The following is a 72,089-nucleotide window of genomic DNA, read 5'->3' as shown; positions in this document are numbered from 1 at the left end:
TGCCTTTTTCCACTCAATCAATTATCTCAAAGTTCTAATTAAAACACCCATAAAATAGCAATTAGATCACTAGTATGTTTTAATTAAACTTATCAACAAAACAGTAAGCAAAAATAAACAAATACCGAACGGAATGAAAATACCTATTTTTGGTTTTTTTCTAGACAAAATAAAGCAAATTAATGAGAAAACTTTGGAATTTTGAAGAACTGGACCAGATGGTAATATATTATGAGTTCAAGAATAAAATTCTAGAAAAAGAAATTCAAATACGAACAAGAATCAAATTGAACAAAAATATAGAATAGTTCTTGGTTGTTGTTCTTTGTAATTCAAGTTTTGTATCAAATCCTTTAATTAATTTTAGTCCAAATAATTTAGCACTCAAACTCAAAAATCCAGCAGCAAAACCAACTCTCCAGAAACTCCAAATATGGAATAAATAATCAACACAACAGCAGTTACAAGAAATTTCCAGCAACAAACTTCAACACCAATTTTCAACAAACCGATATATATATATATTTTTATAATATTTGGCTTTCTTCTTTTTTTTTTTTTCACTCACTGAATATAAACAACTGCAGTAGCAAGAATAATTACCAAAATTGCAATTCCAACTCCAAAACAAACACCAAACCCGTGACCTCCCAATAAACACAAATGTGCAGTTTTTTTTTTTTTTTTAAATGCTGCCGCAAACTCTTTTTTTTTTTTTTTTTTTTGAATAGATGAATTCAAATATTTAAGACAAACAGAAAAGAAAAATCAACAAAAACCAAAATTAACAAGAACAATGATGAAAAACAACCAACAAGCTAGGAAACAAAAATACGATAAAACTAGGAAATCCTAATTCAACTAGGAATGAATTTTTTTTTTTTTTTAAAAGATGCAGAACGTGTATGGGATGGATGCAATCTTAACATAATGCTAAAATTGTAGAATAACATTAAAAACAAATAAATCAAATAAAGATAGATCAAACCTGAACAAAACTTAGCTCTGATACCAAATGATACGAACCTAGGACGACCTGCTCCTAAACCCGTATTATATTAGCCCGGATCTTAATTAAGTTCAAGTTCTAATGGAATGAACCTCAACTCCTAACCAACCTGTGGTTAGAAACCTTGGTATAATGTAGACGCCACAATAGGGGATGGAAAACCTATTGATAAGTCAAGCTAAAACAACCAATTCTCTAATGGTGTTTTAGGTGTTCTCAAAGAATAAAGAGATAATTAATCTCACAAGTATTTTTTTAATCAAAATCAAAGTTGTATTCTTATTGAAAAATAAGCTTTTAAATAGGCTTTGAAAGAAACAAAATAAACCCTAAAAACCCTAGGTAAAACCGGCCACACACATAAGGAAACCTAGTTGGCCGAGCTAACTAATGTCTGTCCGAGCTAAGTTACATCCGATGTCTGAAGTCCGAGATCAGATGTCCGAGGCAAGGGTGTCCGATATAAAATGTTCGATATATGAGTATCCGATGTATCAGCCTCCACCACTTGGATACTTAAAACAGATCTTTTATCTTCAGGTGTGGACAAGCCCTTTTGAGAATGAATTACTCTCTGGATAAAGGCAGCAAGGTTGCCCTTAAACCTCTTACCTTGAGCCCTAGTGATCGGTCCAGTCTTCATCTGTATCGGATCAGTACCCCAGTGAGTTGTCGGTGGTGCGAGCTCGAGCGGGGCTTGCATCAAATCCTCTCCAATTTCTCTTATTGAGTCACCTCCTCTTATAATCCTTGCATCTATCATGTTAGTGAGATAATACAAGAAAACCTCACCAAATTCACTACCACATGTGTATCAATCTAACAAGGACTCGTCCACTCGTGTTTACATACTAGCTTCAGCTTTTGACTCTCTTTTAAGCTCACACTCTCTTGTCTTTTTTCCACTCAAAAGAATATCTTAAAATTCTTTAAAAAAACTACATAAAATAGCTGCTAGATCATAAGTATGTCCTAATTAAACTTATCAATAAAAGAGAAACCAAAACAAGCAAACACCGAGTGAATTTTGGATGCCTAATTCTCGGCTATTCTAACCAAAAAGAAGGAAAAATTAGCAAGCTATTTTTGGGTTCAATAAAGCAATAGACCAGAATAGTATAAGACCACAAATTCAAGGATAAAATTTGGAAAAAGGATTCAATCAATTAACAAGAACAAAATTCAAACAAAATATGAGATAGTCGTTGGTTGTAGTTCTAGTAATTTTAGTCGATGTCTCAAGTCCTTAAACCAATTTTAATCCAATCAATTAACACCAATATTCAAATATCCAGCAACCAATATTAAATAAATTAAATAGCAACTCCAACAATTCTCAATTTAAATTCCACACCAAACAAACTTAAATTTTCAACTCACTCAAACGCGGCTTTTGCGCAATTTTTTTTTTTTAAACTTCAGCCTTTTTTTTTTAATCACAAACAGAATAATATCAACTCAATATCTAGTAGTACAATCACCACAAAATCACAACTTTAATGCCAATAAATTGTCTAACCTGATTGCACCTTCCAAACAAACAAATTTCAAAATTTTTGCTTTATGCAATAAATTCAGCTTCTCTCTTTTTTCTTTTTTTTCTGAATATATGAATGCAACTAATTAAAATTAAACAGCAAGGAAAAATCAATAATAAACCAAATTCTTAAGACCTAACATGTAAAACCAACCAACAAACTAGAAACACAAAATTCGACTGACACAAAAACAAAAACCTAATTTGGCTATGAATGATTTTTTTTTTTTTAAATATACAGAACATGTATGCGTCCGAAAAAACCTTAACCTAATGTTAAAATTGAAAAATAACATAAAAAAAAATTAATCAAAATAAGATTGATCAAACTTGAACAAAATTCGGCTTTAATACTAAATGATACGAACTTAGGTCGACTTGCTCTTAAACCCGTATTATACTAGCTCATATCGAAATTAAGTTTAGATTATAATGGTCATCTTAACCTCTAATGAACTTGTGATTAGAAAGCTTGGTATATGATGAAGACACCACAATAGGTTAGGGATGTCCTATCGATAAGTCAAACGAAAACACTCGATCTTTATTTGGTGTTTTAGGTGTTCATAGAGAATAAAGAAAATTGTTCTCACAAATAAATTTTTTGAATAATAATGTAGTGTGTGTGTTTCATTGAAAAATAAACCTTTAAATAGGATTGAGTTACAAAACAAAAACCCTAAATCAACTAGATCAAAACTGGCCAATGATGTTGAAATAATGGTGTGGCCGAATTTGACTTTAACTTTCCTAATCTAATTTGTATTAATTAATTCCTTAATTTTGAAAAAGGAATTAATTAATTTACAATCAAATGTTAGAATATAAACTTTCCAAAATAAAGTTTTCCAAAAAATAAAAGACTATTTCCTAAAACAAAAGTCAAATTTCAGTTTTTGAAAGTAGTTGACTATTTTTCCAAATAAGTTATCTTTGTCCAATCACCAGCCAATTTAAGCTCCAAATCAATCCAATATGCCTTGTATGATTCCTAGTAGGATTATAACTGGTGCCCACATGTTGCCATTGATTGGAATGATCAAAGTTTGCTTGGATTGCAAGAAACCACCTTTCCAACACCAAAACAAGCCAAATCGGCCATTATTGAAGTGTATGCACAAATGATGTGTTTGGTCAGCCTTGATTCTACCTTAGCATGATTTAATGCCTCTCGGTATGCTCAATAACATTCATAGGCCAACAATTCCATCATTTACTACCCGAAATCCACAAATATACTAAAACAGCTTTCCGGGTCCATTTTTACCTTTACAACTTGGATGCTTAGCACAAGCTTAGAATCTTCGGATATAATCATGCCTTCTTGAGACTTAATCACACCTTGTATGAAGCTAACTAGATTTTTTTTAAAACCTCTTAGTTTGTGGCCTAGTAATTGGCCCCGTCTACAATTGAACAGGATCAGCAACCCAGCGGGTTGTAGGTTGTGCGGGTATAGGCAGGTTCTCATCAAAAGTCTTCATAAGTGAAAGGAGAATTTATCAATTTTTCACAAAAATGAGTTTGAACCTTCACATAAAATTTAGGAAGAATCAAGAATTTGTTGAGAAGGTGTCCACAATATGGTTATTATGAATGAATTTTAGTAGATATCTTCTATAATGGACTTAATGGCTACACTAACTTTTTTGGTGGATAGTTCAACTGGCAAATCTTTCTTGAAGAAATTGGTTGAAAAAGCTTTTGAGATCTTGGATTCGTTGTCTTATAATTTCCATAATTGGCCTACCAAAAAGCGAAGAGATTTGAAGTCGGTCAATGTTATGTGTTATCTAATGAAGTGGTTTATTTTTAGTTTCCAAATCTCTATTTCTTCTAAGCTAAAGGAAAACAATAGTCGATTGGAGGATTTGATTTCTTCTTTTGTTAGTGAGACAAGGAAGAGATTTAATCAAGACGAAGCAAGATTATAGGCTTTTGAAAGACATTGCAATAATTTGGGTGAGTCTATAAAAGCTATTGAGAAGCAATTAATGCAAATGATTGAAGAAGTTAAATATTGTTCAAAGAATTGTAATGCCATTACTTTGAGAAGTGGAAAGCATTATGATGAGTCATCAATTCCAAGTAAAGGTATAGTACTGTAAAAAAGAATGATGTTAATGAGCATATTGATATTGATAAAGAAGAGCTTGTTGATGAGAATACTCATATTGAGAAGCCTACTATGTGTGATAAGTCTAATGGTAAATGGCATTCCAAAGTTGTAACACAACTTAACCATGCCCCTCAAGTTAAGTATAATTGAAGTAGCTACCATTTACTTACTTCAAAAAATGCGTTATTTTAGAACTTTTCATAAATAAATTAAAAATGCCATTAAAGTCCTCTACTTTGAAAGCAAAACAATATTTTCAAAATCAAATTTAAATTAAACTAGTAAGTGACTTAAACAATTTAAAGCATACATAATCAAATATTTAACCAAACTATAAATTTTACACAATTAAATAAGATTTCAAATCAAAGCAATTTTATTTCTTAATGTAATGTTTTTAAGTAGTTCTTAAGTGTTGCCAAGATGCTCTTCATGATCCACCAGGACAAACAAATAAGGCTTACTTGTTGTCATTATTTAAAAAAAAATGCAACAATTGAAAGAGTGATTTTACAAGTAAACTCAATAATTTTTCGAGTGCTATAAATAATAAATATGCATATGTCTATCATGCAAACATATATAAAGCAAATAAAATAATTCTTATCCTATAATGTATATGATATATTGATAACATGAAATAGCCATAGTAAGTTCATAATTTGTTGTATAACATATATTCAATAATGTATGAATGAATCATATCAAAACATGTAAATCATAATGTATATAATACATATTTTTGAACATGTACATCAACAATCATATATATTAACATAAAACTTATCAAATAATTCATAACATATTTAATCTTATTTGGTGTCATATTATAAAGCATAGGGAACTTAAAATTGGATTTCCTATAAAGTGTAAAAGTATTCACTTACCATATCTCATAAGGCGTAAGACACCCACTTATTATACAATATCATATCCATATCATAGTACGCATGACTTTTCATACTTAGGTGCAAAGCTGATGAGAATCCACTCGAATCCGCACAACCAATAACCCACTAAGGTGTTGATCCATTACGAATGAAGACTAGGCTAATCACTAGGACTCAAGCTAAGAGATTTAAGGACAGCCTGACTATTCTTATACAAGGAGTTATCAATTCACAAAAGGACTTATCCATACCGAAAGATACAAAGCCTGTTTTAAGCATCCAAGTGGTGGAGGCTGATACGGATCCGGGTAGCTATTTTCATGCAAATATGAACTATGAGCAGCACGAAATGGATCCAACACTTCATGCATTCATTGAATATCATTAAGAGGTCATGGAATCAAGCCAAGTAAAATTCAAAAGTAACTACAATGGGCATTTGCACGTAGAGGGATTAGTTGGCCGGTTTTGCTGTATTTTATTGATTTGACATTTTCTCTTTGTTCCAAGCAAGGGCAACATGTGAGATCCATAAATAAAAATATTTGACATCCTAAATGGTATTTGGGAGCTGATTAGGAGCCTTAATAAGCTGAAATTTGGTCAAAGTTAGATTAGTGATCAAACTAGTCAATTAGTTTCCTAATTTGATTTTAACTTTTTGTTTTAGGAAATTAATCTTTTATTTGGTTTCTCTTTATTTATTTGCTGGAAAAATCAACTTAGCAAAGTTATTATTTTATTATTTTCATTGTAAATTAATTAATTCCTAATTCAAAATAAAATAATTAATTAATCAAAATTAGAATTAGGAAAGGAATAGAATTTCATCCACAGTAGGAAATTGACATTGTATGGCCAGTTTTCTCTTAGTTTTTTAGGGTTTGTTGCTTTGTAACTCTAACCTATTTAAGGGTTATTTTTTCAATGAGAATGCACCTTCAATAATATTCAAAAAAACTAATTGTGAGATAGAATTCTCTTTATTCTCTTTGAATACCTAAAACACCATTGAGAGTGAGTGTTTTAGTTTTGACTTATCAATAGGACATCCATCACCTATTGTGGCATCTTCATTATACCAAGATTTCTAATCACATATTGGTTAGGGGTTAAGATTTTCCCATAAGAGCTTGAACTTAATTGAGATCGAGGCTAATATAATACAGTTTTAGGCGTGAGTCGACCTAGGTTTGTATCATTTGATATCAGAGCCAAGATCTCGTTCAGGTTTGATCTACCTTATTTGTTTTCTTTTTCTTTTTTTGTGCTAATATGAAATTTTTACATTAGGTTAAGGTTGTATCCATCCCAAACATGTTCTACATTTTAAAAAAAATAAAAATTATCATTCCTAGTCAAATTAGGTTTTCCTTGTTTTACCGTATTTTTGCTTCTTAGATTGTTGGTTGTCATTCATTATCGTTCTTGGTAATTTAGTTTATTGTGATTTTTATTTACTCTTTTCGATCTTAATTATTTCCATTCATATATATAAAGAAAAACAAAAAGAGAGAGAGGAGGGTCTGCGGCAACAAACAAAAATAATTACAAAATTTGCAAGTTGAATTTTAAAGGTCACGGGTTTGTTGAAATTTTGGTATTGGAATTTCAATTTTGTTGTTTATTTTTGCTATTGGGGTTGTGTTTTAGGTTCTGTGGGTGGAAAAAAAAAGGTAAAGCTGAAAAAAAAAAACAGTTTGTTGAAATTTTGAGTTCGAAATTTGTTTGCTGGAAATTTGTTAAAACTGCTGAGTTGTTGCTTATTTATTCAATATTTAGAGTTGCTGGAAGTTTAATTTTGCTACTAGATATTTGAATTTTGGGTGCTAAAACTATTGGATTAAAATTAGTTAAAGGATTTGATACAAAAACTTGAATTACAGATAACAACAACCAACAACTCTCCTATATTTTTGTTCAATTTGATTCTTGTTCGTGTTTGAATTTCTTTTTCTATGTGTTATCCTTAAATTATTGGTTTATTAATATTCTGGACAGCTTTTATTCATTCCAAAAATTTGCTTGTTGATCTACCTTGTTTTTCGCTTAGAAAAACCGAGAACTAGATTTTATTAATTCACTCGGTATTGCTTGCTTTTTGCTATTGTTTTGTTGATAAGTTTAATTAAAATATACTTGTAATCTAATTGCTATTTTGTGGGTGTTTTAATTAGAACTTGGAGATAATTCTTTGAGTGGAAAAAGGCAAGAGAGTATGAGCTTAAAAGAGGGTAAAAACCAAAACTGGTGTGCAAACACGAGTGTTGAGACCTTGTTTGAGTGAAGCAAGTGATGGAGTGAATTAGGTGAGGATTTATTTTATTTTTTATATATATTTACTAACATGGCAGATTCAAGGATGAGAAAAGGAGCAGGAGATATCTCATTAAGAATTAATGAAGAGGAGTTTGTAGGTTTCAAAGGTGATTCCCAAGCTACGGGGATTGGAGATGAGCACACAAACATGATGGCAGTCTTAAAGCAATTACAGTGGATGAATGCTTGATTTGATCATATAGATCAAAGGATGGACAGGTTAGAGACTTCACAAGGTGGGCTGAATCTTAGGCAAGAGTTTCATGGTAACCAAGGTCGAGGTCGAGGAGGCCGTAATCGACCTAGAGAGGAATTCGGAGAAGATAACTTTGGAGATGATTTTGAAGAGGAAGTTGATGATATTTTTGCACTCCAAGGAAGGCCTATCTGTGGGAGACAAGCAAGGAATGAGAATGATGATCTTGGAAATATTAAGGTCAACATACCACCTTTCATGGGAAAAAGTGATTCGGAGGAGGGTTCTAACCGTGTACAAAGATGAGGACCAAATTCAAAGAGAGAACATCTTCCACACTCGATGTGATATTCAAGGCAACATTTGTAGTATGATAGTTGATGGTGAGAGTTATGTGATACGAACCTGGGACGACCTGCTCCTAAACCCGTATTATATTAGCCCGGATCTTTAATTAAGTTCAAGTTCTAATGGAATGAACCTCAACCCCTAACCAACCTGTGGTTAGAAACCTTGATATAATGTAGACGCCATAATAGGGGATGGAAAACCTATTGATAAGTCAAGCTAAAACAACCAATTCTCTAATGGTGTTTTAGGTGTTCTCAATGAACAAAGAGATAATTAATCTCACAAGTATTTTCTCAATCAAATCAAAGTTGTATTATTATTGAAAAATAAGCCTTTAAATAGGCTTGAAAGAAATAAAACAAACCCTAAAAAATTAATTCAAAACCGGACTCCTATAGGAATTAGGAAACTTGACCGAATTCTAATATGTCCTAAACTAAGTTTCCTAAACTAAAATTGATTAATTAATTCCTTTATTTTGAATTAGGAATTAATTAATTTACAATGAAAATAATAAAATAATAAATTTTCTAAACTTATTTATCCAGAAAATAAATAAATAAAAACTAAAAAGTAATGGTAGTTTCCTAAAACAAAAAGTAGAATAAAATTAGGAAACTATAATACTAGCTTTTTGACTAATTTGACTTTGACCAATCTTTGACCTCTTTGAGCTTCAAATCAGCTTCTAGATGCTTTTTAGGATGCAAAATAAGCTGAATATGAAGTCCCACACGTTTCCCATGCTTGGAAAAATAAGAAAAGGCTAATACAGTAAAATACAGTAAAGCCAGCAAGCAATACAGCAAATTGGGCCAAATTCTTGATGCTGTCTGTACAAGCCCTTTTTGATTGCATTTGAGGCTGCTTTAACTTGATTCCATGACCTCTTAGGCATATGTATTGAACCCATAAAGCATTGGAACCATTTCATACTTCCCGGACTCCAAAAATGTACCAAAACTGTCACCCGGGTTCGTATCAGCTTCCACCACTTGGATGCTTCAAATAGGCTTTGTATCTTCAAGTATGGACAAGCTCTGTTGAGATTGATTACCCTCTGTATAAATACTCCCAGGTTGCCCTTAAATCTCTTAATTTGAGCTCTTGTGATTGGTCTAGTCTTCATCCATGTCGAGTCAGCACCCCAGCGGGTTATCGGTGGAGTGGGCTCGGGCGGAATCACATCATTATGTCAATGTAATTAGTAATTTGGTAGTTGATAAATTAGGGTTAGCAACCATTAAACATCCAGAATCTTATAGATTACAATGGCTTAATGATAGTGGTGAGATGAAAGTAAGTACACAAGCCAAAGTAAAATTCAGCATTGATAAATATGTAGATGTTGTTTTGTATGATGTTATTCCTATGCATGCAAGTCATATTTTATTGGATAGGCCATGGTAATTTGATAAAGATACTATACCTTATGGTCGAGAGAATGCTATTATTTTTAGATTTAAAGGTAAAGAGGTCAAGCTGGAACCATTGACTCCCAAGGTATTTAGAGATCAACTTCAAATAAAACAAAGAGGGAGGCCGAAAAGCTCAAAGAAAGAACTAGTGTGGTACCCACGACTTTAACACCTATCCAAAGGGGCAAACCTGAGAGGGAGAGAAACAGAGAGCAAAACTCGAGAGTGAGAGTGGAAAAGGTGAACCTGTGAATGGGAAAGAAAAAGAAAGAAAAGAAAAGAAAAATAAAAAATTTTATCTTAGATTTGGTAATGTTAGTAAAGCAATTTCAAATAAGAAACCATTGCTGGTTATGATTTATAAAGATGCTTATTTAAAGATGTTTTTGTTGTATAGAACTTTATCTGCATTGTTAAGAGCTTTACTTAGTGGAAATTTGAAAAATTGGGAGAGATTATTTGCTAACTTTAAAAAGTGTGATTTTTGTAAAGATAAATTGGTATTTCTAGGATTTGTTATGATAATGTGTGACCCAGGAGATTGTATTTGGTTGCACTTAAGAAAGAAGAGGTTTCCCAAGCAAAGAAAGACCAAGCTTATGCCGCGTGGAGATGGACCTTTTCAAGTTTTGGAGCGGATTAATGAGAATGCTTACAAACTTGATTTACCGGATTAGTATAATGTTAGTGCTACATTTAATATTGCTGACTCTCTCCTTTTGCTGTACGTGATTATTTAGATTTGAGGGCAAATCCTTTTCAAAAGGAGGGGAATGATGAGAATCTACGCAAACCCGCACAATCGACAACCCGCAAGGGTGCTAATCCATTATGGATGAAGACCAGTCCAATTACTAGGGCTCAAGCTAAGAGATTTAAGAACAAACTGGCTATTCTTATACAAGGAGTTATCAATTCACAAAAGGACTTGTCCATACCCAAGGATACAAAGCCTATTTTAAGCATCCAAGTGGTGGAGGCCGACATGGATCCGAGTAGCTGTTTTCGTGCAAATATGGACTACGGGCAGCATGGAATGGATCTAACACTGAATGAATTCAGTGAATATCATTAAGAGGTCATGGAATCAACCCAAGATAGATTCAAAAGCAACCACAATGGGCATTTGCACATAGAGGGATTAGTTGGCCAGTTTTGTCGTATTTGTTGATTTGACATTTTCTCTTTGCTCTAAGCAAGGGCAACGTGTGGGGTCCATAAATAAACCTATTTGGCATCCTACATGGAATTTGGGAGCTGATTTGTAGCCTTTACAAGCTGGAATTTGGTCAAAGTTAGCTTAGTGGTCAAACTAGTCAATTAGTTTCCTAATTTGGTTTTGACTTTTATTTTGTTTCTATTTATTTATTTTCTAGACAAATCAACTTAGGAAAATTATTATTTTATTATTTTCATTGTAAATTAATTAATTCCTAATTAAAAATAAATGAATTAATTAATCAAAATTAGAATTAGGAAAGGAATGGAATTTCGACCACATTAAGAAATTGACATTGTATGGCCGGTTTTCTCTTAGTTGTTTAAGGTTTGTTGCTTTGTGACTCTAACCTATTTAAGGGTTATTTTTTCAATGAGAATGCACCTTCAATAGCATTCAAAAAAATTAATTGTGAGATAGAGTTCTCTTTGTTCTCTTTGAACACCTAAAACACCATTAGAGAGTGAGTGTTTTAGTTTTGACTTATCAATAGGACATCCATCACCTGTTGTGGCATCTTTATTATACCAAGGTTTCTAATCATAGGTTGGTTAGGATTAAGGTTTTCTCGTAAAAACTTGAACTTAATTGAGATCGGGACTAATATAATACGGATTTAGGCATGAGTCGAACTAAGTTTGTTTCAAAAGCACCATATCCTTTTATAGAAAACTCAGATAATGATACTGAAAATTTGTATTTTGTGCTTGGTTCATTTTAACTTATTAACAAATCATAATATAATATTATACACTTATAAATGATAACAATAGATAATATAATCAATCATATATATTTCTTACCATTGTAATATTGTATTTCATACATATTCATGTAAACTCTCATATAATCTTGGTTTATAATTAAACAAAATCAAAACAAACTAATAGACATATAAAGGAAGCAACGTGCAATATTTCAAAAATTTTGAAGTTAACTTGACATATTAATCAATATTAACAAAATCAGATTACTGATCTTGTTGTAAATTTTTAACAGACAAACTCAAACTTGTAAATTTCATTTTGGAATGGAAATTAGTCCAAATAATGTGAAATAAAATTCTAATTTTTTCTTAGGATATATATTTTAGTATATTTTATGCAGTAAAAATATTAGAACAAAAAGAGAAGTATAAATATGTCAAGGAAATCATTCAAAACAAGTTACTGAAGTAAAAACAACATCTTTTAGATTATTCAACAATTCAATCAAGTTCCAAAAATTATAAATAAACGTACAAAATTCAAAATTAATGAATCATAACTTAAAAATATATATATAAGAGTCTACTTTTAAAAAATAATATTCCCAAAGGCCAGAAATCAAGTTAATAAAACCGAAATCTCAAGTCTTTATATCTAGTTTTAATTCCCAAATAGTGCAAAAGGGTCTGATTTGAAAAATCATAACTATATCTAGAAAAAAATATTTGAAGGTGATTCAAGTGATTCAAGTTAGAAAATATTCATTGATGAGCCTAGTTTCTAGGCTAAATCTAGTTTTGAGAAATAATTTTATCAAAAGGACGAAATAGGTTTTGTTCGGATGAGACCAAAAGTTATTTTTCATTTAGAATATTAATTTTCATTTAGAATATTAAAATCGTATTTCAAATAGAATCATAGCATATGAATGTCTTATACATTAAAAAGAGACCTTATTTTAATGTATACATGATCATTTGCTTCACATAAAAGCATAAGTAAACACAATCTAAACAATACAAAACAATTAAATTAAAATAATACACGAAAATTAGAACAAATACATATAGAACACATCCTATCCATCCTCCATAACAAGGAACTACATTAATCTCATTCAATACCAATCAGGTTATCAAATATTCTTCCATTCAAGTACATGCTTACTTGGTAATAAACATGCAATGCTTTTCGAAGGTATGAAAACATAATGGCATTTTCCATACTTGGAGGCTAGATCTTATTAGTGCCATCCATTTAGTAGTTGAATGGTACATATGACATTGGTGTTCTTACAACAACTAAATACTCATTGAAGCGGGTGGAAGCAAACTCACACAAACAACATAAAGGATACCATATCAAAAATCATACACAAATGAATATTGATAAAAGATATGGAATTTGTTACAAAATAGTAAAAAATGAAATTCTTTTCTTTAACAAGCTAAAATTACCATGCTTGATACCTATGAGAGTAAGCATATATGTTCTACATCATGCTATTTTTGAAAGAAATGAATACACTGATGCTACAAGGAAAACCATGATCAAAATGCTTAGTAAGATGGTGTTTTGATGCACTGAGAGTTAAAGTCTTCAACCACTAGTTGCCTTATGGGCATACGAGACTTCAACCCGAATAATTGCTGATTTCCTATCATACACATTAGTTTATATGATTTTGGAGCAATTTCTCTTTTGGAGACCATGGCACTTTCTATCTTGACATTGTTGACGGATTAAGTTAAGAACATGAAACTCATCATAATCTAAGACAAGTGTCTTATGCCTTACTTCCTCTTAATTAAACTTGGACAATGGTTGCCTTTTGAATTGATGTTTATGCTAAAATTATGTGGATCTTAGCACTATTCTCTGTAGCATTCTATAATTTGGATACCTTATTCATTATATGTCTTCAAATTTTATCAAACGAAAAAAAGAAATTGTTTTGAAAGCATTTTTAGACTATGTATGTCCAGAATGCTATTTCCTTTCCTTTTTAAATACACACACTCACACACATATATCACTTTGATTTCAGCTTGCTTTATATATGTATTATTAAAGTTCCTTTTATATAGTGAAAACTCATATGTTACCTATATTATACATTATTTTACTTTAAGAACTTCTTTTTAGTTATCCATTAATAGAATTTTAACACATATAGAACACATATAGAATAAAGATAAAATGCTTTTGAATTAATTGCATTTATCTTTCCAAAATACATGAGTTTATGCAAAGTTTTATAAACATTTCTAAAATTATATGCAAACTATTCAACAAAAAGCAATGCAAAAGAAACAAAGGTTCACTTAAAAAGCTTGATATCAAGCAAAAACAATGAATGTCAACAAGCTTATGCCTCTGAGCCAACAAACTTATGTTGAGGTTGTAGTATATGCTTGTCAAGAGGTCCCATAGTTGGACGATTATTCTGGAAAATGACAGCAAAAGACAATAATCCAGCCATAAGTTAATTTTAAATCATGCAAGTGAAGCCTCCTTGTAAACATTTCTTTAAGCAAACAAAATCGGGTTGTCACTTCCTTCATCATTCTCATGTTCAAATATGATAACACCAATCCAATCATGCAGAGAAAGATAGTTTACCATCAAGATATGTTGGCAAGAGACAAAAAAATCATTAAACTTTTCTATAGCACCATCTTACATATGTTAATACACTATTTCATATAGCTTGAAACTTTTCATCACCAACACCATGCAATTTTCTACAAATAAGGTTATGAGATACTATGTTCATGCATACATATATAGAAGAAAAAGAAGCTTGATTGAAGATTATGAAATTCATCCACCTAAGCAATTGATGTCACTTAAAAAGATGCATTGCTTTATACAAACATATACAAATAATGGTGTTGCTCTATATGAATTTATATAGAATTATATTCAAATTATATATATATATATATATACAAATTGCTAAACACAAGCATATGTGGTTTCTAATGCTAAATATAGAAGGCTGGATACATAAATTTATAAAGTTTACAAATACTAGATACATATACAGGATACACGATACATATGAAATTTATGAATGTATATATATAATTTGCGAATACTGGATGCGAATACAGGATTCTAGATTCAAATACAGGATACATAATTCTATATGGATTGAAATGGATATTATATATAAATTTCTCTTAATATATATGCAAAGAAAAATATGAAGCATCACAAATCTTTTATATCAACCTTAAAATCTAGATCCTTGATATGATATGGCAAATATTCAAATGAAATGTTATATCAAAAGCATAATGAATTCATGGATATTATGTAGCTAAAATGCATACAAGCAACTAATTATAAAGATACACATGCCATGCATGGATACAAGTTATAAACATGAGATAAGATGTTAACAGGGCAGTATACCAGCTCTAAAAACTTTCTTTGATCTTTTCTTTGGATTAATTAGTCATAATAGTCAAACTAAGAATTTTGAAAGTAATAAAATTATAAGCCAAAAATTTGCGATCATCATATTCAATATTTATTACAGAAGGCAATAAGGATCTTGCTTAGAGGAGGGACCATTGGACTTAGCAAGAGATAGTCGGCCCTGTGTAGATTGGAGGTGTTTTACTTCATATGCTTTGAAGAATTAAAAAAGTGTTGGATGGTCTTCCCTATCAATTCTAAACTTTGATATCTATTAAAAAGGCAAAATGATTCTCGATAGATGCATCTAAACCAATTTCTACGGAAATGCATGTACTAAGTAGGGAGTAAATTCTAATTACAATTACAAAAGCTACTACAAGCATACATCAGATGTCAAATATGGCCAAAAAGGTTCATCAAATTATATGAGGTGCAATATTCCTAAACTTAACACTTATCCTTTTAAATTTGCATGCTTAGATAATCTATGCATATGGAGATAAATTGCAAATATGCATATGTTTTCTTATCAAAACTTGGTCATAGAAGTATAAGTTGTTTTTCAAGCTTTGACTTATATAGCGACATATCAATATATATAGATGAATTAATGCTTGGTTTATTATAATTATAAAGATGCACAAGCCTATAAGTATATATTATACATCTTGTTAGAAATGACATTATTTTGTCTCCATGCCTACTATTTTTTGTACAGCATGTTGAAGTGTGGCAATTTTGCCACTTGATGGTGCATGTCACCGGTTAGCATGCACACCTTGGTATCAAATCCTTTCCTTTTATGAGTTTATATTTTTTGTATGTTTTTAATTGATTCAAGGTATATTTTGATAATGTTTTGTGCCTAAGTTATGTATGCAAAATTATAGGCAAAATTATGCACAAAAGAGTAGGAATGTTATGCTTGAAGTGCCTATGGTGCTGGATTCATAATTTCCAGCAACATAGTTCCCCTATTTATCTTATATCTCAGGTTGCAAATGGATTTTTGGGCTGAAATTTTGAGGGATGTCTACAGACATATATAGAAGATTAGGGTTTAAATTTCAGGTCAAAATGACATAGGAAAGTCCATTTTCTATTCCAAACAGATTGCTGTATCTGATGAGCCCAGTATGCAGAGTATGGGCCAGTTTTGGAGCTGTTTGGCCCATGATCCGGTTCCAGAACTTTCCTAGCTCTTGGAACAATATTTTTTGATGACCAAGGATGCTTCAAACCAAGTTTCATAAGCCGATACAAAGGGGAACTAAGTAGGTGAAGCTAGTTTGGTTGTTTACCCAAACTAGTTAAACAATAGGAACTTAGTTCAAACCATGTGCCACTTTTTACCATATTTGGAATAGACATGTTGCAGCTGGTTTTTGACTTTTTTGTGTATGAAAAGTTAGGTGTTGACCATTTTACTTTTTAAATTTCAAATACTTTACTCATTTTGTAAGCTCACATGCTTGGCATGTGTGAACTAGTTGTAATTTCAAGCTTATATTGTAAAATGAATGAAATGGCTACACATCTAAGCCTCATTTTCAAAACCCAACGTGGTCCCCTTCTTCTTATCTCTTCTTCAACACCTTAGAATACTCTAGGAACCCTAAAAACCAGAAAACACCATAACCAAAACCTAAAAACACAACTCACACACAACCATTCCCAAGAGCATCACCAAAAGCTTGCTTGTTGCTAACACTTCAAGCTAGCTTGCTCTTGGTTATAACCTTCTCACCCCAACACAGCAATGGATATATCTGTGCATGTTGTTGCATGTGTATGCATCTATATATATACTTGCGAAATACATTTCAATCAAGAAGATTTTGCTCATAAAGGGTGTTTAAGTTTATGGTTGGTTTAACAAATATGCTTTTTTTAAAAAAATAGTTTTTTTATTTTCTTCTCTATCTACTAAATTTAATGTCTTTGACATGTTTAAATTATATGTATGATACATATTTATGCATTCACATACATTACCAACAACAACCATTTTATTTAAAAAAAAAAAAATCAAAAGACGAAAGTTTTCTTTAAGAGTGCAAATTTTGAGCATTCATTAATTACAAATGAGTATTCACAATGAAGTAGAATTATACATCCAAGAAAGAATACAAGCATGAAAAAATATAAAACATCTTTAGCAAACAAATCAATCTATGAGCAATATGTACATAGCATGCTTCAAAGAAGAATGGGAATAATGATCCAAAATTGGGCTAAATAGTTTTATTTATTTTTTATACATTTTGATTGTCTTAAACCCAAAACAATAAAGGGGGCTAAATATAATACCCAATTTTATGATGGCAAGCCCAATAAACCCATTTATTTAATTGTGTTTCTTATAGTTTCACATAGTAAAGGGTAGACACAAGCTACATTATTGGGGCTTATAAATGGGAATCGATTGGTTGGCACAAAAATCATGACAAGGATCTAGCCCATTTATTCTGCATTTAGCAAGCCCACTTAGGGGTGTTTCTAAATCATAATGTAGAATAAATGGGTAATAGGTCTTGAATAGTATTAAGATAACCTCCACTTTCTAAGAAAAGGCCCATATTGTATAAAACACATATCTTGCAGGCCAAATATATTTTATTAAATGATTTTAAACCTTGTTAAGCCCGAATCAAAGTTATAAACACCTTATCGTCTAAATTTTAAACCAATTTCAAAATATCTTTAGGTGCTGAAGCAGCTTCCTACACTTGATCTCTTATCTAATTTCATTTACACATTAAGTATAGAGGCTAGGTTCTCTATCCAAGGAGGGTTTACTTTTCTCTAGGAATGACATTTTCTTCCCCGTATAAGCTCTCTCAGCTATAGGATAGTAAAATGGACCCTCTTTTCTTTCTGAAAATGGAAGAGAAGAGTTTTTTTCCAGCAACTAGTAGCTTCTTCTAGGATTTGATGTTGTGCACATTCCTTTGGATAATCCAACAACTTCACATTTTTTTTAGTATAAGGAGGAAGGTAATCTATTTTGTATACAAGTAAATTGTTGAGTTTCTAAAAGGAAAGTCATGTTTAAAGGTAGGAAAATGTTCTAATGCATAATTCCCAAAATGTAAAATGGTTGAGAAAAGCCCATTGGAAAGCTTCATGCTTGCTGGATTAAATAAGAGAAGAGTTAGACAACTAAGCCAGAGGCTCTATCTATTTAAACTGGACCTATTCTCATCCAAGGAGGGAAGAAAAATCTCATTCATGCCTTGATATCTTCTTCTTCATTCCTTCCAATTTATTAGCTATATTCATCATTTTCTTCAAGCAAAACAACCAAATATTCCATATTTGCTTTCTTTATCCAAACACCAAAACTGTAACCACTATAAATAGTGTTTCTTTTATGATCTAGATGTTATCCAAAACTTACCATATTTTTGCTACCATTTTCCTTTCCTTATTTATAGGCTTTGATATACTTGTTGTTGAAATTATATATTTTTGGTTGTTAGTGTTGCTAGATTGTTGTGCTGGCTTTGGTTTGTTGTATTTATGACCAAGCACAATATGAAGAGGCTTTATACGATCGTCAGGTGTCTTAATTCAGCTTCCACTCTAAAAAAACCAAAGGGATAAATTAGGCTAAAGAATAATTGTATCTAAAACTTTGGGCTTGCTAGATTAGCAAACCCAACCTTTTCTCAAAAATCTTCCCCTAACAACGGTTATAGGAGATTCAACAGTGTGTGGATTGTTATGACCAAGAATCAAATCATGCTCCATTAACTTTATTGTGAAGTTCATTAAAGGAAATCGTGGTATCATGAGTGCAAAAAAATGTCGAAATGTATTTAATGATTGGAGTATAGCCCTTTGATGATATAGATGATCAAGTTTTCTTCATCAATAAGATTGTGAATGACTGTGAGTTTGTCATCAACACTCTTAACATCCTAAAGATATTTAGATATGGACCTGTTGCTTTAAGGTTTAATTAGTCATTCACAAAGTAGTAAAAGTTAAGATCGTGAAGGATTCACAAATAATGTGAGGAACATTTGTTAGGTAGTCTGTGATAAGGAGGCCAAGTTTGCCATGTGAATGGCATCTTTAAAAATTGATGTAATCAGGAGACTAAGGAGGAGTTTGTATTGTCAAATCCAAAAGACATAAGCAGGATAAGATGGTAATTTGGGTGGACAAAGATGAGAGCCATCAACATATCCAGGAAGGTCATAGCCAATTAAGAAAGCATCCCATTGAGCCTTCCATGATAGATAATTGAATTTAATAAGACATAAAGGGGCTTATGTGACTACATTAATGATGATGAGATTTGATGGATGATAAGGATCTGTATCAGTAAAGGTGGAAAAGTTGGTCGCGAAAATTGCAAAGGATAAATCTTTGTTTGTCATGATTAATCAAGAATAGATAGGAGGGACAAAGGATGAAAAAAAAAATTGTTAGAACAATGGCTCTAATACCTATTAGGACATTTAATATTGGAGAAATCTTGATTTTGTATATATTTATGATAACTATTTATACAAATAGTATATACGCTTTAAGTGTGTAAAAGACAAGAATAATTATAGTGAATATATAAATATATATTACAACACCAAATATAACCCTAAATCAATGGTTGACCATCTATGATCATGCTTCATCCTTAGAAATCTAAATAAGGTTTTGTGCCACTTAAGCCGCTTTATGGTATCAAAACAATACCCACAACAATTATCAATAAATATTTTTGCATGAAAACAGTTAAATTAATAATGATCAATTAATAGTTAATAGTTAATAATAATTTTCAATTAAATGGATCATGGGGAATAAGTGCAAAAAAACCCTTAAAAATAATCAATCATATCTCTTAATTTTTGCAATCAATGTCTTCAATAAATACCATTTTTTTTTTAAAATAATTTCTAAATAATAGTAGAAATTATAGAAACTAAATTAATTTTATTTAAAACCATTTTTATATAAAACAAAAAATATTTTTATATAAGAAAACAATTAAGTTAATAATAGTCATTGATTTTTAAAATAATTAAATTGACAATTATTTTTAATTATTAATAACTATTGATTATCAACTAATAACAAAAATTCTAGTAAAAACGAAAAATATATTTTTAATTATTAATCAATATTAAATTAGTTGTTTTTTTCAAGTAAAAACACTTAATGTAATCATAACATCTTTATTTTTGAATGATGTAATTTTTTCACAAATATATAGGTTGTATCAAGTAATAAAGTGATGAGAGAGTATCATTCTTAGAAAGATTAGTTTAATGTTTAACTAATCACTAAAATTTTGATTAATTGTTTTTATACAAGCATACAATTGAAATGAGGCAATTGAAAATAAAAACAAGACAAGAAATTAAACAATGAAATTGTAAACTAAACCAAAGTAAATAACAAGATAAAAGAAATTCAAGTCACAAACATACTATTTAAAATGAAATGACAATGAACTTAAAAACTTAGGATTTTGATTTAGCCTCTACCCTTCCTATATTTGATTAATTAAGATGATAAAAGACCAAATTTTATTCAATTTTTAGCCTAGACAATTTCCAATTAATCTAATCTCTTTTTCCAAAGTGAAATTATAATCTATGAATATTTAATGAAGATTAGAAATTCCTTCCTAAAATTCATAAATCCTTATGCCTTAAATCCTCTTTTTTATGGCTACCCAATTCCTAATTAAAATTTCCAAGATCAATAACCTAGGTTATGTAAATGTAGTGATCAATTTACCAAATTAAACTTTTTGAAATGTAAAATAGTAAATCTATCCAACACCCAAGTAAATTTCCAAATGCAAGAGTATATTAAACAATAAATACAAGATTCAAACAAGAAAATTGAATAAAACCAAACTAAAAATCATCTCATTAATCAACTATCATCAAAGTAAAGGTTCCATCAAAATCTTATAAATTTAACTGCACATGTTCATAATAATATCTATAACAAAAGTCAAAGAAAAAATCCATAAAGAAAAACATAATCTTCAATAGATAATTCAATAAACCCCATAAAACTTAATGAAGGAAAGATGGTAGATAAAAAACTAATTAGGTGAAAGACCCTAATGCTTCAATTTCTTGAAAGGCTTCAATCTCCTTCAATCCTAGCTTTCTTTATCTAGTTCTTCTTCTTTTCTCCCTAAAATCTTCCTCAATATTTGTGCCTCCTCTTCTTTCCTCCCCTAAAAAATTAGCCCTTTCTTTTCTTAAACCCTACTAAAATGGAAGTCAAACCTTCATTTCAATCAAAAACACTCTCAATTTGACACCTCATCATCATTCTTTTTTATGCTAATGTGAGTGATAGAAAAAACAATGAAGAGTGAAAAAAAGAGATCTACATGGTGTGGAACTTAAGAAAGAACACGTTATTTTGGCATAGAGTAACGCTACTGCTGCTACTTGAATTGAAGCTCCTTAGCATGGAACAGCGTGGTTATGCCAATATGGCATGGAGAGACACCACCTTCTCTATGAGCTAAAGCTGAACAATTATGGGGCATGGTGTGAACCTTCAGTGTGGAGGGCATGTATAAGCCACTTTTGGCATGAAGCATATGTGAGGGTACACCATCTTGACTACATAGAAACTTCTTGGCATGAAAGGCTAGAGGATGGCATGAAGCATAGCGTGGACCTTATGTTTACTCCATTTTAGTGTGGAATATGGTGTGGACCTTGGGTGGAGCTACTATGTTGGCGGAGACCTTGGTTTTGTGCTCTTTAAGTTAGCGTAAAGCATTCATATGCTTGCCATAATTCCTCAAAACTTGGTTGTTTCCTCAATAATATACAATCAACTCTAATCTCAAGCTCACCTAAAAAATTTCAATAAAAACATTAAACATAAATTTCAATTATTAAGGGTCAAATAAGTGAATAAAAATTTTACTTATCAGTTTCCTCCAAACTGATGAATTGCTTGTCCTCAAGCAAAAACAACACACTTATTCACATAAAAAGGCACTCCCAAAACTATATATATAAAATCTAAAACTAAAGATTAATTTCTAAATATAAAATCCAAGTTAAGGTAGATATATAAGTTGATGGCCTCAGGAATAATTAAATGCAACCCTATATGAGAACTTCAAAGTAAAATGTCATCCTGTTACTTTATTTTTCACTATATATCATTGTTCTCAAAAGGGGTGTGTGTGTGTGTGTGTGTATGTGTGTACTTCTGAATAGATTTAGGCATATCATTGAATTAATTTACACAATTAGGGCCTTAAAAATTTAGCTTAGCTTCATATGCAAAAAACCATCTCAAACTCTTCACTAATATAGAATTATTGTCATGCTTAAGATCAAAAGGATTTTAAAAGCTTGTAATGAAAAGGCTAGCTGGTGGTTTATAGAATGAAAAAGGTAAGGATAAATATATTCAAGAAGGATTCTTAGTACAAGAATCATGAATTCAAGCTTTGCCCTCTTTTTAACCTTAATTTTCCATTTTCTTACTTCAACTCTCATTCACATACTCTCCATTAATCATGATCAACTTACACTCACTTATTAAAGAACAAAACCTATATTTTTCACTAATAAATCTTTCTCTAAGTATTTGAGTTTAGTTTCACAAGTGGATTGAAATTACATAACTTACAACTTAAGGAAGCTACTTCTAAAAACTAAAAGAAAGCTAATCCCTCATTTTCATTGCTTTTTTTTTTTTAATCTTTTTTTTCTTTTTATTTTATTTTATAATTTTCTTTTTAACCTTCTTCTTTTAATTTTTTTAAATAAAGGGAAATAGCTATATTACAATTTCATTGCTTTCTGTGAGTTTTCAAACTTTAAATCCTTTACCAAAAATTAGGACTTTACTCTTTTTTTCTTTTTTTTCTTTTTTCAAATTTAGAATTCAAATATACTCTCCCTATCATCACTTGGCACTTTATTCCTCTAAATTGAACTCTTACTTCTTTAGCTACACTCAAGGTCCTCATAGAGAATGCACTAAAGTCCAATTCTCCATTTCTCCTCCCCCAAACTTTGATTACTCACTCACCTCACCTAAACCATGCTTAAGCTAAAATTCATCTTATTTCAATACCAAGATTTCTTTGGAATGGAAAATGTTGGACAAAGAATATTAATTAGGTTCATAAGGGTAGGTAAATGAGGTTTATCAATGAAAGGGCTCTACGTGCATCTCTATATGCATCGTAAAGGGTTAAAAAGTGTACTAGGAATATAAAATGATAGGGCTAGCTTCAAAAAGGCTCAAACTTAATAAGGAAGACCTAAATCATTTTCTAAGCTCAACATAAAACTAGGCTTTCACCTAAAGTCGAAATTGTGTAAGTTCTAAAGCTAACCAAATAATGACCCTAATTATGCAAATTTTCATGAAAATACAAGCTATATCATGCCAATAATCATTAAGTGCTCAAATTTCTCAAGAAGAACAATATTCAAGTGTATCTTCCAATAATCAAACAAATCACAAATCCATTATCACAAAAATATGCATCCAATCATTAATTTATTCATCATTGGCCAATTACTTTATACACCAAAATGAAAACTACTAAAAACTAAAATATATATATATTTGGATTTTTTCAAAAATAAAAATCAAATATAAAAGAAAGTACAATATTTTTTGAATTTTTCAAAAATTTTCTAATTTTTGTGAATTTTTCAAAATTTTTCTAAATATATATATATATATTGAAAACCTTTTAAAATTCTAACAAGATGATTGAAAAATTCAAATTTCAACAATTAAGCACAAAAATTTTGTAAATTTCAACCAAATTTTCAAAAAGGCTTAAACATTTGAATTCCCCCCCCCCCCCCCCCCAAAACCCAAACTTAAAACAAACATTGTCTCCAATGTTTAAACTAAATAGAAGGGTTAGAGAAAGCATACGTAGGGTGTGAGTAAAATTCACCCCCAAACTTTATTCTTTTGGCCTTTTGATTGACAAGGTTTCTTGGTGGAGTTAGTATTACTAAAGTTTTTTTCCCCATTTGAATCGCTGATGAAACTTTGGTCTTAAATTAAAGAATTATCCACTTGTAAGAAGAACCATATGAATTTTTTTTCTCACCCTTAACATGAAAATGTTACTCTTTCCTCATCACTAAGTTTGATGAAAATTTGGTGAGAATTCATGATGTATTTGGTGGAGAGAGATGGAAATTATGGAGGTGGTGTTCTTGAGTAGGAGGAAGATGAAGAAAAAGAAAGAAATGAAAAATTAAAAATTGAATGGTTGAGTGTAAGAATCGATGAAGAGGAAGAGGAAATGAATTTTTAGTTTTTGGTAAGGGCATGTGAGTTGCACATGTCAATTTAATGGCAAACTTGAAATTTTTTAGATAATCTTAAAAATCACATGAGAAGCACATGACCAAATTAAGAGGAATTGATGTGGGAAACTGGCCAAGTAAAGCTTAGCATGGAGTGAACTTCAAATATACCAAACTGGCATAGTGCAACACCAATGTTGCTGTGAAATTAGCTCTTTCTTGCATGAGAATGTGTGGCAATGGCGTGAAGCTTCAATGGGTACCTACCAACTTGATGTAACTTGACTCCATCCTAACTGTGAAGATGCTTTTTCTTTTTGGGCAAAGCTTCATCTGCAACATGGAATGATGCGTAAAGAGGCTTGAACATGCCCATGTGGAACTCGGTTGAATATGTCAGCTTGGTGTGAATTAAAGCTGCTGCATAATTGTTGGCTTGAACACACCAACCTTGGCATGTTAACATGCCAAGCTCCCTGTTTTTGGGCTTGAAAGTCTTCCTTTGCATGTTGGCCGAGCGTGCCCATGCTAGGAATGTGTGAAATTGTTGCCATTGAAAATAAAATGGCATGGCTAAGGCGTGGACCTAAGACATAGCACAATGGATTTTTACTGCACTAAACATCAGTTACTTAAATGGCAATATCTTTCTCTACAGACCTCCAAATGATGTTCCATAAAATTCTACAGAAACTAGAAATCCATAGATTCCCATCCATATATTTCACACTTCCTAATTCATTTTCTACGATTGTTGACAATTTTTCAAATTTGACCTGTCTATACAGTTCTTTTTCAGCATTTCACTCAATACTTCAACTTGAACTCCAATGCTTTAAACTATCTAAAATATGAAAACACATTAAAAACTTGGAATTTGAACCTCCAATAATCAATAATCCTAACAAAATGAAAAAGGATCATTAAAATATCACTAAATATCAAAACAAGCATATTAAATCTAATTATGACTTAATAAAATTTAGGCAAAAAAATTTAAAAGAAAGAGTGAAGGTTTAGAAGAAACTCGGGTTGCCTCCTGATAAGCACTTGGTTTAATGTCTCTAGCTAGATGTTGCCAAGTGTTGATTAGGTTGGGTCTTCAAGTTCCTCTTCTCTAATAAAGTGCTTGACAAAATCACTATTCGTACTTTCCATTTCCTCATGCTTGGATAACTCTTGCTTAAATGTTCTTGAACTCTTGATTGAGCATTTTTCTTTGATTTTTTTCTTCTTCCTCTTCTTGGAACTTTTTTTTTTAAGTTAAATCCTTTAAAAATGATTCTTCATTCACATGTGAAAAGTCCCTTGAAGGCTTCAAATTCTTCTCATAAGATACATCAAGATTAAGGACAAGCTTCTTCACTTCTCGAATTTGTCTATCCTCATTTCTTCCAAAATAATGCTTGACCCATTGACCATTAACTCGAAGTAGTCTTCAATCTTCAATCATTTCCTCGAAGCTCAATCACCATATGCCATGTAGGATGCCACATAGGATTAATATTGATTCCTATATGTTGCCCTTGACCGGAATAAGTCAAACTTGCATGATCAACAAAAGTAGTCAAAGCCAAAGCCAAATTGGAAATTTTCAGCCAACATGAAGCTTCATGCGCAAGTGTGCTATTTGAATGTTTTTGCTTCTATCTTGGCATAATTTCATGGTCCTTTAGAGTGCTCAATCATGTTCATAAGTCAACAAATTCATTCCTTATTGCCCGGAGTCCATAGAAGCACCAAAACAACTTGTTGGGTCCATTTTCGCCTTCATAACTTGGATGCATAAAATGAGCTTTGGATCTTCAGGTATTGTCATGCCCTTTTGAGATTGAATCACTCCTTGGATAAAAATAACTAGGTTTTCCTTAAATCTCTTAGTTTGTGCCCTCATGATTGGTCTCGTCTTCATTTGTACAGGATTAGCACCCCAATGGGTAGTCTACTGTATGGGTACTAGCGGATTCTCATTACAAATGGTCCAAAAGAGGCTTCAACTCTGGCTCCTTTGGAACCGGATCCTCCTCCTTCACTTTTAAAAAAATATCTATAGAAGCAATATTCTTATGAGATGCATCAACCATATATGAGATATTAATCAATCATCTACTTCACTATCAAATGAATCCATTGCATCAATAGATTCATCATGCTCTAAAGGTTTTTCAATATGCACATCCTCAAACCAAGCCTCAATATGATCAATTTCACTATCAACAAGACAAATACTCTATCACTAGAATGCACCAATATATTCTCAAAAGGTTCAACTAGATAATGCTCATGGAAAAATAACTCAACACAAGCATCAACAACATCAACTCAATTATAACTCTCTATATAATCCTTAAATTTCATAGTGGAAAAGATGTTGAAACTTACCTCTTCACCATTCACTTTCAAATTGAGGTTCCTATTAGAAACATCTATCAATGCATTTTTCATAACAATGAAAGGGTGGCCAAGAATAGTATGAATATCATGATATTCTTCCATATCCAAAATTACAAAGAGATGGGAAATATAAACTTGCAACCTTAACAAGTACATCTTCAATGATCCTATAAGGATGGGTAAGCAATCTATCCACCATTTGAAGTGTAATTTTCATATGCTTAACCTTTCAAGACCAATACTTTGAAAACAAACAAAGACATAAGATTGATGCTAGCTTCCAGATCACATAATACCTCATCAAAAGTGATGCTACCAATATTATAAGGAATTATGAAAGAGCCAGGATCCTTTAGCTATTGTGAAACTTTCCATTGAGTGATAGCACTACATACTTCAGTTAGCTTAATGGTCTCATTATCCTCCCACTCCCTTTTCTTGGACATCATTTCTTTTATAAATTTTGCATAGTTAGGCATTTGCTTAAATGCATTAGCAAAAGGGATGTTAATATGTATCTTCTTGAAAATTTCAAGGAATTTGGCAAATTGAGAGTCTAATTTCTTCTTTTGAAAATGTTGAGCGTAAGATAATGGTGTTGGCAAAAAAGGAGGGTTATCTGTAAAAGTTATGGAATCCAGATATGCCTTTGTAGACTTTTCTTTCTTTAAACCACCATGGAAAGAGAATTCTTCATCAACTTCCTACTTGATCATCCTTAGCTTCCTTATCCTTAAATGACTTTCTTTTAGCCACTTTCTCTTAAGAGACACCACTAGAAGATGGAGATCTTGATATTCTTTTCCATTTCTAAGTGTAATGGTCTTGCATTCTCTTGGATTTACTTCCGTATCACTTGGAAATTTACCAATGGATTTTCCTTTTATTTCATTGGCCAATTGCCCAATTTGATGTTCAAGTGACTTCATAGTAGTTCCTATACTAGCACAATGAATCTCAATGGAATCAAGCCTAGCTTCATCCTTGTTAAGCTGTCCTCAAGACTCCAAATGAGTTCATCGAAGTGATCAAATCCTTAATGAATGGTTTCTTTTCCTTAGGCTTTTAGAAACCCAGTGGTGGATTTAATGCATTCCTTGAGCTTGCATATGAGAAGTTTTGGTGATTTCTCAACCCCTAATGGTAATAGTTAGCAAGATTGTTGTAAGATCTAAGATTGTAACTTCGATTTTGTTCCACAAATGAGCATTGCTCTTGAGATTGCTCACCCATCGAAAAAGATATGCTAGATGTTGACTCCAAGCTTGAACTAGTGGAAGGAACATTTAAATCAAATGAAGCCAATTAATGTGAAATAGCATCAGCCTTCACCATCAAATAGGTGAGTACATCAACTTCAAATATACCGGTAGCTCTCGTTCCCATTGACCTCTTGATAGGCCAACCAAAAGAACTAGATGTCATCTCCTTAAGCAATGCATACCCTTCATCCACTGTCTTCACCATCAATGATCCACAAGCAGTGTTACCAACAATAGTCTTGGTGTGACCATTAAGACCATTGTAGAACATATTGAAGAAGACCCACTCATCATAGCCATGTTGAGGACACTTCCTTTGAAGCTCCTTAAACCTTTTCCATGCTTCATTCATCAGTTCAAAGTCCTATTAACAGAATTGACGAACTTTACTTCTCAAATTTGAAGACTTTGAAAGAAGGAAAAACTTGGTTAAGAATTTATCCATAAGCTCGTCCTAAGTAAAGATGCTCCCAAGTTGCAAAGCATGAAACCAAGCCAAAGCTTTTCCCTTTAGTAAAAAAGAAAACAAGTGCAACCGAATACCATCCTCATCAACTCCATTGAACTTAATGGTGTTCACCACTTGTAAGAACATCGTCAAATAAATATTGGGGCTTTCACTTGCATCACCACCGATTTGGTTTTATTGGACCATGTTGATTAAGACCTGCTTTAACTCAAAATTGTTTGCATTGATTGATTGATACTTTATCCCAAAATAATCCTCTTGAGGTACCAGTTAAAAATAGTCCCGAATGGCCTATTGTTAAGGTGAAATTTTATTGTTGTTCACCATAGCACTCCTTTATTCCATTCTTAGCTTCCGATTCACGCAATAAGCTTGTTCAATCTCCAGATTAAACGGTAAAAGCTTGACACCTCAAACACTTCACATATACTACGAAAACCAAAGTAACCAAAATCAAGCAAAATAAATAAAAAGCATAAATTAAGAATAATTAATGTAATTTCAATATCAGTAAAATATCAAAACATTTAATTCCCAAAAATGGCACCAAAAACTTGATGCGATTTTTTGGTAAGTATACAGATCGTATCAATTAATAGATTGATGAGAAAGTATCGTTTCCACAAGGATTGGGATTAATATTTAACTAATTACCAAATTTTGACTAATTATTTTTATTTAGGCAAAAATTGAAATGAGGTAAGTGAAAATAAAACAAGACAAGAAATTAAAAAATGGAATTGTAAACTAAAGCAAAGTAAATGACAAGACAAAAGAAATTCAGATCACAAACACACAATTCAAAAACTTAAAATGGAATTACAATGAACTTAAAAACCTAAGATTTTGATTTACCCTATACTCTTCTTGTATTTGATTAATTAGGTTAATAAAAAACCAATTTTTTTTCCAATTTAATATAATCCCTTTATTCAAAGTGAAATTAGAATCTATGAGTCTCTAATGAAGATTAGAAATTCCTTTCTAAATTCCCAAGTCCCATACCTTAAGCCTTCTCTTTTGTGGCTACCCAATTCCCAATCAAACTTCTCAACATCAATTATGAACTAGGTTGTGTAAATCTAGTGACCAATTCACCAAATTAATATTTTCCAAATATAAAATAATAAATTTATACAACACCCAAGCAAATTTCCAAATGCAAGAGTATATTAAACAATAATACAAGATTCACATAAGAAAATTGGATAAAAGCAAAATAAAAATCAACCTATAATCAAATATTATAAAAGTAGAGATTCTATCAAAATCATATATATAAATTTAGCTACACATGTTCATAATAATAATCAGAACCAAAATAAAAGGAAAATCCATAAAGGAAGACATAATCTTCAATAAATAATTCAATAAACCTAATACAACTTAGAGAATAAAAGATGGTAGAAGAAAGAACTAATTAGATGAAAGATCTTGATGCTTCAATTTCTTGAAAGGCTTCAATCTCCTTCAATCCAAGCTTTCTCTCTCTAGTAGTCTAGTTCTTCTTCTTCTCTCCTTAAATCTTCCTTGATGTTTGTGCCTCCTCTTTTCTCCTCCCCTAAAAACTTAGCCCCTTCTTTTCTTAAATCCTATTAAAATGGAAGATCAACCCTTCATTTTTATAAAATAAAATAAAATAAAAAAACTCCCCATTTTACACCTCATCATCATTTTTTTATGCTCATGTGAGAGGAAGGAAAAATAATGAAGTGTAAAAAAGATAGATCTATATGGTGTGGAGTTTAAGAGAGAACATGCTACTTTGGCATGGAGTAATGCCCTTGCTACTAATTAAAGCTCCTTGGCATGGAACAGCTTGGTTACGCCAATATAGCTTGGAAAGACGCAACCTTGTTTATAAGCTAAAGCTAAATTATTAAGGAGCATGGCTTTAACCTTTGGCGTGAAGGGCATGTCTATGCTACTTTTGGGAAGGAGCATATGTGAGGATATGCCATCTTGACTACATAGAAAGTTCTTGTTGTGAAGCGCTAAAGGACGGCGTGGACCTTGGGTTTACTTTACTTTAGTGTGAAGCATGGCATGGACCTTGAGTTTACTCCATTTTAGCATAGAGTATGGGGTGAACTCATGCTACATTAGTGTGGAGCTATTGTATGTTTGCATGGACCCTGGTCTTGTGCATTTTAAGTTAGTATAAAGCATTCTTATACTTGCCAAAATTGCTCCAAACTTGGTCTTTTCTTAAATAACATACAATCAACTCCAATCTCAAGCTCACTTTCAAAATTTTCAATAAAAAATATTAAAGACAAAATAAAGCTTAAGTTATTAAGCCATTATCAATCACTAAGGGTTAAATAAATGGATACAAATCTCACATATCATTGAATTACTTGTTTATTTTTCTCCAACAATTTTTTTGACAATATTTAGCTTGCATTTTATTTCTATTTATTAAATTTTTCTATGGAAAAATGGGGGCAAATTTTATTTTTTTGAAATTTTATTTTTGGGGAATGACAAGTTTATTGTTGGGTTGCAAAATTTGTATTTAGTAAATGCTTTTCTTGTATTAATTTATATGTGAGTACATGTGCAAGGTTATTTCTTTTGTACACTAAGCATTCATTTTAATTTAAAACCTTAGAAAAATTATCAAGTGGTTTATGTATATAAATATTTTACATATAATGTGTGATGACCTATCCCAAAATTTGAAGCTAGTTAAATTTTATTTTATCTGACTAGGATTGATTAGTTGGACTATTAGTAGGTTTTATGTTTGACTTTTTATTCATCAATAAGTTTGGTTTGACCAATATACCATAACATACAGTTCCTCGATACGAGTTCGTAGACTAGCGATACGTCTAATTTTGAGTTATAGTTAAAAATTTATAGTTCTAGAAAATTTTTAAATATCAGTATTTGTCTAAGTCTAAAACAATTATGGATTTTGTCTTTTAGGGGACCTTATGCCTATAGTAAATAAATCCAAAAATATCCAAAAAGTTCCAAACCTTCAACAGACCGAAACCCATAAATCGGGTAGATCCGACCCATCACCAACCCGTTGTCTGGCAACCTCTACCTACAAATGTCCAAGCAGATTCCAGCCAAACTTGCCCGGATAAGGCTGACAAAGACAGCAGAGTGACATTTTAGCATTTTTCGACCATTCTACACATACCCTTAACCCACAATTTTTGGACCACTTCGAGCTCGAATCCACCCTCTGTGTATTAAGATTCCTCCCCATTTAAGAGATCAATTAACATTAAGTTTAATCAAAATTTTCAATGTGTTTTCTAGCCATTGGCGATGTTTTTGGGTCGAGGTGAGCTTAAATTGTTGTTACCTATTTCACAAGCTTTCCATTAATATAAAGTTTGTAAATTTTGAACATCATTTGATAATTTTTTCAACTTTAGGTCAATTATGTAATATAGGGTAAAAGTTGGATTGTGTTTAGATATAACAAGACAAATTGGACAAAATTAAAGTTGGATTTGTATAACTAGGTGTTAATGGAATTCAATGGAATGTTTAATTCCATTAAATTGGCCTCCGATGAAAAACTCAAATTTTGGATATCGGATATTTAGGGTTTATAATATAATTGGACTACTCAGCATCTAATTTTATAAATTTTAGAGTTATAAAAGTTATTTTTGAACATTGATATTCACCAATATCTTGGATTTTATTTTTTTAGTCTATGAAATATTTTATTATATTATAAGCACTCATACTGAGTTTGAAAGTGATCCTACGAAGGAGTAGGAGTGGACATCAGTGGTATCAGTAAGTGAAGTACATTGTTAAATGATTTTGGGCATATTAGCATAATATATATATATATATATGGTTTTAATATTTTATACAAATGGTTTGATTTTAGTGCTTATTGTATACATATATAAATACATGATTTTACATATATGTGTTATCATTTCATGTGACTTTTGATATAATTTTAATGGTTTTAAATTTAAATGAGTTTATGGTGAATTGGAAATTTTGGTATTTAAATATATAGTATTTGAATTGATATTTTAGTCTTTTTGGAAAATAATTGGTTTTGAGAAAATGTATTTTTTTTTCCGCATGTTTAATCGTTTATGTTTCAAAATGCTTAAAAATGGTTTATGGTAATATTATTTCCTTAGTAGTAGTTATGTTTTGGTATGAAATGATAATGTCAAATATTTGAAGTATTGAATAAATGGTTAGATTTAAATATTAAATTCTGATTTATGATATTGTATTTGTTTAAGAAAAACAGAAAGTATGATTTTGAAAGGATGGTTTATAGATATTGCATTGTTACTTTTAAGGGTATATCATATAGTACCAGTGGTTCTGTTTATGTTATTAGTCATATACAGGCTTAATCATCTTACGTGTAGTCTCGATATAAGAGAATGATAATGAGTTGTATGCCATTCTCTTAGAGTGATGATGAGTTATGTGTCATTCTCTCATGACTATAGAATGATAGGCTGTTATGATATGACAGCATGATGATGAGTTGTGTGCCATTTTCTTAAAGTGATGATGAGTTCTGTGTCACCCTTTCATGACGTTGGTTTCTGTATATCTCTTTACTGGCCGGTGGTATTTTGAGATGTTGTGCACTATTTGGTGGTGCTAGGTATATCGTATAGTATATTATATGTATTCTTTCATATATACATATTTTGATCATTTTATTACATTTCATTATATTTTTGAATTATGATTATATTGTTTATTGTCCAGTATTAAATTTATGTTTTAGTCAGTCAATGATATTTTAAATTTTTTAATTATGAAATGCTCTTTCTATGATATTTCTTTGGAATACAAAAATGGTTTTGTGAAATTGTCATAAAAAGGAAAACTTTTTTAAAAAGTGAAATTAAGGTTTTAAGTGAAAATATTTGAATTCTAAATAACTATTTTTTTTATTGTTAATTTATTTCATTTACTGAGCTTGTCTAATAGCTTTTTTTTTTTTTTTAAAAAAAAAAGGGCCTCAGCTGATAGTTAATGCACACTGCATCTGGAATTCTTCTTTTCCATCTTCATGTTTCATCATTTTTGCATTCTTGTTTTTTGTCTTACTTTCGTTGTTGATGGACTTTCCCTTTTCTATATATTTTGTGGATTTATCATTTATGTTACTTTATTTAGCTTTAGACTTGCATACTTCCTTTAGACTGCTCTAGTAGAATAACATAATATATATGACTCTTATTTTATTTTCCTTCTCTTGGTTCTCAAGTTAGAGCCTTTAACGTTTATGACTATGATTTTATGGGAATTTATTAATAGCGTTTATGATATTTTCTTCACATTGTTGAGTTATATCCATTCTATAAGGAGATTCCACTACATTTTCGGTATCAGTTTAATAAGGTTTCCCTAGACGGGATTATTTCGAGTTTCCAGAAAGAACCCCAAGGCAGTCTTGTCATAGTAGGAACTAAAATTCCTGTCATAGTAGGAACTAAAATTTTTGTTTTATCTAAGGTTAGTTTTGGAAAACAATTTTTGCTCAAAGGGCTACATGCATAATTTAATTTGAGTATGCAAATGACATATATGTCTTTATACTACTTAACCCTTTGAATTTTCTACTTTGCCCTCACACTATGCCTAATTAAACACCATCACCACCACTTATTTCATTCTCTTCTTCTCTTCTTTTTGCTCCACCACTTAGACCTCCCCTAAACGACCATTTCTTCTTTTTCTTCTTCTTATTCCTTCTTACAAACTGAAGTTCTCTCCCTCCCTCTTAAGTTTATTTGTGATTCGTTTCTTCTTCTTCTTCTTTTTTTTTTTTTTAATCCCTTGCAAACTGAGATGTCCAACATTTTCTAGCCTTCACTTTGTTGTTTTTAAACAAATTTTTCTTTAGTTTTCCTTCTAACAAAATGGAGAGACACTTGATGATTTAAACAAATTTCTTTTTGTTTTTATCTTGAAATTATTATTTGGAATTGAGAAATTGTTTTGGGTAAATGAATCTAGGCTTAAGTTTTTGAGTTGAATGTAAGAATTTGTAAGGCTTTCAAACAAAATTTTTCTTAGATCTTTTTGTTTTTTCGAACCCAAGAACCTAGAGAGTTCTTCCAACATTTTTTTTTCCAATTTTCGCTTAGTTTTTTTAACTTGGAATTGTTATATGTTTTGGGTAATTGAGTTTAAAGAAGAATTTTAAGCTTGCGTGTTGAAGATCTTGTAAGGAAAGGGGTAAGTGAAATTGGATTCTTAGTGTTGGTTACTTACATGAAAGAATTAATGTTGGATTGTTGATTATTTGTTGATGCATGTTGAGTTTAAGCTTTGATCATGGAAGTTTTGGTCTTGCATATGAATTGGTGTTTGAATTTGTAGCTTTTGATGCTTAATTTTGAAGTTAAAATTTGAATTTCAAAGTGCATGTAAGCATGAGGCATTAATTAGTATTATAATTTTTTGGAATTCATGGGAATTGAAATTGTTGGAAATGAATTTCAATATTTAGTAAACTTTGGCCGAATGAAAGAATTAAAAAAAAAAAAAAAGTGTTTTGTTTGGTTTCAAATTGGATTAATTTTGGGAAGGAATCAGCTTTTCTTTTAAATTTTGAGGTTAAGTTAAATTTTCTTAGTTATAAGAACATTATTGGACTTTTAAATTCAAATTAATTTCTAAGGTTAATTTGAATTGTCCTTTAATTTTTGGAAAGACTTATGGAAAATTAATTTACTAAATTTTAATGTTAAGAACTGATTTTCTTAAAATTGGAAGACATTGGGATTTATATATTTTATTTTTTTGGATTTAAGTTTTATTGGGACTTATTGATGAACTTAGAATATTAATCTTTTACACCGTGTTTAGATAAAAGTAAGGTTAAGGAAAGTGAAATTTTTTTTTTTTTTTTTTTGGATATTTATTGTAAGGTGAAAAAGTTTGGTTCAGAAAATTAGATTCCCACCAATATAGAAAAATATATAGGCAAGTTGTTCCCACCTATATAAGTGTTATTTTAAGAATCTCAGAAAAATTAGTTTTGAAATTTTTTTAAAATATATATTTACCCTTAATTTATTATACAATTTTAAATTTAATTATTTATAAATCTCAACTTTCTTATTACTCACCAAACAAACCAAGAGAAAAATTACTTATCAAGAAACTAAATCCCAGGAAACTTAATTCTAAGAAAGTAAATTCCGGGAATCATTTTCCCTCTCAACTTTGACATTTCCCCAAAAAAGCCTTAGATGATTTATAGTTTGAATTTTGGAACTATATTTGGGCTTGTAAATTGTGGGGATTGAATTTTAATGTGGTTTATGGTTTGAACTTGTTGGTGATTGGATTTATTTTGAAAATTATATTGTATGGATAGTTTAAATGACAAGAAATCTATAGTTTAAGTCAAATGATGATTTGATAAATAATGCTACTTAAAAGCAAGTATCTTTCAAGTTTGCATCGCTTAATGCATTAATTTAGTTAATAGACAGGTCCATAGAAAGGTTTGGATCGATTTTGCAGTAATTTTTTTAAATAAAAAATAATTATTCATTTTATTATTTTTCATGTAAAATATTTGTTTCCATATAAAATGGTTTTAAATAAAATTAAATGAGTTTCTATAACTTTTATTATTAATTAAAATTGTTTTTAAAATTTTTTATTTATTTATTAAGGACATAATATTCAAAAAAAATTAAGAGATGTGATTGATTATTTTAAAGATTTTTTGCATCTATGCCTGCTGAATCTTAAAGCAATTTAATAGTTTTGGACCTTTGCCTTTTAAATTTGCAAACATTTTTCGATTTTACCTCTAAACTAATTGAAAACATGTGTTTCACTTGACACTTTTTTACAAACTTTTTTCACAAGCTTTTTTCGATTTTACCCCTAAACTAGTGTTGCTAAAAATCTGTAAGTTTAGGGGATATAGGTGGTGAATGTTAAGTAGGAAAGATAATTTGCAAATCCCCTACGGCTAAAGACTTGAAAAAAATTGTAATGTAAATTTATAGGATTCATCTAGGGATGTAATGAATTGCAACAAGTTGATTATTAAGAGTCTCAAACTCAGCTCTTATGATTCTAAAATTTCTTAAACTCAATTCAAACTCAAAATTTTAGAAATACTTTACTAAAGATTAATTAGACTCGTTCATTAAAAACTTAAGCTTGACTGGGCTCGACTCATTTAAAGACAACAATTTAAAAGTTTAAAATTTTGATATTATTAAATTTTTATTTTAACAATAAATTATAAATAAATTTCATTTATTCTATTAATTTTTTTATAAAATTAAATATAAAAGATATTGATTATGTATTATAAGTATTTAGTATATTTATATTAATAACATAATTTTTTTATATAGACATGTATAAATAATAAGTTCAAGCTACTCAATAACTATTCACAAGCTTTATTTCTTGCTCAAAAATAACTGGTGAGCTTCATTTATTATTCGAAATTGCTCCTTTTGGTAACGACTTGAGTTTGAGCAAGCTAAAAATGAACAAAAAATGAACCGATCTTGAGCCAATCATAAAATATTCGAGTTTATTTGCAATTTTAAGTCCATCTTTATTTATACCATTTAAATATATGAGAATATACTGGATTATCTACTATGATTTACTGAGAAAGGCTGATAATGATTTGATGTTAGTTGATCAATGATCCTAAACATTTCAATCTTTTCAGTATGTTGCAGCATATTCATGGTATTATTTACTAGTTTTACAGGAATATATTAAAAAAAAAATGATAGAAATTGCATATTTTATTTTGATATTGTATGACATTACACATAATTATAATTATTGGTTTTCCATTCACAGCATATATATACATGTAATGTATATATATTGTTATATGTATATATATATATACACACATTTAACACACACACACACACGTATAGAATTGTTGTTTTTAAGGATGTCTATATAGTAAAAATATGTAGACGTCCGAATTATAAAATTTTTATACATATACATATATATATATATATTGTGTACTTTTTTTGTGTATAAATTATAATGTACTTTGGTGATATATATATATATATATATATAAAAAGAATAAATTCCATTTACATATTTTTAATTTTTTATTATTTTATTAAAATATTATTTTTTTTAAAATTGTTATTAACCTTTTTTTTGGTTTTATATATATATATATATATATATATATATATATATTTATATATAAATATAAATTCATTTGTTAATTTTTATTAATTTTTATTAGTTAATCCTAACAACTAAAGATCAAAGGAAACATAGAAAGGAATGTCAAAAAATTATTATTTATAATTAAATAGTAATGTAAAAATAAAATTTTGATTTTTAATTATTACAATTAACATATAAAAATAATAAAAATTTAAAAATAAATTTATATTTTATAATATTTAAAATTTTTTAAAAAATAAAAAATAATTTTTCAAAAATATAAAAGCTAAATACATAATATCGAAACTGAATAAATATAAATGAAATTTGCCCAATATTTTATTGTAATGTGCTCTGTGCTTTTATTATATCATTATTTTCTTTTATCATTTCTTTTTAAAATTTAAGTACGCCATTATTGACACCATTAACACTTTTTAGTTTAGACGCATTAAGAATTTGCCACGTGTAAAGACGTGTCGGTGCACACCCAGCGGTCCCACGTTCGCACACAAATGAGTGATGTAAGTTATCATCTTTATATCTACGAGGCTTGACGAGTTTCTACTTCCAGATCCAACTTCACTGCTCAGCACCTTCTCTTCGCTCTAACCCCAAATCCAAACCCTAGCCACTTTTGTACTTCTTCCTCGGTACCAAAAAATTTCTTCTTGGATCGAAGTTTTATCGAAGGAGAAGAATGTAAATTTCTTATAGAACAGTGCTCGGGTTGGAATGTTTCCGAACATGGATCGGACCTGGTACGAGCCAATGGCAAGAAGGGTTCCGAGGAGGGTCTGGTTAGGGTTTCAAAAATCAATGGGTGTCCTCGTGGGTGGGAATCACACTTCCTCCAGGTTTTGCACTCGCTAATCTTCTTTCTCGTTTCTCGATTTGGCTTTTTCTCTCTCAAAAAAATTTCATTTGGAAATTAGAAATCTAGAAAAAAAAAAATTTGCCATTTATTTTTAGCTTCATTATACTCAAATCTCTGATAAAAAATCCCGATCCTTACGCCATTCTCAGAGTCTTATAGTGAAAAAAAAAAAAAAAATCCATGGAATTGAAGGCTGTCAAATTCCAGATCCTTCATGGGTCTATAGCGAGGCGTGTGCTTTTTCGCGCTTTCCTTTTCGCCTCGGCTATCTCCGTCATTCAGTTGCTGCATGTCGTTTCTGGGCCCTATTTGAAAATTTTCTCATCTGTGCCTTCCGGTGACTGTATCGCCATGAAAATGGATAACAATCCAACTTCCAACTTCACCTTCGGTAGGTTTCTGTTTCAGGGCCGGTTCATAAATCCCATTTGGGGCTCATTCGAACCCACGCAGTGTTCGGAAGATGTGAATTTGACTGTCAGTGTTGTCAGAGAGCTAATGGCTAAGCAATTCTTGAACTATGGGGCTAAAGCTCTCTGCGTTGGGGAAGCGGCCGCACCGTCTGTGTCGGTCTTGCGCGATTTGGGATTTTCAAAGGCTTACGGTGTTGATGAACACCGGATTTTCTCTCTCAAGCGCAAACATTTTGTGCATGAAATCGATTACGAGGACAAATCATTTGATTTTGTGCTCTCCAAAGATCTAGACAAGGCTTCTGTCCCTGCTCTTCTTGTGCTTGAGATCGAGCGCGTTCTTAGCCCCGGTGGAATAGGGGTTCTGCTTGGGGGTACCACCGGTTTGACCACGAATAGCTTGATTCGATCGGCTATACCTATATCATCGGTGCTGAAAAGTTCCAGTGTAGTCCATGTTAATCATATAAATAACTATACTTTAGTGGTATTCAGAAAGAGATTTGAAAATGTTGGATACTTTGGGCAATACCACCTTCCGGCTGACTGCCCGTCTTTCATCAACAATAAACCTTTCATTGAGCAAATGGAGTCTCTTGTGGATGAGAAGCCGATATGGTCAAAGAAAAAGTACTCCTATTTGCCCAAGTTATTAGATTTTTCTTCAAAGAAGAAGTTGGTCTACATTGAGATTGGTGCTGGGGAGCATCTTCACCCTGTCGCAAATTGGTTCCCTCCTTCTTATCCGATTCAGCGCAAAGATTTCAATGTCTATTTTGTGGATCATAACACTTCTGTTTTATCCTTCTATGTCAAAAAGCCTGGTATCACCTTTGTTTATCACCCGGGTCTTTCTGGAACCAAGGATAAGGTCAATCTTACTATTGATGGAGATTTTGAGACATTGGTTGGAGAAACTGAGTTTGATTTCCTTGCTTGGTTTAAAGACATTGTTCAAAATGCAGATTTTGTGGTCCTGAAGATGAATGCAGGTGAAATGGGACTGAAACTCCTCTCTGAGTTATTTGAAACCGGGGCTATTTGCTTTGTTGATGAGCTGTTTCTCCGATGCTCAGGCCGTGTAGAGGGTGAAGGTGCAACGCCACTTGACTGCACGAACCTCTTCAAGGACCTCCGTAAGAGCGGTGTGTTTGTCCATCAGTGGTGGGGAGATTATAATCCTGCTAATATTTGGTAAACCGGCTATGCTGTTATGATTTGTCTATTAGGACTGTGTTTGAAACATGTGTAGTGCTTTTATGGTTGGGGCACTCTTAACTAAATAAGCAACCATTTGTTATGTGTGGTATGTTGTTTTAAGAAGATGTTTTTCATGTGTGCTGTAATGAAAAGTGCTTTATGGTTTTGGCACTCTACTAAATAAGAAAAAACCATGTATAATTTCCCGCTTAATATGAAGAATATGAAGTTGTGTGCTTATTTAATTTTTGCTTTTATTGCCGTTTTTCTTTTAACATTGATTAAGAAACGGGCAGTGTCCCACTTGTCATGCTGTTCAAGCTATTATTAGCTACATAAGTGGGAATACAATATTTCTACCAAAAAAAAAAAAGGTGGGAATATTAGAACCATGCTTTACAAGTCATGTTTGATTCCATTCTTATATTTGCCTTTATTATCTATTTGTTTACTTGTTTGTTGCTTTGCATTATATTCCCCCATATTTGAAATTTCTCTACTACCAATCATATTTAGACACGTGACAAGCGCAGGTGTGGGTCAGCCCACAAAACTATTCAGCATTTTGTGGACTGTGTAGAATTGCTTAATGCGGATGCTTTTGCTTTCAAGGAAAAGATGATGTTCTTTTAACTGAAAAATATTAGGGACCAATGTTTTTGACTAATGAAATTATGACAGCAGGACTTGTATACCCAAAAAATAAAAGATTAAACTTAATTTTATATTAAATATAGATGTTAAAGTATTAAAATATTTGTTAAATTTATTTTGTTAAACAATAAATGTGAAAATGATATTGATTGATATATTTATAAAATCTAAATATAGATATAAAAAAAAATTTATTAAATAGAAAAAATAAATTAGAAAATAAATCAATTAAAATTATTATATTATCTTTTATATTACTTTGTTAATAAATATTTTAATAAATTTAATATTATTGTAAATATAAAGTGTTAATGGTTTGAATTTGTTTAAATTTTAAGCTATTAAAAAGATGGGAATTGAAATTTATCCCCCAAAAAAAAAAAAGCAATTTAAAAAAAAAAATAGTGATTAAACTTGAATAGAATCCAAAGTACTAGTCATATAATGCATATATTTGAGGATTCGATAAACGTCAAAATAGAAAGGGTCACGGCGTCACGCAAAGCTTGCTAATAAATAATGAAAATTTCGGACAGATGCTTCTTCCTCTATGATGTGAAATGCTTTGCAGCTATTCCCGAGCACTTGTTTGGATAACGATCATTCTTTTATTTTTGGTGAATTGAATAGCCCGCTTTTTGTGGAATTTTCCACTAAAACAAAGATCCAATGAATTGCAGGTGTAATCATTGGAATTTGAAAGTGTCAATCCGCTTGCTTAGTCCTTTATTAAAATTATATTATTTATTTCTATTTGTGAAAAAGAAAATAAGTGATAAAATGGGCTTTTAAGGAGAGAAGTTGCAGTAGTTGCGGACCGCATAAATGATTTCTCGTGGTGAATCCACTGTTTCTAACCCCAAAATAAAAATTAAAAATAAAAGTAAAAAAATTAATTAAAAATGATCCCCGTTACAGGACACTTTTGTTTATGTAATCGTGATTTGGGAGATTATAATCTCGCTGTGATGTTTTGTTTTGTTTATTACGATTGATTTAAGCATTTAATGGCTGGGCATTGTTGATAAATAAGCTATCATTTTTTGAAAATGTTCAGTTCAAGCTCTTTGGGAAATTGTCCTTTCGGTACAACTGGTAGTGAAGCGAGACATTACCTAGCAAAGCCATTACTTTTTGGATAATTATTAGGGAAATCGAGATGCAGAGAAAAAAAATAATCAAGAAGCTTTATCTTTGCGAGCTCTACTTAAAAATCAACCACATAATTTCCAGTTTATGCAAAGCCTTGTGCTATCAAAGAAATATGTTTACCACCCCCCGAGTAAAAACGTTAACTGATTCGATGTGCTCAGAAAAAATAATAATACATTTCTTTTTCTCTTGCTTTTATCTGTATTTATAGATATACGGAAATTCTATGGTGAGGACGATCCGCATGAATACCGTAGTATTAGTGACGATTTTTCATAGTATTAATGATGGTTTTTTAGAAAATTGTCACCAATACTATGAAAAATCGTCACCAATACTGTAGTCCACATGAGAACCGTCCGCACCATAGACGGACTGAATATATATATATATATATATACTTATATATATTTTTCTCTTGCGTTGTTTTGATGGATAGAAGGTGGGGCCGTTAGATAGTGATGGAATGAATCAAAAGCAGAAAATTATTTCCCATATAAATAAAAGAAATGCATTATGGTGCTAACCATGGATGTAAAAATTGTCAACATTTTGGCATTATTGGAATTTTCATACTTCATAGACTTGACATCGATAGGCAGGTGGAAGATATATCTATTCAAATTGTCCATGGAGATATTGAAATATATTAATGACATTGAAAGTCGTCGACAGAAACTGAGTTTTTTGTACAAATTTTGTCAAAAATGTAAAAAACAAAAATCGATTATCATTGGAATATATCGGTATTATTAGTTTTTGTAAGTGGAAATTATAGTTTTTAAATCATTAATTAAAAATTCTCATTATTCTAGCATGTTTCAGGTTTCATCACCTTGAAAAGAAATAAAGTTAAGTATGATGAGAGAATTTTGAAAGAATAATGAAGAAAAGAGTAAAAAACATAGTTTGAAGTGAAAGAATATTGAAAGTCTTTTTTTTTTTTTACTTTGCAATCGAGTAGTCTGTTGAGTAGTTGTGAACGCTTAATACAATTGAGTATAATTTTAATGTTTTCCAACAAGAATTGATTTCGGAGCTATTGGTTCAAGGTGTCATGAAAATCAAATGATGAGCCAATCTAAGAAAGATTATCTTTTTAACTTTTTTAATACAATGAACTTAAATATATAAGTTAGTTTTCATTATAAAAATATAGAGATTCTAACTATATATATCATAATCCTTACAATAATTATACTCTACGTAGTATCTCTAATTATTCCATGCTTCAAATAAAATCCAATACTATTCTTTGGATTAATTATTAAATCCACACTACTCTCTATTTAGATAAATAGTTGAATTAATAGATAAAGATATTTTTGGCACATAAAGAATTACATAAAAAATTACTTCAACATAATAGGCTGGAATGCATATTATTATAATTCACAAATATATGAATATGGTTATTAATTTGAACAACTAAAGAGTTGTTTTTGATAATTATAATATTATATAAAATATATTTAAGAATTTTATGTATCTTAATTTTCTTTTTATCAAATTTACTATATTTTGAAACTAAAAAACATTGTATTTAATTTATATACTATAATTTTTTAATATTTATAAGTTATTTTATTATCATTTTTATTCTAATTATTATATTTTTAATTTTATTTTGCTATATTAAATATTTAATATGCAAAAAACTATGTTCTATGTAAAATATTAACATGTTCCATAAGTGTTTTGAAATTTTTAACATCATCGTTATTTTTATAAAATTATATTTTTAATATTTTTGTCAGTACATATTTTTACAATCTTGGCACTGGCTATGTAAGTTATCTCCTAAATAAATGATGTATTTAGGTTACATTACATAACATTGTTACTCATTTTTCACCCAAAAATAAATAAGTAAACAAATTTGTCACCCAATTAAATTATCAATCAGATTACCAAATTTTAACCTTGCAAAATATTTAAATAAAAAGAAAAAGCAAAAACAAAAGCAAAACGTAAAAACAAAAGGTTATCATTATGTTTATAATTTTATTTGTTACCATTTTTGATATATAATATTGCAGGCACCAAACTGTTTACTAATTGGTGTAGAAAATGCCTTTAAGATTAAATTATTTTGCAATCAGTTTATAACTTTGTGAAGGTAGCATCACTTTCTTCTTCTTCTTCTTCGTTATTTATTTAATTATTTATTATTTTATTATTTTATTTTATAGGTAAAGTTTATTGGTTGAATCACCTTTATCTAGATCTTTCCTGGACTCTGAAGAAATTAATATGCTGTGGAGCCATCGTTAGGTGGGTAACGTCCGCATTACGACCACGTTGCGCAAGGCATGTTCTTTGGACGCGTGAAAAAGACCAGACGCACTTTGTGATTGAAGGATTTAAGATTTCCTTGTAATTGCTTAATGTGGATGAGACTTTCTATCAAATGCCTGTTCATTTGAGAAAATTAATTAAGATTGCTATAATTCAGGCCGAATTCAACCTTGACATCATGTAAACACGGGTTTTCAGCTTTAGAAGCTTAACACGTAATGATTACACTTAAATCCAATCTGCTTTGCTCTTTTCATTAGAATTAAACAAAACACTACTAAGGAACAGGGAAGTTTATCATATATAGACGTATTTGAAACAAACTTTTGCTTCTTGTGAAGAATTTCCTCAAAACTACACTTTATTTTATTTGCTTTGATTAGACCCTGCTTTGTGGAAGCTTGAAGCTCTTTAAAAAACTATCGGAACATTATAAGAAGCAGCTTTTTAGCTTTAAAAGCCATAAACAAAAATTCCAGAAGTCATGCTCAACAGAACCATACTATGGGAAAAACATATGAAATAAACGAATGCCAAAGGACCACCTGAATTTAGATTTGGTAAAATCCTAAAACAAACTAAAGCTCTAAAAATACAAACCAAGGAATTAGCACAGCCACAAACGCATGCAATCAAAGAAAGCATTGGACCATATATTAGTTGTGCGTTGAAGAACATTATCTCTATCCATTTCAAACTGAATATGATTTATAATTCCTTTTTAATTATTGGAAAAACCAACAAGTGTAAAAAACATGACCAAATTGCAAAAAAGCAAAAAAAGGAGGAGAAAAAAAAAAGAAAAAAGAAAAAACCCAGAACATAAAATAAGGAAAGAATAAGAAGAAACAGTGCAAAGTAGGACAGTAGGGCTATATACAAAATTCTATCGACAGAAGGCCTTCTCTTCATTCCTAAGGGCTGTTGCTGACCTTTATTTCCAAAAGTCTCTCAACTGGTTGTCGGCAAATTGGGCATCTGTTAGTCTGAAATCGCAAGAGCTTGGCACACCCACTGCACATGCACTGCACCAAGAAAAGAGCAAAGTTAAAATATGTCAGCAGTAAACTAGTTTAACACACAGTCAGGCTGAGAAAAATAGGCATTGGTTGGCCGAGAAATCCATGAGGCCGCAAGAATCTGAGCTTAACACAATTGAATAACACAAAAAAAGGTACTAGACAATTCAAGTTACACACTCAAAACCTGATCCCAACTGCAAAATCCAGCCAATGGGCATACAACAGCATGGATAGGATTGCCATAAAAGAAAGTGTTACATGTGATATGAAGTGCTATACTTGGCAATTGATTGCAACGTTTATATGCGAAAAAATTAGCCCTTGCAAATCAACAACTTCTTCCAACATTACAAGCAGGGCTAACTCCACCTGCAATCATCTAATTCTGAATTCCAAATGATACAAAAGGAAAAAGTGATTACCATGTGCCGGCAAGGAAGAACAGCTGTGTCCCGTGGTTCCGATAAGCAAATGACACATTCTTTTCCTGGATCATTAGCATCTAAATCACCCTCAACTGAGTTCCCAATGCCAAAGATCGCCTGCAACTCATACCTTATCCCATTTACCCAAAGTATCTGCTTCACAACCCTCACATGGAATTCGCCCTTCTCCTTTTCAAACACTGCCTGAGTTATCTGGGAGTTAAATGTTCCAGTTCCTGGGTTTCCCTCTGATCCATTCTGGACAACTGGGGATGACTCTGCCTTCACAGCTAGAGGATAAACATCCATGTCACCCACTTTCAGAAAGTCAGTCTCCTCAAACATCGAGAGATCAAATCCAGTTCCAGAGGGCTGCTGGAACTTCTGGCCCAGACCTTGCTGGAAATTTACGGTCACAGGTGGAAGAAGATTTTCCTTCATTGGTGTCAGGTTACAGCCTTCACCTTCTTTGGCAAAGAAAATAAGAGTAACGCTGTTTCAAATAACAAAATAACAAGTTAAGACCAGACAAATTTGAATATCAGAAAATGACATAGAAACTGAATTGCAAAGAACTGCTTATTACAAACAATACTGCTTTTCTAAAGAGAAAAGTATATGGATGATTATCAACATATCACCAGCAATGGTACCCCACATTATGCCATTCAAAACATCAAACAAAAAAGATAATGACAGACCACAAGTTGAAAAAGTTATCATAACTATAAGGGAAAAAGATATAGAGATAAATTATGCACAAGAGTTTACCAATTAAAAGTCATATTAGTAGGAGAAATAGAAAGCACCTAAATTACAATGACATTAATGCACCTAAATATAAAAAACATAAAATAAAATAGAATAAAAATAACAGACTTTTTGAAAAAGATACTTGCTACTTTATTCTCTGCCGAAGAAAATATTTGACCATTTGAACTTTGAGCAGTTAAAATTTTTTTTGGCATGTTAAATAATAGTTTGCCAGAAACAAATCTTCGAATGAAAAGTAAATAGAACTGTTAATCTAACAAACAGATACTATTAAGACAATGAATATTATTCTCGAAATCACAAAATAGGAATAGAACACGTATATCATTTTAAAGTCCCCATGTTCGTTACAGAATGAAGTTATATACAAAATTCATTCATGCATACATGTCCTACTCCAACATCACATTCAACCTGGAAACCTACTAAACAAGCATGTCCTAAAGGTCTTAAAGATCACTCATGGCAATGCATCTCTAAGTTTAATAAAATATACTACTATAGTATCAATGTTAATATAGAACGGAATAATCATCAATCTTTGTATATTGAAAGTGTCAGTCTTAAAAGGGTGCTCATTCATAAACGAGCACATGGTAATGATGGTTCTGAACTCTATTCTAGACATGAATTATAAATATTCCACCATGTGGATCATCTCCTCACCCTATAGGCTCGCAATCATTTTTCAGCCATCTGCCCTCATTACTTAGCATGCCAAGACGACTTAAACATGGATAATGCCGACAATGTAACAATGGTATGCCAACAGAGAAAGCAGCCATGCTGTCCAAGATTCAAGTAGTATACTTGATGAAGCTTCAGCCATTGCTAAAACAGAAAGGGGTTTCACTCTCCAGAAGGTATTCTATCCCACAACTGACAGTAATCTTAGAGTACTTTCTGATAAAGTACCAATTTACACAAGATTTCTCAATTTGCAATTCCAAAATTAAGTTGCAGAATCCTTACTTCAAGAATACTTTTATACAGATGCCACCAACTTGACGAGATCTTAAACACCCAACTCCATTTCTCCATTCCTCAATTCATATTTGCCACCAATAAAATTACACAAAGCATATTGCATTTTTGTTTATTCTAAGTTAATCCCATAAGGGGCATATTAATCACTGACCATTTAGCAAACCCATATAACATACACAAGACAAAATCTCAAAAGTAAAATTGAGCAAAACGCAAAAGAAAAGTAGCTTACCTCCCCGGAACCGTGGCATCAAAAGTGAACGCAACAAGGAAGCTTCCGGGATTTTCCTCGTCTGGTTCAATCCTGAGAGTCTCCTTCTTCAGGTTAACATCATTTCTTATAGTAACCGCTTTCTGATGCTCCACATAAGGGCCGGCCGGAGGCATGATCGGCCCCAAGGGATACCTTCCACCGACCCAATTCGCATGGGTCACAGCGTCCATGTGTGGATGAGCCCCACGGTGGTGGTGATCATATGGAGCCGGCAAAGGGACCGGCATGGCCGGCGGTGGGGGATAATAACCCGGGTATTGGTAGTACTGGGGCGCGTTGGGATTCGGATACTGTGAAGGATACGGTGCAGCTGCCGCGAATACATATTGGTTAGCCGAAATTTCCGGCTGCGGCGGAACTGGAGGCGGCGGTGGAGGATGGCTCCGGCGGCTTCCGTGTCTCCGTCGGCCGATCATACTGCTACTTCCCATATTACCCATGTTCCAAAAAAACAAAAAAGAAAAAAAAAAATTCTATTTGCGAATTTTCTAGCGAACCAAACAGATTACCCCCCAAAAAAAACCCTAACTTAAGAAAGAACACTCTGTTTCGTTTCCAATAAACGACGTGGATCCGGATGGCATGGGAGGGATTTTTTTTTATATTTTCTCCTTCTTTCCTTCTTTTCCCCCTTTTTCCTGTATCTCTCGGGAACGAAGGAAAGAAAGAATAAGAAAATATAGTAGAAGCAATGAAGGAAAGCTAACGTCACAGAGGCAAATATATATATATATATATATATAAATATGTAAATATATTTTTGGTTTAGGCGTGAAACTGGTTTGCAGCACAGGAGCAGAAGAGGAAATTAAGGAGAATTTTAAGGACTGCAAAACATGGAGGAGGAATTATAGAGGGAAGAAGAAGAAGAAGAAGAATCTTTTGGATGGTTAGGTGGCGGGTATAATGGGATTGCGTAAAGCTCCACCCAAAGCACCACTGAGAAGAGAGAGAGATTGAAAGAGAAACTGGTTTCTCTATGGCAACCGCTTTGTTTCTCTCTCTCTCTCTCTTTTATTTTCTTTTCCTTTTTTAATTATTAAACCAAAAATATTATTATTATTATTATTATTATTATTTTGGTGTTAAAAGGGGCTTATATTTTTAAAATTACCATAACAAAAATCAAATTAAAAGCTTTGTGACGATGATGCCCTTTTCACTAGAGGCTGTTTTCTGATGTTCTGACGACATGCCGCTGTCCCTAAATTCATAAATTCACTTCCGTCCACATTTTCAACGTTCGTGTACGATGGTCGTACAAATGAAATCACTTGATCCTATAATTCATATACATGCCTTTTCAAATTATGGAACGCATCATTTAGGCATATTTGAAATTCTACCATAATTTATTTATTATTATTTAATTAATTTATTATTATTATTATTATTTTTTGTTTAAAATTGAAAATTTATTGAAATTACAAGGAAAGGTTAAGGACACATAGCCTAGATTCAGAAGTCTTCTTCAAATATACTCTTTTGAATCATAAAGACATCAAAAAAGGAAGTAAGCCAATTTGAATCTATACACCCATATATATATCTTGGTTTGTTGCCAATTAACATATAATATGGGTCAAATTATTTGCTTTTCTAGAGGTCCATACAAAAGAGCAGTTTACAAAATTAAAGATGTATAAGGAGATGTTTTTAAAGAAAAGGTAGGAACCCAATGAAGTAGGCTCATGTCTCTCTTGTTTAAAGCTTGGATGACTAAGAGGGCATCTGATTCAATCTGTACATTAAGCCATTCGAACTTGTAAGCCAGCTACATGGCTTCCAACTCGGCTACTTTAGGAAAGGAAACATCTGATTTGAATGTGTGTATATGAAGAACCTTTCCTCTATCATTTCGAGCTATCATGACCAGGTGACTCCCTGTGCTTCTCATAACCGCATTCGAGTTTAGTTTAATAGTACCCGACGAGGGGTAGCTCCAGTTAATAGAATCTATGTCATTAGAGACTGGTTGTGGAGTTTTGTCCTTTCCCTCACAAATTTGAGCCTCATTTAACTCTCTGAATCTTCCCATTACAATCTCCGGTGATAGGTCAAGCCTCATGTTTTTTCCATCGTGGACCACTTTATTTCTAACCCATCATAGATGTTCAGGGGTAATGGCACTGAAAGCAAATAAATTTTCTTTATCTTTAGACTGAACTGGGAGACACCCACTAGGTTGGCAATATAATTAAGAAAAGTGAAGAGATCACTTTAGCCTGACACATCCCATCTAATGCCCTGCTAGCTAGCGAACCAGATTCTCTTCGCCACCTCACATTGGAAGAATACGTGAACTTCGTTCTTGGTACATTGACAACCATGGGTACAATCTTCACTATCCAAGATAACCCTTCTGGAGCAGAGGAAGTCCTGGGTTGGCAAGTTTCCAAAGGAAGAATTTGGTTTTCTTATGAATGTGGCTTCTCCACAAGTGCTTCCATCATCTTTCAGCACTTTCTCCACCTCCCTCTTCCAATCTATAAGCCGATTTCACACTAAAGGAACTAGACTTAGTTCCTATCCAAATTAGCTTGTCCTTATGTCATTTTTAGCCCAGAACATCTCCTTAATACACTTGGCGGACTCTTGGTCGAAAACACAATCTAGGCGATTCATGTCCTGATACGAACCTAGGTCGACTTGTTCTTAAATCTGTATTAAATTAGCTCGGATCGAAATTAAATTCAGATTCTAATAGTCATCTTGATCCCTAATCAACTTGCGAACAGAAACCTTAGTATATTGAAGATGTCACAATAGGTTATGAAATGTCCTATTGATAAGTCAAACTAGAACACTAGTTCTCTAATGGAGTTCTATGTATTCTAAAAAAATAAAGAGAAATATTTCTCACAAGTAATTTTTTATATGAATAGTGATCTGAATATTATTAAGAAAATAAGCTTTTAAATAGGTTTAAGTGACAAAGATAAAACCTTAAAGTCAATAGGTAAAATCGGCCAATAAGGTTTAGAATAATGGTGTGGCTGAATTTTACTTACTTTCTTGATCTAATTTGTATTAATTAATTCCTTAATTTTGAAAAAGGAATTAATTAATTTACAATAAAAAATATTAAACAAAAATTTTCCTAAATAAATTTGTCCCGTAAATAATTAAATAAAAACAAAAACAAAAGACTATCTCCTAATTTACAATTCAAATTTCAGATTTGGAAAGTAGTTGACTAGTTTTCCAAATAAGCTATTTTTTTTCTAATCACCAGCTAGTTTAGGTTCGAAATCATATCCGATATGCCATCTAGGATGCCTAATAGGATTAGAACTGGTCTCCACACGTTACTATTGATTGGAATGATTAAAGCTTGCTTGGATTACAGGATAACTCCTTCCCAATGCCAATAATGCATAATTCCGCCAAAGTTGAAGTGTGTGCGCAAATGATGTGTTTGGAATCCTTGCTTTTTACCTTTGCATGATTCCATTGCCTCTTAATGAGCTCAACCACATTCCCTCAACAAACTCGTTCCTTACTACCTGGAGTCCTCAAATGTACCAAAATAGCTTCCTAGGTCTATTTCAACCTTCACAACTTGGATGCCTAGTACGGGCTTTGAATCTTCTGATATTAATATGCCTTCTTGAGATTTAATTACTCTTTGAATGAAGCTAACAAGATTGTACTTAAATCTCTTCGCTTGTATTCTTGTAATTTATCCGGTCTTCAATTGCACAAGATCAGCATCCCAGCAAGTTGTTGTTTGCATGGGTACAAGCATGTTCTCATCATTCCCCTCCTCTTGAAAGTGTTTTATCCTCAATTTGAAGTTATCACCTGCAGAAAAAAGAGTTAAATCAGCAACATTAAAAGTAGCACTCACGTTATATCCACTGGCAAATCAAGCTTGTAGGCGTTTTCATCGACCTTCTCCAAAACTTGAAAAGGTCCATCTCCTTGAGGCATAAACTTTGACTTCTGTTGGTCAAGAAACCTTTCCTTCCTTAAGTGCAACTAAACTGAATTCCCTGGTTCAAATACTACCTTAACCCGGCCTTGGTTAGCAACTTTTGCATATTGCTCAGTTCGCCTTTCAATGTTTGCTTTATCTTCTCATGAATCTGCTTAACAAATTCAACTTTTTATTTTCCATCTAGATTAGCATGTTTATTTAAAGGCAAATGTGTTAAATCTAATGGAGTTATAGGATTAAGACAATAAACAATTTCAAATGGTGAATATTTAGTAGCAGAATGTATGGTTCTATTATAAGCAAATTCAACATGTATCAAACATTCCTCCTAAGTTCTCAAATTTCTATAAATTAATGCTCTTAACAATGCAGACAAAGTTTTATTCACTACTTCAGTTACCCATCAGTTCATGGATGACATGTAGTAGAAAATAAAAGTTTAGTTCCTAACTTACCCCATAATAGTTTCCAAAAGTAACTAAAGAACTTAACATCCCTATCTGAAACAATAACCTTAGGCATACCATGAAGTCTCACCACTTCCTTAAAAAACAAGTTAGCTATATGAGATGCATCATCAGTTTTGTTACACGCAATGAAATGTGTCATCTTAGAAAATCTATCAACAACCACAAAAATTGAATCTTTTCCCGTCCTAAACCTAGGTAAACCAAGTATAAAATCCATAAATAAATAAATCCAGGGATGGCAAGGAATAGATAATGGCATATACAAACCATGTGACTTAACTTTGATTTTGACTTCCTACATGTGACACACCTATCACAAATTCTCTCTACATCTTTCCTCATATTCCACCAATAGAAATGTTCTTTCAATATAGACAAAGTTTTTGCTATACCAAATATCCCATTAAGCCCCACTGTGACCTTCCCTAACTAACAATTCCCTAATGCTACGACAAGACACACAAAGTTGATTTCCTTGAAACAAATACCCCTCAAATATATAGAATTTGCCATATCCATGCTTAGCACAATTTCTATATATTTCACCAAAGTCACTATCATGCTTATAAATTTCTTTTAATTGTTCAAAACCAAGCAATCTAGCATTTAAGGTTGAAAACAAAAAATATCTTTGGGATAAAACATCGGCTACCACATTTTCTTTACTTTTTTTGTAGCGGATGACATAAGAAAAAGTCTCAATGAATCCAATCCACCTTCCACGCCTTCGGTTAAGCTTTCCCTAGCCTTTGATATACTTTAAAGATTCATGATCCGTGTGAATCATAAATTCCTTTGACATCAAGTAATGTTGCCATGTCTCCAAAGCTTGAACTAAAGCGTACATCTCTTTGTCATAGGTTGGATACTTCAATGCTGCCCCATTCAACTTTTCACTAAAGTCCTCATTCTTGCATCAACACAACTCCAATACCTATACCTGAATCATCACATTCAATTTCAAAAGTCTTAGAAAAATTTGGTAAAACCAATAAAGGAGTATCAATTAATTTTTCTTTCAATAAGTTAAAAGACTTCTCTTATGCTTCTCCCCATTGGAATCCCATATTATTCTTGACAATTTCGATCAATGGTACTGCAATAGTACTGAAATCCTTGAAAAATTTCTTGTAAAAGCCAGCCAAACCATGAAAACTTCTTACATGGGTGATAGTGGTAGGTTTTGGCCACTCTTGGTGATGAGAATTCGCCTATACCAGCACACCCTACAACCCATTGGGGTGTTAATGCTGTGCACTGAAGACGAGGCCAATTACTAGGACACAAGATAAAAGGTTTAAAGACAATCTGGTTAGCTTCATACAAGGTGTGATTAAATCCCAAGAAGGCATGATTATACCCGAAGATTCTAGGCCCATGCTAAGTATTCAAGTTGTGAAGGCAGAAATGGACTTGGAAAGCTGTTTTGGTGCATTTATGGACTCCGAGTAGCAAAATATCGATTTGTTAACTTGTGAATGTGATTAAGCTCACTAAGAGATCATGGAATCATGCCAAAGTAGAAGCAAAACTGTTTAAATGCCACATTTTCCCACACATTTCAATTTTGGCCGGTTTTCCTTGTTTTGGCGCTGGGAAGGTGGTTTCTCGTAATCCAAGCAAACTTTGCCTATTCCAATCCATGGCAACGTATGGGAACCAGTTTTAATCCTATTTGGCATCCTACATGGCAGATTTGATCTAATTTGGAGTCTAAATTAGCTGGTGATTGGACAAAGACAGGTTATTTGGAAAACTAGTCAACTACTTTCCAACTCTGAAATTTGGCTTTTGTTTTAGGAAATAGTCTTTTATTTTTTTTTATTTAATTATTTGCAGGACCAATCAATTTAGGAATATTGATATTTTATTATTTTGATTGTAAATTAATTAATTTCTATTTCAAATTAAGGAATCAATTAATAGAAATTAGATTAGGAAAGTTAGTGAATTTCGGCCACATTATCATTCAGTGAATTTCGGCCACATTATCATTCTAACTTCATTGGCCGATTTTTACCTAGTAGTTTTAGGGTTTATTTCTTTTGTGACTTTAACCTATTTAAGGGCTTATTTTTTCAATGAAAGGCAGCTTACAATATTGATTCAAAAATTATTGTGAGAAGAATTCTCTTTGTTCTCTTTGAACATCTCAAACACCAAATAGTGATTGAGTATTTTAGTTTAACTTATCAATAATTAACCCATAACCTATTGTGGCATCTTCATTATATACCAAGGTTTCTAATCACAAGTTGATTAGTGATCAAGATAACCATTAGAATCTGAACTTAATTTCGAATCAGGCTAGTATAATATGAGATTTAGGAGCAAGTCGACTTAGGTTTGTATCACTCGGATTGGTTAACCTTAATTCCTGCAGCATTCACAACAAATCCTATAAATACAAGATTATCTTTATAAAAATCACACTTTTTAGGATTACCAAACAATCTTTCTTTCCTAAGTATTTCTAAAACTAACCTAAGATGTCCTACATGATCATCTAAGTTTCTACCATATACAAGAATATCATCAAAGTAAATAGCCATAAATTTTCCAATGAATGGATGTATGACATGGTTTATTAGTCTCATGAAAGTGTTAGGTGCATTAGTTAGCCCAAACGACATGAGTAATCACTCATATAAACCATACTTTGTCTTAAATGCGGTTTTCCACTCATCTCCATCATTCATTCTAATTTGATGATATCTACTCCTTAGGTCAATTTTTGAAAACATGCATGTTCTATATAGTTCATCAAGCGTATCACTAATTTAGGAATAGGATGTCTATACTTAATTGTTATATTATTAATAGCCTTAAAATATACACATATACACCATGAACCATCTTTTTTAGGCATTAAACGCACAGGTACAACACATGGACTCATGCTTTCTTTAATGTAACCTTTTTAAGCAATTTGCTTATCTGTCTTTATAGTTCCTTTATCTCCCTGGGATTACTTCTATATCAGGCCTATTAGGAATTGATGCTCCAGGAATAAAATCTATTTAATGTTTAATCTCTCGAATAGGTGGTAAACCACTAGGAATCTTCTTTGAAAAGACATCATCAAATTCCTGCAAAAGAGAAGAACTCGCCAATGCAAGTTCTTTAGGTTAGCTAGAGGATTTAAATAAGCATCTTTATACGTCATGACCAGCATAGGTTTATTACTTAAAAAGGCATTTTTAATCTCACATTGGTTGAGATAAAAAATTTTCTTTTTCTTTTCTTTCTCATTTTCGATTTTCCTTTTATCACTCTCTGGTTTGTCTTTCTTTTACTTCTTATTGTTGGGTTTAGAAAACTCATCTTGGTGGTGTAGCTTAACTTTTGCTATCTTGTTTGCTTGTTGAAGCCATATGTGACATAATGGATTTATCCCTTAGCTGGTCGGCCTCCCTCCTTTGTTGCATTTGCATTTGATCTATAAACACCTCTGTTGGTGTTAAAGGCTCAAGCTTAATTTTCTTACCTTTAAATCAGAACACAATGGAATTTTCTTGACCATAATGCATAGTATTCTTATCAAATTGCCATGGTCTATCTAACAAAATTTATCTCGCATGCATAGGTACAATATCATATAAAACCACATCCTTATAGTTATCAATACTAAACTTTACCTTGGCTTGTTTATTTACCTTCATCTCACTACTATCATTAAGTCATTGAAGTCTATATGGTTTGGGATGTTTGATTGTTGTTAAACCTAACTTTTCCACCATAACAGTACTAATAACATTGGCACAACTTCTACTATCAATATTCATACTACAAATATTACCTTGGATACCACAACGAGTATGGAAAATGTTTTGCCTTTGCACTTAATCTTCATCTTTGTACCCGGCGAACACTCTTTGTGCCACAAAGCTTAGTTTGGACCTTGAAGTTTTTTGAGTACGAGTTCGTCATATTCTTCATCTTCGGATTCCATCTCTTCATGCTCAATTTTGGCTTCAGCTTCATCACTATCGGACTCAAATTTCCATTGTCCTTCAGCACCATAATTCTTCTATTTGGGCATTAATTGACAATATGTCCTCAGCCTTAACACTTAGAACATACAATATCGCAAATTCTAGATGGTTTAGGCTCAGACTTACCATTTGGTTTTGGTGTTTGTGTAGATTCTGCTTGGTTGTCCCTCATTGGCCGATTGGAGCTTCCCTCATCTTGCCTCACCTTTAGTCTTGGTTTAAATGCAAGATTGCCTCTCCAACTAGTTGAACTTGTCCTCTCACTGCTTGAAACTCCTTCAAATTGTGAGCTACTACCCCTCCTCTTGAGTTGGTTCTCAATTTTGATGGCCACATGCAGCATCTCTTTCAACTCCACATATTGTTATAATTCCACATGGTTGGCAATCTCTTGGCTTAATCCTCCAAGAAACCTAGCCATTGTTGCCTCACGGTCCTCATTCATGCTCAATCTCATCATAAGCATCTCCATCTCCTTGTAATAGTCCTCCACGGTTCTACTTCCTTGAGACAAAGCTTGTAATCTTTGATGCAACATTCTATGGTGATGGCCTGGAACAAACCTTTTCCTCATGGCTCCTTTCATTTGTCTCCAAGTGGTTATTAATTCATCACCAATTCTTCTTTGGGTACTTTGCTCATTATTCCACTATTGCAATACATAATGTCCATATTCTAAAGCCAACTTAACCTTTTTAGCCTCCTAATAGTTATGATAATCAAAGATCATCTCCATTTGTTTTTTCCATTCCAAGTAAGCCTCAGGATCATTTTTCCTAAGAATGGTGGTATATTGACCTTAATACTTCTAAGATCATCATCTTCTTCTCGAGTTTGTCTACCATGGGTTTGCCTTCCTTGGAGTGCAAAAATATCTTCGTGCTTCTTCTCAAAATTATCTCTAAAGTCTACTTCTTCGATTCCTCCCTAAAATGTCAATGGTCTCCTCTACCTCGACCACGTCCACCTTGTGGTTCCATCCTAGGGTTCGGTCTTCCTTCTAAGTTCTTAAACCTTCCAACCTTTGATCAAATTGATCAAATCGAGCATTCATCCCTTGCAATTGCTCCATCATTGCTTGCATATCCCTAGGTGCCGATGTACTTCCTAATGCCGTAAATTCTCCTTTGCATCCCATGGAATCCTCTCCAAGTTCTTTTATTGAGTCACCTTCTCTTCTTATTCTTGAATCTGTCATGTTAGTGAAATAATACAAGAAAATCTCATCAAATTCACTCCCTCATGTGTTTCACTTAAACAAGGTCTCTCTTGCCTTTTTCAACTTAAAAATTATCTTAAAGTTTTAATAAAATACACTTAAAGCAGCAATTATATCACAAGTATGTCCTAATTAAATCTCTCAATATAACATAAACAAGTAGCAACCAAATTCCGAGTGAATGATAAAATCTAATCTCGACTTTGCTATCCCAAAACAAGGAAATTTAATAATGCAATTTTCGGATTCAACAAAGGAATAAATCAAAATATTAAGAGGTCATAAATTCAAGGATAAAATTTAGAAAAATAATCAATCAATTAACAAGAACTCAATTCGAATAAAGTATCAGATAGTTGTTGGTTGTAGTTTTCGTAATTGGAGTCTTTGTATCAACTCCTTAAACCAATTTTAATCAAATCAATTAATACAAAATATTCCAATTTTCCAGCAACCAATATTGAATAGCAGCAACTTCAAATATCACAATTGAATTTCCCACAATTAAACAAACTCAATTTTTTTTATCTTCAAACCGGCCCTCTTTTTTTTTTTTTTGGTTAAATCTTTGACTTTTTTTTTTAAATCATAAGTCACAATAATATCAACACAAACTCCAGTAGCACAATTACCACAAAAATCACAACTCCAATGCCAAACAACTTATCAAACCTGATTCTAACTTTCAAGCAAAAACAAATTGCACAAATTTAGGATTTGCAATATGTTTTATGAAATTCTCTTCTTCTTTTTTCTTTTTTGAAATTTATAAGTGCGACTAATTAAAATTAAAACTAGCAAAAGCAAATCAACAACACACCAAATTACAAAGAACTAATATGCAAAACCAACCAACAAACTAGAAAGCAAAGATTCGGCTAGCAAAATGGAAACCTAATTCGGCTATTCTTTTTAAACTTTAACCTAATGTAAAAATTGTAGAAAAATAAAAAACTAAAGCAAATAAAATAAGATAGATCAAACCTAAACAAAATACGGCTCTGATACCAAATGATACGAACCTAGGACGACTTGCTCCTAAACCAGTATTAAATTAGTCCGGATCGAAATTAAGTTCAGATTCTAATGATCACCTTAACCCATAATCAACTTTTGATTAAAAATTTTGGTATATCAAAGATGCCACAATAGGTTATGGAATGTTCTATTGATAAGTCAAGTTAGAAAACTAGTTCTCTAATGGAGGTCTATGTGTTATACAAAAACAAAGAGAAATATTTCTCACAAGTAATTTTTTCTATGAATAGTTATCTAAATATGATTGAGAAAATAAGCCTTTAAATGAGTTTGATTGAAAAAAATAAAACCCTAAAGTCAATAAGTAAAACCAGCCAATAAGGTTTAGAATAATGATGTGGCCGAATTTTACTTACTTTCCTAATCTAATTTATATTAATTAATTCTTTAATTTTGAAAAAGGAATTAATTAATTTACAATAAAAATATTAAATAACAACTTTCCTAATTAAATTTTTCCTGCAAATAATTAAATAAAAATCAAAACAAAAGACTATTTCGTAATTTAAAAGCCAAATTTCAGATTTGGAAAGTAGTTGGCTAGTTTTCCAAATAAACTGTCTTTGTCCAATCACTATCTAGTTTAGGCTCCAAATCATATCCGATATGCCATATAGGATGTCTGATAGGATTAGAACTAGTCCGCCCACATTGCTATTGATTGGAATGATCAAAGCTTACTTGGGTTACAAGATAACTCCTTCCTAGCGCCAATCATGCATAATTTGGCCAAAGTTGAAGTGTGTGCACAAATGATGTGCTTGGACATCCTTGATTCTGCCTTGATATGATTCCATGGTCTCTTGATGTGCTCAATCACATTTATAAGTTAACAAACCCGTTCTTTGCTGTCCAGAGTCCTCAAATGTACCACAACAGCTTCCCAACGTTCATAACTTGGATGCTTGGTACGAGCTTTGAATCTTCTGATATTAATATACCTTCTTGGGATTTAATTACTGTTTGTATGAAGCTAACCATATTATCCTTAAATCTCTTAGCTTGTGCCCTTGTGTTTGGTCCAGTCTTCAATTGCATAGGATCATCACCCCAGCGAGTTGTTGTTTACACTGGTACAGGTGGGTTCTCATCATGTCCCAAGCTCCATTACTCAATTTCAATGTGCTTACCATCCCAATTGTAAGAGAAGATGGGTTCCTGGGCTTTGATAGAAAACCTAGATAGTTAGGAATCTAAGGATCTTCCCAATAATTCACTGAGTCCCCTTTCCTCACTTGGAAGCATAAGCCTTTGGCTAACAATGGTTCAATTCTCAAAAGATTGGACCATGGCCAAGAGCATGCCTTTTTCTTTTTGCAATTAATGAGGTAAGTATGGGGAAAGTACTTAGCTTTTAGAGCCTGAACTCACAACTTGTTCTCCTCAGTGGCAAGACACCAACAAAGCTTGGAAACCAAAGCTTTATTGAAGCTTTATAAATTTTTAAAGCCCAATCCCCCCTATTTTTCGGTTGACACACCTTCCTTCATGCCACTTGGTTAAAGCCTTTGGAGTATTTGAGTTCATTTTTCCAAAGGAAAGTTCTACCTACTTTTTTAATATTTTCGCACCATCTTTTAGGAAGGAGGAAAGATGACATTGAGTACACAGGAGTAGAGGTGGCTACGAGCTTGACAAGAGTGGTTCTCCCTGGTTGGGATAGAATATTGACATTCTGTCATTGGAATTTCATCTCCACCTTTCTTCTAAGGTTTTCAAAGGCAGCTGATTTGTTTCTCTCCACAAAAAGAGGCAAACGAAGATTCTTAGCCTTTTTATCTAGTTTTTCATTCCCAGGCAACTTTTTATGGCAGCTTTATTTTTCCTTGAAACATTGTGAGAGAAGAAGCAGTTTGATTTCTCACAGTTGAAGGCTTGACCTATCCATTTACAGTACAGTTGAAGGCACCATTGGATATTCCTAATTCTCTCACATTAGCTCTGGCAAAAATGAGAATATCATCCACAAATAGTAGATGAGTGGTAGATGGTGCTAGATGTCCTACTTCACTCCGTCAAATTTCTTGTCACTTTCCCATTTGTGGAGCATTGGAAAGAAGCTCTACCATGAGAATGAAAGGGAAAGGCAACAGAGGTCTCTTTGTCTCAGTCTTTTCTCCATTGAAAATTTTCCAAAAATGCCTTTATTCAGCAGAAGTTCTATACATACTGATGAGATGCAGTTTATAATAAGCTTGACAAATTTATCTGAGAACCCATATAGGATTAGGATCCTAGTAATTACTACCAATCCACCTTGTCATAAGCCTTTTGCATATCAATATTAATTCCCACAATGCCTCTCAGACCTTTTTTACATTTCATGGAATACACCACTTCACTGTCTAAAATGGCATTTTCTCCAATCCAACATCCAGAAACAAAGGCTGATTGGTTGAGTGAGACAAGCTTCTTTAACAGGGGCTTGCTTTTATCGGCTATAATTTTTTAAATAAGTTTGTAAATTGTATTACACAAACTAATTGGCCGAAGGTGCTTGAATTTAGATGCTCCATTTACTTTTGGAATTAGCACCATGAAGGAACAATTAATATCCCCTGGTAGGATACTAGATCGAAAAATATTGTGCACCATGTTAATAACATCACCCTCTACTATACTCCAATACTTTTGAAAGAATAGAGCTGGCATTCCATCAGGGACGAGGGTTTAGTGGGATGCATGCTTTTCACCATGTTCTGTATTTCACAGTCTTTCAGGATGACTTCCAAGCTTATATTTTCTTCCCTAGATGCACAACAATAAATGAACTCACCTAGTTTTTCACTTTTCCTTATCTCCTCCACTTTAAAGAGTTTTTTGAATTCATCAATAAGCAAAAAGCCAATTTAAGTTTTGAGCACCTTCTAGGTCCCATTTCCATTTTTCAAAGCTGGGATAAATAATTTTTTTCTATTAGCAATTGTTGCTGCATGAAAGAATTTAGAATTTCTATCTCCTGAAGTGAGCCAGAGGTCTCTGGACTTTTGTCTCCAAAGAATTTCCATTCTTTAGATCTTTTCTTCTAACTCATTCATTCTTGATTGAAAAAACTTGAAGACATTTTTGTTCCATCTTTTTAGAGCTAAAGAAGTGCTATGTATTGTTGAAGTATGGCAATTTTGCCACTTGATGGTGCATGCATTACCCAGCTAGCATGCACATCTTGGTATCACCTTCTTTCTTTTATGAGTTTATATTTTCTTGTATGTTTTTAATTGATGCAAGGTACATTTTGATGATTTTTTGTGCCTAATTTATTTATGCAAAAGCATAAGCAAAACTATGCACAAAAGAGTAGGAACATTATGTTTGAAATGCCTATGGTGCTAGATTCATAATTTCCAGCAACCTAGGTCCACCTTTTGTGTTATATCTTAGGCTGCAGAATGGTTTTTAGGCTGAAATTTTGAGATATGTCTACTGACATATAGAGAAGACTATGATACAAATTTTAGGTTAAAATGACATGGGAAAGTCTATTTTCTATTCCAAACATCTTGCTATATCTGATGGGCCCAGTGTGCAGAGTTTGGATCAGTTTTGGAGCTATTTGATCCATGATCTGATTCTAGAACATTCCTATCTCACGGAAAAATATTTATTGATGACCAAGGATGCTTCAAATTGAGTTTTGTAAGTAGATACAAATGGAAACTAAGTAGGTGAAGCTAGTTTTGTTGTTTACTCAAACTAGTTAGACAATAGGAATTTAGTTCAAACCATGTGATACTTTTTACTATATTTGGAGTAGACATGTTGCAGCTGGTTTCTACCTCTTTTGTGTACGAAAATTTAGGTGTTGACCATTTTATTTTTCAAATTTCAAAAGCTTTACTCATTTTGTAAGCTCACATGCTTGGCATGTGTGAACTAATTGTAATTTTATGTTTATATTGTTGAATGAATGAGATGACTGCATATCCAAGCCTCATTTTCAAAAACCAACATGCAATTCTTATCCTTCTCTCTTCTTTAATATCTTAGAACACTCTAGGAACCCTAAAAACCAGAAAACACCATAACCAAAACCTAAAAACACAACTCACACACAACCATTCCCAAGAGCATCACCTAAAGCTTGCTTGTTGCTAACACTTCAAGCTAGTTTGCTCTTGGTTATAACCTTCTCACCCTAACAAAGTGGTATCAGAGCAAGTTATATTTTTATGAGATTTTTGAGGTTTTTGGGCTGGTTCGTTCCTTAAGAGTAAAGAGACATTTGAAAGCACAAATATATTTTCATATTCCTTCATGCCAGAAAGTTACATTCACATGGCTTCTTCAAGTTTTTCATCTCCTTCTCCTCTTATCTTCAACATTTGTAGTACCAAGATGCAAGCCTACTTGAAGGCTTATGGTCTTTGGAAGGTCACCATAAATTTTCAAGAACCCGAGCCTTTGAGATAAGGAGCAATGGTTAACCAAATCAAGCACCATGAGGAGGAATTGGCTAAAGGTTTCAAGGCTCTCATCGCCATTCATTCTCGTGTTTATGATACCATTTTCACAAGGATAATGGCATGTTAGAGTTCTAAGGAAGCTTGGGACAAACTTCAAGATGATTTCCAAGAGAGTGCAAGGATAAGGCAAATGCAAATCCTTAACCTAAGGAGGAAGTTTAATGAAAGATAAAAAAATGGTTAAGGAGTTCACCATAAGGCTCTTTGATGTGGTGAATCAAATTAAGGTGCTAGGTGAAAGATTAAGTGACCAATGGCTTGTGGAGAAGGTGTTGGTCTCTTTGCCTGAGAGGTTTGAAGCCAAGATATCTTCATTGGAGGAGTCAAAGAACCTAAATGAAATTTCCTTAACCGAATTCGTGAATACCTTGCAAGCTACGGAGCAAAGGAGGAGGATTAGACATGAAAAATCAATGGAGGATGCATTTGTGTCTAAACAACATCAAAAGACATAAAATCAAAAGAAGAACAAGCCAAAGAAACTAGCAAACCCGAGAGGAAGTCCTATGAACCTTATCCCTATTGCAAGAATAAAGGTCATTATCCAAGAAGGTGTTGGTGGAGGTCGGATGCATTTTGTCATAAATGCCAACAAAAAGGTCATGTGGAGAGAGTATGCAAGGCTAACAAGAAGGATAAGCAACAAGCAAATGTTGCTAAAGATAATGCAAGTGATAGTGAATCTGAAGAGTTGTTTGTTGCTACTTGTTTTAGTAGCATTAAGAATGACAAAGGATGGATCATTGATAGTGGAGTAACACACCATATGTCTCATAAGCATGAGTGGTTCACAAACTTGGATAGGAGTAGCCATAACAAAGTTAAAATTGGAAATGGAGACTTGATGGAAATGAAAGGCAGAGGAGATGTGGTGATACACACCACCAAAGGTATCAAAACTATCCATGATGTTCTCTATGTACCTTCTTTATGTGAGAACTTACTTAGTGTAGGTTAAATGCTCAAAAACAAATATGTATTACACTTCTCAAACATGACATGCACTATAGTTGATCCTCATGGAAATGAATTGATGTGTGTTGGAATGAAGAACAAGAATTTTAGGTTGAATATGGATGAAAATGGTGCATCGGTTGCATTGAACACCAAAGTTGAGAACACCTCTGGCATAAAAGACTAGGTCATGCTAGCTTTAAGTCATTGGTGGGCACACATGAACTTGTTAAAGACATGCCATTGGTGGAGAAGCAAGAACATGTATGTGAAGTGAGTAAAAAAGGAAAACATACTAGACTAGCATTTCAATGTAGTTCTTGGAGATCAAAAGAGAAGCTAGAACTTATACATTCGGATATAGATGGTCCTGTGAATGTTCCATCCTTAAATGGTAGCAAGTATTTCATAACTTTCATTGATGATTACTCAAGAATGTGTTGGGTGTATTTCCACGAAAGAAAGTCACAAGCTTTGGAGAAGTTTATAGAATTTATGAAGTTAGGGCAAAATCAATCCGGTTGCACTATAAAGGTGTTAAGGACGGATAATGGTGGGGAATACACAAGTGAGACTTTCAAACAACTTTGTAAGGATCATGCTATAGTTCATCAATTCACTACACCATACACACCATAGCAAAATGGTGTACATGAAAGGAAGAACCGTACCATCATGGAGATAGCTAGATGTTTGTTGTTTGAAAGTGACTTACCAAAGAAGATGATGTGATTCCGCCCGAGCCCGTACAACCGACAATCCGCTGGGGTGCTGACTCGATACGGATGAAGATCGTATCGATCACTAGGGCTCAAGCTATGAGGTTTAGGAAAAGCATTGCTGTCTTTATCCAGGAAGTAATTCATTCTCAAAAGGGCTTGTTCATACCCAAAGATCCAAGACCTGTTTTGAGCATACAAGTGGTGGAAGCTGATTCGGACCCGGATAGTGGTTTTGGTGTATTTATGGAGTCCAGGCAGCAAGAAACAGTTCCAACTCTTTATGGATTCAATAAATATCACTAAGAGGTCATGGAAACAATTCAAGGCAGAGGAAAAACCAACTTGTACGGATTTGTACGGACAGCTTCAAAATTTGGCCAAAAATTACTGTATTTTGTGCTAGCTTTACTGTATTTTGCTGAGTTGACTTTTCTCTTTCTTCCAAGCAAGGGAAACGTGTGGGACTCCATATTAATCTTATTTAGCATCCTAAAAAGCATATTGAAGCTGATTTAGAGCTCAAATTGGTCAAAGATTGGTCAAAGTCAACTTAGTCAAAAAGCTAGTATTTTAGTGTTCTAATTTGATTCTACTTTTTGTTTTAGGAAATTACCATTATTTTTTTTTTATTTATTTATTTGCTAGAAAAATAAGTTTAAGAAATTTTTTATTATTATTTTCATTGTAAATTAATTAATTCCTAATTCAAATTAAGGGAATTAATTAATCCAAATTAGATTGGGAAAGGGTGTGAAATTAGACAATTTCCTAATTGGATTCTATGTTGGCCAAAATTTCCTAATCCTTTTAGGGTTTTATTTTGTTCATTCAAAGCCTATTTAAAGGATTATTTTTCAATAAAAATTAAGCTTGAATTTTATATAGAAAATTATTTATGAGATTGAATTTTCTTTGTTCTTTTGAACACCTAAAACACCATTAGTAAATGAGTGTTTTAGTTTGACTTATCAATAGGCCTTCCATCACCTATTGTGGTGTCATCATTATATACCAAGGTTTCTAATCACAGGTTGGTTAGGGGTCAAGGTGACCATTAGAACTTGAACATAATTAGATCCGGGCTAATATAATACGGGTTTAGGAGCAGGTCGTCCTAGGTTCGTATTATAGGTTTGGGCTGAAGGAGTTAATAAATCCATCTACATCCAAAATAAGCTTTACTCTAAGATTTTGAGGAGTAAAATCCTATTTGAGCTTTGGTTTGGATATAAGCCTTCTCTTGACCATCTAAGGGTATTTGGAAGCATTTGTTACATTCTAGTACCAGAAGAGAAGAGAGGAAGGCTTGATCAAAGGTCACGAGTTGGTGTCTTGGTTGGCTATAGTGATGTGACCAAGGCATATAGGGTGTACAACTTGGAAACCAAGAAACTTGTGATTAGTAGAGATATGAAAGTTGATGAGGAAGCTAAATGGGTTTGTAGTAAGGAGGAGTTGGCTAGTATGGATGAAGATAATTGGCTTGAAGCTCATGATAAGGATGAGGAACAAGGAAATGATGAAGGTGCTGCCCATGATGATGAATATGATGAAAATGAACTAGAAATCTCCATAGGAGCTGATTAGGAGATTGGTGATGGTGTGAGAGGCATAAGACCTCTTAATGAGATTTATGAAAGGTGTAATGTAGCATTGAGTGATCTAATTAATGTCCAAGAAGCTATGGCAAGAAAGGAGTAGAGACAAGCCATGCAAGATGAAATAGATGTGATGAACAAGAATGACACTTGAAGCTTGGTAACAAAACCGAAAGGAAAGAATGCTATTGGGGTGAAGTGGATCTTTAGGACCAAATACAATTCGGATGAGTCCATAAAAAAGCACAGGGTAAAGCTTGTTGTCAAAAGATATGCACAACAAGCCGGTGTGGATTATGGGGAGACTTTTGCACCATTGCAAGGATGGAAACCATAAGTCTTGAAAAGTATATCACCTTGATGTGAAGTCAGCCTTTTGGGATGGAGTATTGAAGGAAGAGGTTTATGTTATGCAACCTGAAGGTTTTGTGAAGAAAGGAAGTGAAGACAAGGTACACAAGCTACACGAGGCCTTGTACGGCCTTAAACAAGCTCCTAGGGCATGGTATGCCAAGATAGATGGTTTTTTGACAAAATATGGATTTAAGAGGAGTCCTAATGAGTCTACATTATGTATTAGGACTCATGGTTGCATGGTGTTGGTGTCTCTTTATGTTGATGACCTCCTAGTGATCGATGGTAATGAGAAAGAAGTGAGCAATTTCAAAAGTGAGTTAGAATTGAACTTTGAAATGTCTAGCCTTGGAGAGATGAAAAACTTTTTTTGGAATTGAAGGTGTCCAATCATCCAAAGGCATCTTCATATCTCAAAAAAGCTATGTGAAAGCGTTGCTCAAGAAGTTTGAGATGGAGGAATGCAATAGTGTTGCCACACCTATGAATGAAGGCACCAAGTTGGTGAAGGATGATGATTCTCCAAAGGTAAATCCTTCCATTTATAGAAGTTTGATTGGTAGCCTATTATATGTATGCTCTACTAGATCGGATATCATGTTTAATGTGGTTGTTTTCTCAAGATTTATGCACAGTCCATCACAAAATTATCTTATTTGTGCAAAAAGAATCCTAAGGTATTTGAAAGGTACTAGTGATTTTTGTGTGTGGTACAAAGATGGCATAAATGAAGCTTTGCTTGAATATAGTGATAGTGATTGGGCTGGCTCTTTGGATGATAGCAAGAGCACATTAGGCTACATTTACACTCTTGGAAATTGTCCTTTCTCATGGAATTCCAAGAAGCAACAAACGGTTACACAAAGCACCGCGGAAGTCGAGTATATTGCTTGCTCAAGTTGTGCTACTCAAGGTGTTTGCCTTAGGAAATTGTTGGAGGACTTGACCTTGAAGTAAGAGGAAGCCACAATAATATTGTGTGACAATAATTCAGCAATACAATTGCGTAAAATCCAGTCCAACATGGGAGGATCAAGCATATACCGATCAAGTATCAATCTTTAAGGGAATTTGAAGCAAGTGGTGAAGTGAAGTTGGAGTATGTGACTTCCGAGGAGAACTTGGAGGATATTTTCACTAAGCCATTGGGAAAGAAGATATTTGAGATATTGAGAGGACTTCTCAATGTCTCATACAAAATTTCTAAGGAGGAGTGTTGAAGTGTGGGAATTTTGCCACTTGATGGTGCATGCATCACCCGGCTAGCATGCACACCTTGGTATCACCTTTTTTCTTTTACGAGTTTATATTTTCTCATATGTTTTTAATTGATGAAAGGTATATTTTCATGATGTTTTGTGCCTAAGTTATTTACACAAAAGCATAGGCAAAACTATGCACAAAAAAGTAGAAACATTATGCTTGAAAAGCCTATGGTGCTAGATTCATAATTTCGAGCAACATAGGTCCATCTTTTGTGTTATATCTCAGGCTTCAGAATGAGTTTTAGGCTGAAATTTTGAGAGATGTCTACTGACATATAGAGAAGACTATGATACAAATTTTAGGTTAAAATAACATGGTAAAGTCCATTTTCTATTCTAAACATCTTGTTGTATCTGATGGGCCTAGTGTGCGGAGTTTGGATCAGTTTTGGAGCTATTTGACCCATGATCCGATTCCAGAACATTCCTGTCTCATGTAAAAATATTTTTTGATGACCAATGATACTTAAAATTGAGTTTTGTAAGCAAATACAAATGGGAACTAAGTAGGTGAAGCTAGTTTGGTTGTTTACCTAAACTAGCTAGACAATAGGAACTTAGTCCATGTGCCACTTTTTGCTATATTTGGAGTAGACATGTTGCAGTTGGTTTCTACCTATTTTGTGTATGAAAGGTTAGGTTTTGACAATTTTGTTTTCTAAATTTCAAATGCTTTACTCATTTTGTAAGCTCACATGCTTGGCATGTGTGTACTAGTTGTAATTTTATGCTTATATTGTTGAATTAATGAGATGGCTGCATATCCAAGCCTCACTTTCAAAAACCAACGTGTTATCCTTCTCCTTCTCTCTTCTTCAACATCTTAGAACATTCTAGGAACCCTGAAAACCAGAAAACACCATAACCAAAAGCTAAAAACATAACTCACACACAACCATTCCCAGGAGCATCACCAAAAGCTTGCTTGTTGCTAACATTTCAAGCTAGTTTGCTCTTGGTCATAACATTCTCACCCCAACATGTATTTTATATCTAACTGAGGCCACTCTGTTTTTAGAGTCAGCACCATCCAAGTTGCGCCCACCATATCCTTGCACATAGTGTCCCTCGTCTAGATTGCAAGGAACTTGAAAGGTCTTACCTTTGGTTGTTCGTCCAAAAAAAGTTTAAGTTGAATTGGAACATAGTTTGAGTTTGCACTAGAAATATGTATCACCCATGCTTGTCCGAATGTGGTTCTCCATTCCGACCTGACTAACACTCTATCTAGGTGTTCTCTAATATTTTTCTTTCCTCCCATTTCGTTGCACCATGTGAAAGTATTTCTAAATAAGCCAATGTTTATAGCACCAATGTCAAACATGAAATTTTGTAGAAAGAAGTTTGACTTGACTGACATCAGTTTTCCCCCTAATTTCTCCTCTTAGTTTATAACATCATTGAAGTCTCTCAAACAGACCTAAGAATTTAGCTTGGCTTTCACTTTCATTGCTAAGTCCTCCCAAAACTCAGTTCTCAATGATGTTTCCACTGGGCAATGCCAAAACAAAAGCAACATGAGGGCCTTCTTGGAGCAATTACAGTGGATGAATGCTCAATTTGATCACATAAATCAAAGGATGGACAGGTTAGAAACATCATAAGGAGGACCGAATACAAGGTTTAATGCTTATGGAGGTCGAGTTTGAGGTCGAGGAAGGCGAGGCGATTTAGAGAAGAATTTGAGGAAGGCAATTTTGAAGATGACTTGGATGAGGGATATGATGAAATTTATGAACCTTAAGGAAGGCCAAACCATGGGAGACCAGCAAGGAATGAAGATAATGATCTTGGGAATATCAAGGTAAACATACCACCTTTCATGGGAAAAAGTGATCCCGAGGCTTACTTGAAATGGGAGGAGCATATGGAGATGATTTTTTATTGTCACAATTATTTGGAGGCCAAGAGAGTTAAATTGGTAGCAATGGAGTTCGAACATTATGCACTCCAATGGTGGACTAATAAGCAAAATATCCAAAGGAGAGTAGGTGATGAATTGATTACTACTTGTCGACAAATGAAAGGAGCCATAAGGAAGCGATTTGTACCGACTCATTACCATAGGTTGCTGCACCAAAGGTTACAATCATTATCACAAGGTAATATGTCTGTGGAGGATTATTACAAAGAAATGGAGATTCTCATGATGAGATTGAGCATGAATGAAGATAAAGAAGTAACCATGGCAAGGTTTTTGGGTGGTTTGAATCATGACATAGCCAACCAAGTGGAGCTTCAACAATATGTAGAATTGGAGGAGATGCTTCATGTGGCCATCAAAATTGAAAATCAATTCAAAAGGAAGGGAAGCTCAGGGTTTAGAGGAGTCACAAACAACAAGAGGTCAAATCTAAGCTTTTGGAGAAGCAATCTCGTCTATGAATCAAAGCCAAAACTGAAGTAAGGTGAAGAGAGCACCAATCAGCCAAGGAGAGATGATAGGGCCCAACCTACTGAACCACACATATATGAAGGTAAATATGATCCTAAATGCTCTAGAACTAGAGATATTGTTTGTTTTAAGTGCCAAGAATGAGGACATATTGCCAATCAATGCCCAAACCAAAGAGTCATGGTGTTGAAAGACAATGGCAAGTTGGAATCCGATAGTGAAGAAGTTGAAATTGATACTAAGCATGAAGAGGAAGAAATTGAAGATGAAGCCAAAACCCTAAAAGCTTCAAATGGCGAATTGAGCTTGGTGGTAAGGAGAGTGTTGAATGTATACAAGGATGAAGCCAAAGTTCAAAGAGAAAACATCTTTCATACCCAATGTGAAATTCAAGGTAATGTATGTAGTGGTGAGATGAAAGTAAACAAATAAGCCAAATTAAAATTCAGCATTGATAAATATGTGGATGTTGTTTTGTGTGATGTTGTGCCTATGCATGCCAGACATGTTCTATTAGGTAAACCATGGCAATTTAATAAAGGCGCTATTCATTATGGTCGAGAAAATTATATTATTTTTAAATTTAAGGAAAAGAAGGTCAAGCTGGAGCCATTGAATTCCAAGGAAGTATATAGAGATCAATTACAAATAAAACAAAGGAGGAAGACCAAAAAGCTCAAGGAGAAAGCTAGAATGGCACCTACGGCTTCATCATCCATCCAAGAAGGTAGGTCTAAACTTGCTGCCCAAGATAAGCATTATAAAAATCAAATTGAATGGAAAAATCATGAGAAAGCCAAAAGTAGAGTGAGGAAAGTTGAAAAAGCCGAGAGTGAAGAGCAACAAAAAAAAAACCGAGACTGAGGTAAAGAAAAGGCAACCTGTGAGTGAGAAAGGTAAAGAAAGAAAAGAGAGGAAAAGTAAAAAAAATTTATTTTAGTTTTGGGGCTGATAATAAAGCTATCTTGAGTAAGAAACCATTGCTGGTCATAAATTATAAAGATGCTTATTTAAAGATACTTTTGTTGTATAGAACTTTATCTGCATTGTTGAGACCTTTACTTTGTGGAAATTTGAAAATTTGGAAGAGATTATTTGCTAACTTTAAAAAGTGTAATTTTTGCCATAATGAGCATGTATTTCTAGATTTTGTTGTGATAGTGTTTGACCCAGGAGATTTGGTTTGGTTACACTTACGAAGGGAGAGGTTTCCAAAACAAAGAAAGTCAAAGCTTATGCCGTGTGTGTACCGTTTCAAGTTTGGGATTGATTAATCCAAAGGTGAGTACAATGTTAGTGCCACATTTAATATTGCTGATTTATCTCCTTTTGCTTCATGTGATGATTTTGATTTGAGGGCAAATCCTTTTCAAGAGGAGATAAATGATGAGAATCTACCCAAGCCCGCACAACCGACAACCCGCTGGGATGCTGACCCGATACGGATGAATACCGGACCGATCACTAGGGCTCAAGATAAGAGATTTAAGGAAAAATTGGATGCTTTTATCTAGAGAGTAATTAATTGTCAAAGGGGCTTGTCAATACCCAAAGATACAAGACTTATTTTAAGCATCAAAGTGGTAAAGGCCGATATGGACCCGGGTAGGTGTTTTCATGCAAATATGGACTCCGGGCAGTAAGAAATGGCTCCAACACTTCATGGATTCAATACATATCTTTAAGAGGTTATGGAATCAAGTCAAGGCAGCTTCAAAGGCAATCCAAAGGGCTTGTGCGCATGAGAGAGAAAGTTGGCCGGTTTTGCTGTATTATTTGTTGGCTTTACTGTATTTTGCTGAGTTGGACTTTTCTCTTTGATCCAAGCA

At 32.7% G+C, this 72,089-nt stretch overlaps 2 protein-coding genes across 2 annotated transcripts; one reads left to right on the top strand and one right to left on the bottom strand.

The window, feature by feature from the left end:
* Positions 1 to 38,324: 38,324 nt before the first annotated feature.
* Positions 38,325 to 40,506, top strand: LOC107433115 (uncharacterized). Its single transcript, XM_016044367.4, has 2 exons — positions 38,325 to 38,628; positions 38,798 to 40,506. The coding sequence occupies exon 2, from the start codon at positions 38,829 to 38,831 to the stop codon at positions 40,257 to 40,259; it is 1,431 nt and encodes a 476-aa protein (XP_015899853.1). The 5' UTR covers positions 38,325 to 38,628; positions 38,798 to 38,828; the 3' UTR covers positions 40,260 to 40,506.
* Positions 40,507 to 45,069: 4,563 nt separating this feature from the next.
* LOC107433116 (probable E3 ubiquitin-protein ligase LOG2) lies at positions 45,070 to 48,855 on the bottom strand. The gene is made up of 3 exons (XM_016044368.4): positions 47,806 to 48,855; positions 45,810 to 46,305; positions 45,070 to 45,390 (listed from the first exon to the last, which is right to left on the bottom strand). The coding sequence occupies exons 1-3, from the start codon at positions 48,285 to 48,287 to the stop codon at positions 45,280 to 45,282; spliced, it is 1,089 nt and encodes a 362-aa protein (XP_015899854.1). The 5' UTR covers positions 48,288 to 48,855; the 3' UTR covers positions 45,070 to 45,279.
* Between the last annotated feature and the right edge of the window lie 23,234 nt (positions 48,856 to 72,089).

The sequence above is a fragment of the Ziziphus jujuba genome, chromosome 11 (assembly GCF_031755915.1).
Source record: "Ziziphus jujuba cultivar Dongzao chromosome 11, ASM3175591v1".
NCBI lineage: Eukaryota > Viridiplantae > Streptophyta > Magnoliopsida > Rosales > Rhamnaceae > Ziziphus > Ziziphus jujuba.
The sequence above is the reverse complement of the archived record's forward strand: the minus strand, read 5'-3'. Positions and strand labels throughout refer to the sequence as shown.

Excerpts from the sequence above, each read along its gene's own strand:
- LOC107433115 (XM_016044367.4), top strand. The coding sequence starts at position 38,829 with ATGGAATTGAAGGCTGTCAAATTCCAGATCCTTCATGGGTCTATAGCG.
- LOC107433116 (XM_016044368.4), bottom strand. The coding sequence starts at position 48,287 with ATGGGTAATATGGGAAGTAGCAGTATGATCGGCCGACGGAGACACGGA. Across the intron at positions 46,306-47,805 it reads GATGCCACGGTTCCGGGGAG|CGTTACTCTTATTTTCTTTG; the intron begins GTAAGCTACTTT and ends TATTTGAAACAG. Across the intron at positions 45,391-45,809 it reads TTCTTCCTTGCCGGCACATG|TGCATGTGCAGTGGGTGTGC; the intron begins GTAATCACTTTT and ends TTCTTGGTGCAG.